Genomic DNA, 72,089 nt, shown 5'->3' on the forward strand with positions numbered 1-72,089 from the left:
GGACACTGGATTATGTCATAATCAGTGGTGTCATCACTGGGGAAATTCTCAAGTTGCCCTCTGATTTAAGCCTTTCTGGCCCTGAGGCCAGTGGGATTGAGGAAATTTCTGAGAGCAAAACGGCTCTTGAGAGCATGTGGGCTCCACAGGCGGCAATCATAGGGGATTGGCCTTCCGAGAGAATGGGTGAGCAGGACTCCCTGCAGACACAGGTCCTCCAGACTGCCTCATTAAAGGACGGCCCAGCGAAGCGGGCAGTGTGGGTTCGCCGTAACCGTTCAGAGCCAGAAGAACCTACGAAATCACCTGTGGTCAATAAGAAGCCCAAGCTAGAGTTGACCAAAGCATTGGTCGTGGACCTTGGCACGGGCTACTGTAAATGTGGCTTTGCCGGGCTGCCAAAGCCCACCCACATGAGCTCTTCCACAGTGGGCAAACCCTACATGGAGACAGCCAAAACCGGGGACAATCACAAGGAGACATTCGTGTGGCACGAGCTTATCAACCCAGAGGTTTGTCTCAAGCTAATTAATCCTCTGCGACATGGCATCATCATGGACTGGGATACAGTGCAGGATATCTGGGAATATCTTTTCCATCAAGAGATGAAGATTGCCCCAGAGGAGCACGCCGCCTTGGTTTCAGACCCACCCCTGAGCCCACACACAAATAGAGAGAAGTAGGCTGAAATATTGTTTGAGACCTTCAAGACTCCCGCAATGCATATCGCCTACCAGTCCCGCCTGTCCATGTACTCCTACGGAAGGACCTCCGGCCTGGTTGTGGAGGTCGGCCACGGTGTGTCCTATGTAGTTCCCATCTACGAGGGCTATCCTTTGCCCAGCATCACCGGACGTCTGGACTACGCGTGTTCTGACCCGACAACCTACTTGATAGGCCTGATGAACAATTTGGGGAAACACTTCACTGAGGACCAGCTGGGCATTGTGGAGGACATCAAGAAGAAATGCTGCTTTGTGGCCCTGGACCCCACTGAAGAGAAGAAAGTCCCAGCTACTGAGCATACAATCCAGTACACCCTGCTGGATGAGCAGGAGATATACCTGTGTCAGGAAAGGTTCCTCTGCTCAGAGGTGTTCTTCAAGCCTTCTCTGATCAAGTCCATGCAGCTGGGCCTCCACACGCAGACAGTGTCCTGCCTTGACAAGTGTGACATCGCCCTCAAACGAGACCTCATGGGGTATATCCTACTCTGTGGGGGGGGCACTATGCTCAGTGGTTTCCCTAACCATCTGCAGACGGAGCTGAGAAGCATGTGTCCTAATGACACCCCCCCCACCCAGGTAAACGTGTTGCCCGAAAGAGACACTGCAGTGTGGATGGGTGGCTCCCTCCTAGCATCGCTTCAGGGCTTCCAACCACCGACTATGGGTCCACCGCTTTGAGTACGAGGAACACGGGCCTTTCTTCCTCTACAGAAGGTGCTTCTGAACTCCAACGAAGCATGGTTGCTGTGGTGGCCATGTGTCAGCTTTGCTGGGTGAGCACCCATCCCATACATAGGGAGCTGAGCCAGCCAGTTCACTCCTGTAGTATTAAACAATCCTTGCATTTCCCTCCACAGTGTATTTCTCTATTTCATAACGCAATGAGAACTTCATACACGCAGCATCTGCCTTAAAATGTCCATTTGCCAAAACAACAGCGGGGGCTGGGTGAAGGAGAGGGGCAGTGCGGGGGGTGGGGGGGGGAAGAAGGGGGGAGTGATTATGGACCAAAACGACGTGCTTTATAGTTTGATTGCTTAAGTATTTGGGGGAGAAACTACCTCTAAAATTATTCTGTCCCTTATTTTGTATATTCCCCACTTTAGGTACTACAGTATTGTTAAACTCTGCTTGGAAGGGGGAGTGTGATAAAGATAGATTAGATAGATAGAGCAAATGCTGTTGTGGCCTCTAAGAAGATCCCTTTCAATAAACACCAACAGGAAGTATGCTGTAATGGTTCAGTCGCCCACAAAGCAGCAGAGTGCATTTCACACTTGATCAGCGACTCTGAAGGCTTGGAAAGAGCTGACGAAGATGTCTGATGCCTGCTTTAACTGTACTTCCTTTTAGTTCCAGTAGTCATTTATGTCTCGATACCAGTTCTTACCAAGCCATCATGGTGACTGGCTGCTGAAGCCTGGTGTATTATGAGCAAGATATGTGTATCTTAAGGGAAAAACTCTTCAGGGAATAGGTGCTATATAGATTTCCCCCTTTAAAAAATTGGGGGCAGATTTGTTTTGGGTTATCAGCACTAAGGTCATGAGGATGGAACCCACAGCCATTCTCCAGACACTTCAAGCAGCAGATGCTCCTCTCCAACCAGACTGGATTCTCCATCAACCTGCAGGGTATACAACTGGAGTCTGGAATGGGTGCAGGATAAAGGCTGCCAGTTCTGCAGTGTGGGTTTGTGGGAGGCTGGTCCATGCTGGTCATTCTAACCCAACTAAGGAACTGAAGGAACATAAAGATCCTCATGGTCCGGTAAGCCCTTCCAGAGCCCAGCATGTTCTGTGGTATTTCCTGTGGGGCAGTTTATAATTGGACCTTCAGTTTTTTAGAGCAGTCCCCAGTACATTCTCGGTCCTGCCTCCAACACTGGCAGGCAGCATAAAGTAGTGGAAAGAACATGGGCTTTAGACTCTGTGATTTGAAACTTTTGCTACCAACTAGCTGTGTGACCTGAGTCTGCTCATCTGTAAAATTGAATTCAAATGCCTACCTCACACAGCTGATGTAAATATCAGAGGTAAACATCTGAATACCAGTGTGTGGCCTCCAGGAGGTGATCCCAAGGGTTGTTAGCTAGTATTATCCTGTAGAATTCTACCTCTTATAAAGGAGCCCAAATGCCTTACTATGATCCTGAGCCACACGTACACCCAAAGACACACACATTCAATCACTCATAGGAGAGCGATGGCATCTCTACCATTCCCAGGGAGAAGCCCTACAGAACCACCCCCATAGCCTCCAGGTTTGCCTAGACAGCCTTGAAAGACCTAAATGCTCCACCCTGGAGGCCTGGTAAGTAAGCACAGCTGGCTGGCACCAGCAAGCTAGAGTAGAGAAGCAAAAATAGCCACAGAAGAGCTTAGTCAGCAAGGACTAAGCCTTACCCTGGAGGATCAGGGAATCAGCTAGGAGTTGGGTACATTGACTTGAGAGAGGTATGCCTTGTTCACCTCAGTTTCTGCCCAAACCACTACCGTCAACACTCTATGAACATTCACTGATGGGTAGGTTGAAGTTTAGTTAATTCTTAACCTTTGGACCTCTTTGGCAGGGTGGTAAATCCTATGGACCCCTCAGAATAATAGAACAATATTTTTAACTGCATCAAATAAAATACATAGGATTATAGAAATATTCTATTTTAGATCCCTTAAGGGTCTATGAACCCCCAATCGATTACCCCCCAAAAGGTGAGGGTCTTGATGAAGGGGAGGCACGAGAGGTGGTTTTGGAGAATGGGAACTCCCAGGCCATCCTAGGACCAAATGTTATACAGCATTTTAAAATGAAAAATACCAATATAAGGGTAAAAAACTGTGTAATCTCTTTCAAAGCACATTTATGAATTCTCTCACTTGACCCATATAAATCACCCTTGCAGACAAAAAGAATCCTCCTCACACATAAAAAGAAAAAGATGAATAGTTTTTAGTAAGTATTTGGAAGTCACCTTAGCCCAATGGTTCTCAACTGAGGACAATTTTGAACCCCAAGGGACATTTGGCAATGTCTAAAGATATTGGTGGTTATCATAACAGGAGTAGAGGGTACGTAGTACTGGCATCAAATGTGTAGAGGCCAGGGATATTGCTAAACATCCTATCGGCACAGGACAGCAAAGAATGACGTAACCAAAAATATCAACAGTGCCAAGACTGAGAAACCCAGGTTATCCCAGTGGGCACACGAGGTTGTAGAAAAGCAAGATTCAGTGAGATTAAATGACTTTGTTCAAGGACACTAAGATGAGTGGACCCATGACTTTGTTCTTTCCATATACCAAGAGGACATCTGTTGGTCTTGAAGTTCCTGGGACTTCAAAGCTAGTAAGAATAATGGTGGAACAGCCTACTGTAGGCATGAAGCATAGGCAAGGGCTTAGGGAGCACAGAGAAAATAGGAATCAAGAGCAGGCCTTCACGGTTGCCAAACATCACCATATTAACTTTGGCTTGTCTACAGATCTCGGACATTTATGGTTACCTAGCTTCTAAGATGTTCACCCTCAACTCAGTTACTACTAAATATGACAGACAAGGAAGGACAGCCAAAGACTCCCAAGGACTTGTCCAGGTGGTGCTTCTAGTGAAGCAAAGAAGGTTATGGGCCGGCACAGGAGGAGGAAAAAAAAGCTAATTTTGCTTCCCAAACTTGTAGTCACCTTAAATTACTAAGAATCGTCAGTTTTGTTTATTTTTAAAAACATCCTCTTCAATTATGGCTATGAAAAATCCCTCAGATGTGTGCACTTGTATGTATATACACACATAAATATATGTGTGTATATATGTAGATGTATGCGAAAAATAAATTTATTTTAAAATATGTAACAGTGCTAAGAAATAACACCAAGCTATACTCATAAAGGCATAATAAAAACATTAGCTTCTGCCTCAGTTTTTAAAAAAGTCTAAATATAAAATACACTCTGATTACAGGAGACAATCCTCTGCAAGTTTCCTCTTGATGTCTGGAGCATCTGAACAAAGCTGATTCCATGGAACAAACTAAATAACTGAGGCTTTTAGCTTCCTGCAACATGAATTTGGGAAGAGCCCAAATTTGGGGGAAGAATTATATACTCTTCTCTAGAACTTGATAGAATCTTTCCCCCCAATTAAGCATTCATCACTCCCAGGAGTTTCTCCTTTGCCTATACACAGCATTTCCCCCCATAAATTCGCCCTTGACTTTGCCTTCTGCCTTCAATTTGGAACGTCTGCTCCCACCTGCTGCTTCTCCAAATGGATAAAATTCCATCTTGCTCAGAGGAGAGAGAGAGTAATTGATAGTAATTTGTATTCACACAAATTCTTTCTTGCTGTTTCCATACAGTATTTCAAGGAAAGTGAACATCCATGCAAAGTCACACCATTATAAACAGGCACATTTACTTCTATTTCCAACCCATCAGCATGGGTCCCTTTACTATTATCCATAGCAAGAGCACTATAATATATTAAAATGTCATATAAGTTACCATGTTCATTAATCCACACCAAAGAGTAGTCACAAAGCACTTGCAACCTTTCAATGTTGGGCACTTAATTATAGATCTTCTTTTTCTATTATTTTGTGAAAATTTTCAGACACACGGAAAAGTTGAATTATACAGTGAACACACCTAGATTCTATAGTTTACATTTTGCTATATTAGGGAAAGCCTTCTTTAGTTACACAATTCTGGGTATACCTATACTCTGACTTCCTGTTAGTCTACGTAGAGTAATAAAGGTCTGGTTCTGGTATTAAAAGCATGAAAGAGATTGTTAACCTTACCCAAGAGTCAGCCACAAAACTGTTGTCAAAACAAACTGAGCTTTTTTCTAGACTCACCAAAAAGAGATAAATTATCATTTGCTTCAAAGAAAATAACTAAAAGACATAGGTCGGTTAAGCACCATAGAGAAAAATAAATGAAATGGCCTAGATACTGACAAAAACACTATGTTAAAAGAAGCAACATTTGGAGAAAAAGGAGTAACTTACTACTACTGTTCATGCCTATGATGCACACTGCTCACCATCCCAAATGTACGCAATACTGTTTCAGAAATTCTAATTTGTTCCAGCTCTAACACTGCTAACTCTAGCAGAACATTCACAGGCAATAAAAATAGTCCGTATGGACCCTGTAGTGATAGGAGGCTCAAACCAGTTATAACTGGAAGCACATGACCTGGCAAGATATTACAAAATAACCGCTGTCAGCATAGGAAGGCTTAGAATATCAAAGGATAGATTTCGCTTTTCATTCTGCTTTAGTTCAAGGTGAAATCATTTAAATGATTAAATTTGACCAAATGTTGGGAGCACTAATAGCCATGTTGTTTATATATAATGCTTTCCTCAAGGAACATAAAACAGTTTAAAAACATTATTTTACTTTTCTTCACACTTTTGAGGTAGCAGCCACGAAACATTCCCAATTAACTGAGGCACAAATCAATTCTGTGATTTGTCTACGGTCCCAGTATGATTCCGACCTGTAGCTGGGAATGAAACCCAATGTCCTGATTACCATAAATACCAGAAATATGCTCTCAATCAGCACTAAGTAAAAGAACAGTAATTTTTACAAAATGATGCTATAGGGGTTAAAGCCTAAAGTCTTGCTTAATGATTAAAATTATATGCAAAATAAAATAGAATTGGTGTCTCATGAGGTCTGCTGTACAGAGCAGGTCTCCGTAATGCTAAGGTAGATGGTCTTACTCGTCCCACTTCCCAACAGCCAGGCCTCGAGGAGTGAGGAATGGAAGGAAAACAGCCTTCTCTGCCAGAGCCCTCCTAACTGGGGTCAGAGTCACTCTAGAAGGCTGAGTTTCCACTGGGTTCTTTTGTTGATCTTTGGTGGCATAAAAAGCTCAGCATCTGAAAGGAAAGAGAAAATGTGACAGACACACACCTTCATGTTGGTGGGAGCTGAGGCAATAAGTCTAAGCTAAAGCCAGGCGACTGGGCTTTGCACCTACAAGAGGACCATCAGAACCAGAGTTAATGTTTCTGTCACCCTAACAACCTCCTGGTCACAGCAAACACAGCCTGGAGGCCCTGCCCCAAGAAGAGGAATTCCACTTCAACTTTAGGCATGTGGGAGGGTTGAAGGAAAAAATGCCCACTGAGTGATTCAAAGTGGAAGAATGTTCTGTATTTCAAATGGGAGGGGGTTGTGGTTGTGGTGCTTACGAGGCCATATACATGTATTAAATTTCACCAAACTATACACCAAAGAGCTGTACATTTCACTGTATGTAAAATTTACCTCAATTATAAGAGTGGTGTGTATTCAGTAAGTAAAGTTAATGGACAGAAAATACTTATAATAAAAATTTCTACAAACACACTGATCAATAAAAATGTCCTTACTTAAAAAAACAAATAAATAACTGGAACAGGTGGGTGATGGTTGGGGAAAATTTGTCACTGTTAGATAACACTCCCAGGCCCTCTTTCAGTTAGATGTATGGAGTCTCTTACTTAAGTAGAAATCATACACAGGAAGTAGAGACATGAGAAAATATGTATATAGAGAGACATTCTTTCTCAGTATTATTAATGGCGCACCTATATATATGACCCATAAAGACGTGAAAAATTCTTTTATGAGAATATTTTAAAATGTGAGGAAAATGCTCCAGATAAAATGTTTTAAAAACATGATTTTCATTATACATATACACATGCATGTACACACGTATGACTGCAAATTATCAGATCTTAATTTTCTTTGCCATACTTTTCTGTACAATCCAGATTTTCTCTATTAATCATAACAGTATTATGATTTCACATACAATTACTACTCCCTACACTCCCAAACAAAAATCTATTGTATATAGTGAAAAAGACCACAAGAGGTTTTGCTTATTTAACAATATTGGAAAAGGCTACTTAAATTCATGGTCAACAAGCCCCATAATTTCATGTTAAATAGTAACTAAACTTTCAATGACACCTTATCTGTTTTTAAAGAAGAAACAAGTTCTGAAAATAGTGTATCTTATTTTTAAAAATTAGGCATAAGTACAATTATATTTGATTCTTAGACTTAACTATGTATAAATACCAAGTATTGACTTATTGGCAGGAAAGAAATTATTCTGACAAACTGTATGACAGCAGGACATGACATCTTTCCCATTTCCATATTTGAATTTCACAGCACAGAGGGAGTCATTTCACAAAAATATTTTGAGGGTTTTATCAGTTTTTCCAAAGACTTCTCTTAATCCTTTGATAGTCAAATCATACTCATTTGAAGTAATTTTGTTATCAGTTATAACAAGTCCAATTTAAGCACTACTCTGGTAAAACGTTAATCCATTTTATGAAATGGATTACATTTTTGCAAGACTTGCAATCGACCTGCATGGTACTACGTTGCATCTTAACGTGCAGCAATCAGAAAACGGCCCATCAAGTCACTGATCCCCTACTACCGTTAGCTGGGAAGGGGCAGGTGAGGAATATTTGAGAGGAACTAATTTTGTGAGTAGCTCATCTGCCTCTTTTTGGATTATGAGAACTCCTCCTTTCCTACACAATCTACACTGGAGTTCCTACACAGGGACACTGATAATACATACTCTGATAACGAGAAGCCTCAAAATTTTAAAGTCTTTAAGGCTCAGCTGGGAAACGGAAGTGCTCTTTGATAAAGCCAACTAGACCACCCTAGAGAAAGCTGTGACTGAACTTGACCTGAAGGTCAGCATCAAGCCAGCAGTAAGGAAAACAGGGGACAGAAATCATAACTGGATTAGACACATTACAAACTAAACAATTACCAAACTGCCTCTGGTCTGAGATGAATTGTTAGCATCTCAGAAATAAGTGTACGTTTTGGGACTGATACCAAAGGCAGCTTGCCAGCCTCCAGGTAGAAGGGGATCTAGGGATACGGCAGTTAACTGTCTGGCTATATGAGCTTAGCTGGAACGGAAGGTGGTTCATTTGTTCCTGGTAGCAACATAGCCATGAAAGTTAAACTTGACATGGCTCCCACAAAGTCTACTTCAAATGCCATCAAAATGCTACCAGAGTATAGCATTTAAATGAAAAGATTTCAGAACGTTGCCTCTCACATGCCAGGAATGCAAATAGCAGCCGTAAAAATTGCCACCTTTTCAAAGCTAAAAATAAGTTGCTATGCTTGATTGATCCACATGAAGGGCGAATACGGTGGCACCAAACTGATCTGTCAAAAGTTCTTTAGGGAATTTCCTGGCAGTCCAGTGGCTAGGACTCAGCGCTTTCACTGCCAGGGCCCAGGTTCTTGGTCAGGGAACTAAGATCCCCTGCGGCCAAAAAAAAAAAAAAAAAAAAAGGACTTTTCAACCAACTTTCAAAAGAAAGCCTTTAGAGCTTTTAACTTTGTTGAGGAATATGTAACCTAATTGATGAGAATCCTCTCCCCCCAACAAATAAACAAAACATTGAAATAAACAAAACATTTTCAGTATAATTCAATAGGAAATGCAGATGAAATGCTAATCTTCTTTGGATTTGTTTTCAAATTATACTGTCAATCCTAAGGATGACTAAAAAGTTCCAGCTCTTAAGCAAGGAATATGAAAATGTCCCCGAGACACAATGCAAAACTGCCAATAGCCAAAGATGACTCAGATGAATCCTTAAAATGTACATTCAGGGCTTCCCTGGTGGCGCAGTGGTTGAGAGTCCGCCTGCCGATGCAGGGGACACGGGTTCGTGCCCCGGTCTGGGAGGATCCCACATGCCGCGGAGCGGCAGGGCCCGTGAGCCATGGCTGCTGAGCCTGCGCGTCCGGAGCCTGTGCTCTGCAATGGGAGAGGCCACAACAGTGAGAGGCCCGCGTACCGAAAAAAAAAAAAATGTACATTCAAATTAGACTGTTTAGACTCAAACTTCAACTGTAATGTGCCTGTGTGGATGAGTGTATGCCACTGCACTGACAAGTGTGTATGTCAGAACAATTTTTTAAAAGTATACAGTTAATGTCATGTTGGATTTCCCAGCCCCCCACCCAGGATCCCAACACTAAAGGCATTAAATTGATTTTAATAAAGATATAGTCTTAGAACTGAGGGAAAATTGTAGTGACTCTCCATTCTCTCCTAATACTACTAACCTTCTCAACACTTACAGAAAGATATTCCTTCTACTTACTAATGTAATAATTTAGAGTGAAAAAAAATACTAACCAAGAACAGGAACTGAAGTCTTCTCTTGTTGATAAGAGACCATGATACCATTTGCAGTAGAATTGGGACCTAGAACCCAAGTATTGGGTTGGCCAAAAAGTGCCTTCGGTTCTTAAGTAAAAATAAAAGACACATTTTTCATTTTCACCAAGAACTTTATTGAGCAATGTATTCACTCTTTTGTTCCACTACCTTCTGTCATTTTTCAGGCAACTTCACAATTCCATCTTCCCCCAAGTTTTTATCTTTTCGAGCAAAGAACTGTTCCAGGTGCCTTCTGCAGTCTTCCAGGAAATTGAAATTTTTTCTATTAAGAGAATTTTGTAAAGGCCTAAATAAATGGAGGTCTGAGGTGCAGTGTCTGGTGAATACAGCGGATGAATCAGATCTTCCCAGTCAAGAATTTTGCCTGGTTATCAAAGAAACGTGCAGTCTTGCATTATTCTGGATGCTTTTCGTCGAGTGCTGCTTTCAGTTGGTCTAACTGGGGGCAGTACTTGTTGGAATTAATCGTCTGTTTTCTGGAAGGAGCTCATAATAGAGCACTCCCTTCCAATCCCACCATATACACAACATCACCTTCTTTGGATGAAGACCGGCCTTTGGTGTGGTTGGTGGTGGTTCATTTCGCTTGCTCCATGATCTCTTCTGTTCCACATTATTGTACAGTACCCACTTTTCATCACCCATCACAATTTGTTTTAAAAACGGAGCATTTTCACTACGTTTCAGTAGAGAATCGCATGCAGAAATACGGTCAAGAAGGGTTTTTTTTTGCTTAACTTATGTGGAACCCAAACATCAAAGCGATTAACATAACCGAGCTGGTGCAAATGATTTTCAACGCTTGATTTGGATATTTTGAGTGTGTCAGCTATCTCCCGCGTGGTATAATGTTGATTGTTCTCAATTAATGTCTCGATTTGATTGCTATCATCTTCAACTGGTCTACCTGACTGTGGAGCATCGTCCAGCGAGAAATCTCCAGCACGAAACTTCGCAAACCATTTTTGACATGTTTGATCCGTCACAGCACCTTCTCCATACACTGCACAAATCTTTTTTTTTTTTTTTGCATTTCAGTTGCGTTTTTACCTTTCTTGAAATAATAAAGTATAATATGCCAAAAATATTGCTTTTTCTTAAATGCCATCTTCAATGTTAAAATGGCTACACAAAAATTCAGCAATTTAACATCTTTTTTTAAATGCACGCTGATACGACCACTGTCATATACTATCTAACAAAGTTGTTTTGAGTGAAGTTAAAGATAACTAGGTGCTACTAGAGCCATCTTATGAAAAAAAAAAAACCCCAAACGAACCTTCTGACCAACACAGTAGAATGTAGACTGAGTCAGCAAAGATTATTTTATACTTCTGATGACTGCAAATACCCAAATCTCTACCAGCAATAAATAGCCTTTCATTTTCATTGTGGTGTCAAACACTTATGTGATTTTAATTTGCCAGTTTCTCCAGTCTCAATTCAGACCACTACATCTCCTGTCCACCAGAAGAACAAGGTAATGATGGGGGAAAAACAGAAAAAGAAAATCTCAGTGATATATGCCTGGTCCTTTCCAAATGAGCGAGCCATACCCTGGGGGGAGGGGGTATAATAAGAGGTTATAGAATACACAGAGCACCAGACTGTACTCAAAGATTTGTGAGAATTTTTACATTAAAACAATTCTGTGCATATCATGGAGGAGAAAGCAAACTCCGCACACATGTTTAAGGTAAAACAAGAGACTTTGCAAGGGGCTTCCCTCGTGGCGCAGTGGTTAAGAATCCGCCTGCCAATGCAGGGGACACAGGTTTGGGCCCTGGTCCGGGAAGATCCCACATGCCGTGGAGCAACTAATCCCATGCGCCACAACTACTGAGCCTGTGCTCTAGAGCCCACAGGCCACAGCTACTGAGCCTGTGTGCCACAACTGCTGAGGCCCGTGTACCTGGAGCCCATGCTCTGCAACGGGAGAAGCCACAGCAATGAGAAGCCCACGCACTACAATGAGGAGTGGCCCCCACTCACCGCAACTAAAGAAAAGCCCACACTCACCAACAAAGACCCAATGCAACCATTAATAAAAATAAATGAATGAATGAATAAATAAATAAGAGACTTTGCAGGAATTCCACACCTGCACGAGCCTCAGCAGGCACACTGTAGGCCCTCCGCCTCGCCTTCACTCAGGTCTGCGTGTTCCCTCCGGGTGCACTCTCAGCAGTGATGTCGTGCTCAAAACACTGCCATGTGACTCATGGTATCCTGCACAGATAACATTACCATGCTTTACCAACCAAAGCAAAACCACAATTTTCCTGGTCATTTCCCCTAGGAGACTCATAAGTTAGTATCTTAGATGTTAACATGATCTGAATAGATGAGGATAAGGGAGGGCATGGGGAAGCACTATAAATTGTTAGCTTCAAAACCACTAGTTCTGAAGGTGATCACATTTCTTCTAAGAAATACCTATTACAGTAAATTCAAGTATTTATGGGAGGCTAATTCTCAGTTGCTTTTATTTCTATGGCTTGTAAAATGCTTTTATATCTACCCTCTCATCTAACCTTCAAAACATTCCAGTGAAGTATACAGGGGAGTATTATCCCCATTTATAACTGAGGAAATCAAGACCCAGTAAGCTGATGAGCTGATTTCTAGCCTCTCTCTCAGCTCCAAACCCACCCTTCCTATACACTGCTCATGATGCTGGGACTGGGGGCCTGAGAAAACATCCTTCCTTTGACAGCTGTTATGCTCCAACAGTAGCAGACACCAGAGGGACGGGGCAAGACTGGATAGAGGAAGGAGAAGGAATTTGTTCCCTTGTTCGCTTGCTTTCACTCAACAGTAGCTCTGTACCCCGCAGCAGCTGTTCGTTCCAGTTTCTGTTTATTTCTATACACTTAGAACCACTCTCATCCTGCCTCCTCGGAAATACCAGCTCCAGCTGGCTGCCACCCCCTTCTCAGAGGTTCAAGAACCAGCTCTGCAGGGGCCTCACCGCCAAGTGTCTAAATTCTAAGAATCCCAAACTCTTCCTTTTGTTCCTTCAGCCTTAGGGGTACAAGCGGCTGCCCACTGTTTCAATCTCAGTGTTGCTTCTCTGTGTTCCCTTTCTGCCTTCTCAGTCCTCTAGTACTTGGTTAACCAGTTCCATATGTTAAACTCTCTCTGATAAAATAATAGCTGTGGTTTTTGTTTTCCTTAATGAACTCTGACTGATAAACCAGGCTTTCTGAATCAAAATCAGAACTCTGAAAAATACACCTGAGGTGAGCAGATATACACAAAAATAGATGACAGTATATTAGAATTCTTGATGGGAATGGATAATGGAATAATGGTAATAGATAACACCTTGTGCCAATTTGGTAAGTCTTGGTAATATGATTGTGGTAAAATCTCAAGCTGGCTTTGCTTTCTACCCACCCTGTCAGTATACCTGTTTTTTTCCCAAACAATTTTTCTGTTTTCCCTTAAGACGATGGTTTACCAGCCTCATCTAATTGCTTCTTTCTGAGATTCATCTGTTAGTTTTCACTGTGTCCAGTTTTGTAGTTTTCCTGGGCAATTTTGTAGCTTTTCTTCAGGCTATGGTTTAAGGTTGTCTTAACAATTTATATAATTTCTTTATCATTTATATGCAGTTACTCATATTTCTTTATAATTTATATATTTTAGATTTTCTAGTGCATTATAGTTTTAAAATATTTCACACTCACCAGTGCCTTATAGTTTTTAAAGTGGTTTCTGCTTCATAATTTCATTTGAAGTTTATGTGAGAATAAGAATATTTTGTTCACGTCTCATAGGTATTAAGGGGCAGAACTTAATTCTTCTTAGTAGTTGTCCATGTGATATTCCCTAATCTTCTGATGAGAGTGGTAGCACAAATATTATTATGATTATTTTATAGACTCAGAATTGAAACTTAACTGACACACCTCATCAAAAACAACTGAATTCCTGCCAGAGTTGAAATTAGAATAAAAAGTGAGAATTTCCTGATTTTTGGCCAGACCTTTTTTCCATTGAAGAACAAAGCCCTTTCAGTTAAGACATATTACACCTTTAACTTATGAAGCAAAAGAAAAATGTTTAAAAAGGAAAAATAAAACTTAAATATAACTTGTCAGTTTTAAGTTTCTTACATTATAAAATGAACATATATAATGCTTACCTGAAATTTTTTGAAGTGCCTTAAGAAGTAATAGTTAAATATTAAAGTTGCTTCATCATCAAGAAATCTAGAAACAATAAATGCTGGAGAGCGTGTGGAGGAAAGGGAACACTTTTGCACTGCTGGTGGGAATGTAAATTGATACAGCCACTATGGAGAACAGTATGGAGGTTCCTTAAAAAACTACAAATAGAACTACCGTATGACCCAGCAATCCCACTACTGGGCATACACCCTGAGAAAACAATAATTCAAAAAGAGTCATGTACCAAAATGTGCATTGCAGCTCTATTTACAATAGCCAGGACATGGAAGAAACCTACGTGTCCATCAACGGATGAATGGATAAAGAAGATGTGGCACATATATACAATAGAATATTACTCAGCCATAAAAAGAAACGAAATTGAGTTATTTGTAGTGAGGTGGATGGACCTAGAGTCTGTCATACAGAGTGAAGTAAGTCAGAAAGAGAAAGACAAATAACGTATGCTAACACACATATATATATATGGAATCTAAGAAAAAAAATGTCATGAAGAACCTAGGGGTAAGACGGGAGTAAAGACACAGACCTACTGGAGAATGGATTTGAGGTTATGGGGAGGGGGTAGTGTAAGCTGTGACAAAGTGAGAGAGTGGCATGGACTTATATATACTACCAAACGTAAAATAGATAGCTAGTGGGAAGCAGTCGCATAGCACAGGGAGATCAGCTCTGGGCTTTGTGACCACTTAGAGGGGTGGGATATGGAGGGTGGGAGGGAGGGAGACACAAGAGGGAAGAGATATGGGGACATATGTATATGTATAACTGATTCACTTTGTTATAAAGCAGAAACTAACACACCATTGTAAAGCAATTATACTCCAGTAAAGATGTTTAAAAAAAAATAATACTCAAAATATTTTTAGTCTAGTCAATATTATTCTTCAAAACTTGGGCTATGTTAATGCATGAAATGCTCTAAAACTTTAATGTAAAATCAATTTCCAGGCAATAATTTTTTCTTACCTCGTTAATAATTCATTTTATTTCAGGGGAGAGAGGCCACTAAAAACTTCGCAGGATTAATTCATCAACTAGAGATAGATTTAATTTCTATTTCATGCTAATACTGTAGCATAAAAGTTGGGCTAAAAGTTGGTAATAGCTAGCTTTCTAAGTGATTTAATGTAATTGTATGTTTACCTGTGCACACAACACATGTATACTATAGATGGTGGTAGAAAAGTAGAGAACTTGCAGTAGCACTTTTTGGAGATTTTTGGTTATCTTATTTGAAAAAATACTTAAATATTATAGGGATAAAGTAGAATGGGCTTCGATAGTCACTAGATGCAATATTAAGTTTCAGGTTTTCCCAAGTAGGTGAAAATATCCTATCAGCAAATGAGCATCTCTTATACTGCCCTGAATGCGAGGAAATATTTTTGGCTTCTTCATTATTGAATTGGATGAATGATATTGATGAAATGAGATAACACATAAGAAGGCATCTGTCATAGGGTTGAGACCATTACAGGTTCTCAGTACAGATTAGTTTCCTTTTCTTATTCCATGTTCCTGATGATTTAGGGCATTCAGGGAGAGACACATGTACTGACACTCACCCTTCTGCCCTACGTGTCTCATGATACTCCACATAGGCCTTGCTCTCATTCTCCTCACTTACCAGGAGGCTTAGATTGATAAGTGGATTACAGGAATCCTTTCTTACTTCCCCTGACTCTCATGTTAGTCTGTTTGCCTCTCTAGAGCCAAGGGCATTCCTGCATTTTAAATTTGAAATTTCTATCACTTTATCAACTTTATGTATTTTCCTTTGGCATTCCCATGTGCTTTCACCTGAGCCTCTTCAGGAAAGGGATTTCAGCTTGAGAGGATGATTGTCAACAGAGTCAGAAGAACTATAGAAAATACTTCTTGTGGAATTTTCTGTAAAGTTGACTATAAGTGAGTTTTTCCCTTTTTAAGAAGTTGGAATAGGGGCTTCCCTGGTGGCGCAGTGGTTAAGAATCCGCCTGCCAATGCAGGGGACATGGGTTCGAGCCCTGGTCCGGGAAGGTCCCACATGTCGCGGAGAAACTAAGCCCGTGCACCACAACTACTGAGCCTGTGCTCTAGAGCCCGCGAGCCACAACTACTGAGCCCATGTGCCACAACTACTGAAGCCCGTGCACCTAGAGCCCGTGCTCCGCAACAAGAGAAGCCACCGCAATGAGAAGCCCACATTGTTTGCCCTTTTAAAGGATAGGGAAGGATGCGAAAGGACTATTTGACCTTGAGATCAGGTTATCCAATTATAACAAGGCTGTTGGAAAGGGAATTAAAGTTAACCTTGAAATTATTGCCTCCTTCTTCTTCATATGTTTTATCTAATTTATTACCAACATCTATTATTTTTCTTCACAAAATCACTCTCAGATTTGCCCTGTTCTTTTCATTCTTCCTGCTGCCACCTAAAGCTCAGTCTTCACTTCCCTGGTATCTCTCACCCTAAAACATTCTGTGTGCCATTTAAAAATAATCATCCCGAATATTCTAAAGTATTTTTCAGTATTCTTTCCCATCATCCTCTTCTCCTCACTAAATTGTACAATGAATGGTGAATAGTGAAAAAATAATCCCCTCAAATGGCTGGTTGAAGAATGTGTATAGGTGACAAATTCTATCTTGCTGAGCTGGAAGCAGGAATGTTCAAACGCTTTTGACCTCATCTAACCCTTTTGACCCCATGTTCCAAGATTCAGCACCCTCTTATAATTGGGGATATTATGAGATGCGCTTCAGATCCATCCAAAAGCCCAGGCAATATTTTTGTGGCTAAGCGTCAAATGTCTTGCGATCCTGCGTGGTAATTGGAGGTGTCCCGGTGTAGGGGAGCCACTGCAGGGACTGATTCTGCACCAGGTCTGGGAAAACTGCTTCTGAATACAGTTAAACTCTTGTGTTCTCAGGGATACAACAAAAAACACAGAAGTTCCGTGACAGACCTTTTATGTTTAGGTTTTATTTTTTACATTCTGTATGAAAATTATCCATGAGTGTATTTCTTACCAACTATCTAGATGACATACACCTAACATAGTGATGTTTTTCCTTTCTACCCGGTTTTTGCTGAAGAGGGTTTGAAGCTTGCTTCAGGTGTGCAAGTTTTCTCAAAACAGGTAATGCACGTATCCCTGCCTGGTGCTGGTGGTGATGTCGTAAATACCCACTTTGAGGGTATATTATTGAGGTATAAAGGTACTTAAGGTTTAAAAGATGGAACTTCATTGGAGTTGTTATAACTTCCTTATTTACATTTCAGCTGAAAGATGATGATAAGCTTATGCTTCTCCTGGAAATAAACAAGCTTGTTCTTCTATGCCACCAGCTCCAGAGAGTAACTAAGACACCTTTGCAGAATCAAGTGTTTCTAAAGGTAAAAGGGAGGGTGGGGCATTCAGGAAAGCACTTGAGAAACTCTCACACTTCTTTTTTTATTAGGTTAGCTTCCAGCCCCTTTTTCTTCAAATAAAGTGTTAATACCCACAGAAGAACAATTTATTTCCATCTTTTCCTGCCTTGACTGCAAGAACCACTTATCATCTGTAATTAAAACTCACCCCCAGGAAGCAGTAGGTTCACCAAATAAATTAACTTTTTGGACATGATTAATACCATAGCACGGAGCAGCTACCCTTAAATCCCAACATCATCACCCGACTAACTAGGGCACAGACCCCTCAGAGTGAAGGGCTTCTATTGTTTGTTTTAGGGAGTCTGAGTGCAAAAAAGTAGAGTGCAAGGAATTGCAAAGAAGGGGGTTCACTGCCACTATTTGGTGCACTTTGAGAAGCCCCTAAACCGTCTGAAATAGAACAGGTTGATTTTCCATCCATTCTTCCTGGGGTTCCATGAAATTGGCATGAGACTTAGGCAACAGTCCCTGCTTCTGAGTTCTGGGACCTCAGGTCATCAAGTCAGCTCAGATGCCTCAATCTACATACCCTTTGAGATCCCTTAGAAGAAATTTTTACCATTTTCAAACTAAATAAATGATAAAGTCTTTTGAGGGCCTCCTTATAAGAATTTGATTTGCTTGCTTTCTGTCACTACAGGTTGATAAGAGTATTACAAAGACAAGAGGCATAATGGCTATTTTGATCCAACCTCTCTCATTTTGCTATAAACTGCTAAAGAAGGTAAGATATTTTCTCTATATTAAACTCACATTTAAAAAATTAGTCTAGGGCTTCCCTGGTGGCACAGTGGTTGAGAGTCCGCCTGCCGATGCAGGAGACACTGGTTCGTGCCCCGGTCCGGGAGGATCACACATGCCGCGGAGCGGCTGGGCCCATGAGCCGTGGCCGCTGAGCCTGCGCGTCCGGAGCCTGTGCTCCGCAGTGGGGGAGGCCACGACAGTGAGAGGCCCGCGTAACGCAAAAAAAAAAAAAAAAAAAAAAAAATTAGTCTAAACGAAATTGCAGAAGAAAATAGATACTATTTAATTTTGCAATTTTTATTTTAAGAGTAAAGCAGAAACCAGTTGTCTTAATTCTTTCCAGCTTCAAATGGAAAACAACCGATGGATCTCAGTTACAAATAAAGATTCTGTGGACGGTAAAACTTGAGAAGCTCTTGCGGCCAGATCTCTGGAACACCATGTGGCAAAGCTGACATTTTTAGAACGCAAACGATCCTGTATATTTCAGAAATACAACAATTTTGTAAAGAAAACAAACAGAAATCTTGCTTTATTTTCTGATCATGAAACCGATTGTGAAGCTTTCTGACAACTATAAATGCCATGGTGCTTGCTATATTTCTAATTGCAGTGTGATGTTAAATGGGACATTGCCATGAATAGTGTTCTCTAAAAGGCAAACCAAATATCCTTACTGCCTTAATGACAATTTAATCCAAAGAAGCTATTTTGAAAATATGCTCACCTTTGGCACATTTGACCCTAACTTCCTATTTTTTTAAATTTAAGCTTATCATCTGGGACACTAATTTGCAGCAGAAGAGACACAGTACTCTGGGTGATGCAGGGTTTTCCTTAAACCTGTGGACTCTTCTTCAATCCCTCTGTCCACTGAGTATGACTGGGCCTCTGCTGTACCCTCTGTCATAGATCATCCATGCCAGGAGCACACGTTTGTTCTCTAGTAAGTGTTTCACCGAGCACAGGAAATCTGTTGTGATGCATGTCCCTCCCCCACCCAAAAACAGGGTCATGGAGCTCACTCCACGGAATCCTGGAGGAACTCACGAGGGGATGGTTTTAGTTCTTGTTCTAGCATAGCTGGCCTGTCTGCCCTGGATATTAGCTGGAATCCTAAGCCTATCTTCCTGGCTTGAAAAGTAGTTTTTGTACTTCTCGGTAGTAATGGATGGAACAGATGATAGAAGACAGAGAACAATTGAACTAAGCTGTTCAAAATAATTTCTGAGTAAGTATACATATGTGCCTTTGGAATATTCATTAAATAAACGACTTTAGTCTTTTTAATTTTAGGGTTTAAAGCTTTTGTTTTTGTGGGGTGGGTTTTGACTGAAGGATCTGGTTATAAGTTCTGTCCTTATGATGTAGTATAGTTAACTTTGTTTTCGGGGGCTTGTATCCCGATGCTTTGAAATGTATTTTGAAATCTAACGGGACATGTCAGTTGCCAAACGGCAGTAGTTCTATAGGCTCGTCTGATGATCATTCTTTTAGGTCTCCATCATCTTTTGCTGTTCAAGTCAATGATGATTATCATTATCAGCCATCACAGTCAATATTCACAAGATCCTGAAGAACCACAGTGCCACCAATTAGCTAGTCAATATTTTATTGAAGGAAACTTTAATTTACTGTAGGCCTTGGAGAGAAAATGGGATGCACTCAGCTTGGTTATGACCTTTATAAAATATTTCTTTATAAAAATCATCAGGGCCTTTCCGGGCGGCGCAGTGGTTGAGAGTTCGCCTGCCGATGCAGGGGACATCAAAGGGAAAAAAAAAAAAAAGAAGCCAGTGTTACAGTGCTACATTGTTCAGAGTTGAAGGCCAAGCCATGGACTTAGAGAAAGTACACTGTACACCCTGCCTCTTCCCGGCAACCTGGGGGGCAGTTGGGGCAAAAGGGGTGGGACCAGACGTTTCGGTCGTGTCACACTGAAGCAGCCTGGGTAAGAAAGGCCAGTTGTTGTTTTTCAACTTCAAAGTGATGGAAAATTGAGGCAAAAACAATAACCATGACATAATATTCAAACAGAATTACATCAAAACCTAGTATTTACTAATGGGTTACAGGATGAAGGGTAAATTATTTTTGCTTTTCTGTCTTTTCAAATTTTCCTCAAAGTGCTTTGTTTGTTGGTTTTTAATCAGAAAAACGCCTCTCACTTGCCAGTTGTTAGAAAGAGAAAAGCAAAAGAAGAACAGAGTGAGTACATGGGCAGGCAGATCTGGGAGGTTGAAGACAAAATGGAATCAAGGCTTGTTACGCAAGACAAAGAAGGAAAACTAGGTCAGGTGTTAAGATGAGGCCTCCCTGCAGATAGCCCGGTGTGAAGGATGCTTCAGCACCTCTGGTTCTTCCTTAGTGCACTAACTCATAGGCCAGGTAAGGATAAGGATGCCCTGTTGTTTTTACTCAATCTTAATCCTCATGGGGTAGCTGTTGTGGCATTGATGCATTTCACCACTTCTTCATACTGTTTTTGTGTCAGTAACCCTTCTGTTATGCTTTTACTTTCTTCAAACTTGGGCAACACAATTGCCGTGTAGCCTCCGGTGGATGGCTAGAAGGGAAATAGAATACTTAATACTGTCAAACGGTAAAAAAAAAAAACAGATAAAAAGTACGTGGATGGGATCTTACTTCCCCAGACCCTTTCACCTTCTCTTGAAGAATAGATGGCTTATGAAGAATGCTTTCATTCACTTCCATCAACCGTCCTCTAACACAGCTATTTAAAGAAAAAATTGCTTTGAAGAAAATTATTACCTTCTTTGTTTCTTCAAAATTGTGGTTAAAAAGTAACTCACCTAGACATGGTGTATTCTTCTCCATCAGAGCAGTAAATCTTACACAGAGGTGCAGGATCTGTTAGAAACTGTGCCCCCTGATAATAAAAGGGAAGAAAAAATTAATTGATGTACATTTTCACTTTTCTTTGTGAGGCAGCCCTCAGAGTTACAATAGGATATATTCCTGGAATTAGCGTTTTAAATAAAAATGACTTAAGTACAGAAAAACCATTCATTTATTCAAATACTTACATACTAAAAGCCTCTATGGGCTAGGCACCACCCTAGGCTCTAGAGGAAAAAGCAGACTAAGACAAATGTGATAACAGGTAGTTTAGTTACATATTAAGAATATATTTTATCTTAACTTATTATACTTTATATTTAACTGTACATGAGAAAGCTGCACATAGCCAAGTGTAAAGATTTCAAAAGGGTAGGAAAATCTTACCAATAAGCAGTAATATAAAATTCAACATTATAGAGAATGACAGCAATATTGTACAAAGTTAGTTTCATTAAAATTCCTACATTATTGCCAGAAACTATCAAACTCTTAGAGGAAAACATAGGCAGAACACCCTATGACATAAATCACAGCAAGATCCTTTTGGACCCACCTCCTAGAGAAATGGAAATAAAAACAAAGATAAACAAATGGGACCTAATGAAACTTCAAAGCTTTTGCACAGCAAAAGAAACCATAAACAAGACCAAAAGACAGCCCTCAGAATGGGAGAAAATATTTGCAAATGAAGCAACTGACAAAGGATTAATCTCCAAAATTTACAGGCAGTTCATGCAGCTCAATAGCAAAAAAACAAAAAACCCAATCAAAAATGGGCAGAAGACTTAAACAGACATCTCTCGAAAGAAGATATACAGACTCCCAACAAACACATGAAAGAATGCTCAACATCATTAATTATTACAGAAATGCAAATCAAAACTACAATGAGATATCATCTCACACCAGTCAGAATGGCCATCATCAAAAAATCTAGAAACAATAAATGCTGGAGAGGGTGTGGAGAAAAGGGAACACTCTTGCACTGCTGGTGGGAATGGGAATTGGTACAGCCACTATGGAGAACAGTATGGAGGTTCCTTAAAACACTACAAATACAACTATCATATGACCCAGCAATCCCACTATGGACATATACCCTGAGAAAACCATAATTCAAAAAGAGTCATGTACCAAAATGTTCATTGCAGCTCTTTTTACAATAGCCAGGAGATGGAAACAACCTAAGTGTCCATCATCCGATGAATGGATAAAGAAGATGTGGCACATATATACAATGGAATATTACTCGGCCATAAAAGGAAACGAAATTGAGCTATTTGTAATGAGGTGGATAGACCTAGAGTCTGTCATACAGAGTGAGGTAAGTCAGAAAGAGAAAGACAAATACCGTATGCTAACACATGTATATGGAATTTAAGAAAAAAATGTCATGAAGAACCTAGGGGTAAAACAGGAATAAAGACACAGACCTACTTGAGAATGTACTTGAGGATATGGGGAGGGGGAAGGGTAAGCTGTGACAAAGCGAGAGAGAGGCATGGACATATATACACTACTAAACGTAAGGTAGATAGCTAGTGGGAAGCAGCCGCGTAGCACAGGGAGATCAGCTCAGTGCTTTCTGACCGCCTGGAGGCGTGGGATAGGGAGGGTGGGAGGGAGGGAGACACAAGAGGGAAGGGATATGGGAACAGATGTATATGTATAACTGATTCACTTTGTTATGAAGCAGAAACTAATACACCATTTGAAGAAATTATACTCCAATAAAGTTGTGAAAAAAAAGATTCCTACCTTATTTTTATATTAGAACTTAACAGAGAAAAGAACTTCTTCATTAGGTCAATCATTAAGACTTTCTGAAGAAGGGCTATTTTTCTAATTAAAAAAATGCAATTTGAAGAATATTTGGAAAACAGAAAAGTTTTAAGTAGCAGATAAGTGTAACTTACCCATTATCCTATAACCCACTAGCAAATACTACATTTTGACACATGTCTGTTTGTTGTGGTATGGTTATACTTCCACGTACTCCACTGTATGGATATATCTGGGGAGATTCTGACAAATATCTACTGAGTCGGCCAAAAAGTTCATTCAGATTTTTCCCTAACATGAAAAACCCGAACGGACTTTTTGGCCAACCCAATACCAGGAGGCTCATGGGAAATGGATGCAAGCATGTCTCGTGTGTTGCCCTTTTTCCCAGGAATTTTTACTGCAGTGAACATCTGAGGTCAAGATGCTGTTCTTTATGGCCTCTTTCCCACTCACAACATTATTAGACGGCATTCAGGTGTTACTGCATGTGCTTCACTCCTCTGCCTGTGGGTACTTCGTTTCAAAATACTAGTCAGTGTGACTCCCCACTTTTGGGAGGAGGAGCTGGGGACTTGTCCCAGATGGTTTGTCTACCACTGGCTCTGTGTCAGAAAGAAGTGTTTTAAACCCCTTTTGTCCCCTCCCATGGGAGAATAAATGATGGGCAGTGCTGAGATGTGATCAAAGCTTATCTACAGTGGGTTCCATATGCAGGTCCCTCTTTGTTCCTCAGAAGTAACAAGAGTGTTACTATTTTGGACAAAGATTTATCACAGGAACATCACAAGCACTAACTGTTTTACTTGCAATTTGTAGACTTTTAAGAATGGTCTATGCTTTTTAAAGTCCACTTGCTTCTTGAATGAGGAAAAATCAATAATTATAAGGCAGGTTATTAGGGGCCTTCAGGACTACAAAGGGGAGTATAAACAAGGGTCTTCCAGAACACTGAGGGTAATTAGCAGGAACTGTTAGTATGATCTCAGTAAATGAAGGACCTAAATCACCAACTGAAACTTTCCTATCCAGGGGGGTTTGTCAGGATAGTTTAGTATGGTATTGAGTTGTCCTTGGTGTGATACCCTCCTTTAACAATAAAATGTCCATCCTGCCTAGGATTATAGAGGGCAGAGGTAACATTTTCTATAACTAAACACTACATGGAGGTAGAGGGTGTAGCTAGATGTGTATTAAATTGGCAGTGATTTAGGAATGGGAAATGATACGAAGCAAATACTGTATATTTTCTCAGATTGATTTTTTTTTCACTACCTCAGGACTTTTTTTACTTTTAAGTTCACATGTGAAAATATACGATAAAGAAGTATTGATCACCTAAATTTTATAGAATTCGAAATACTGGCTTATCAAAACTAGAAAGGACAAAATATCTTGTTATATTGGTATTAGAGTTGTTCTTTCAAAGGCCCAGCTTCTCCATCCTTCATCCTGGAGGTGATAGGGATGGTGGCCCAGAAGCTAATATGACAGATAATATACCTTCTGAAATACCTCATTTTGGGGGGCTGAGAATTTCTTTAGAGTTTACGTAGTCTTAAAATCATCTCTAACTGCCAAGGAAGTATGCTGAGCATACTTTACTGGGTTCTAAGACTGGCTGGCTCTATCATTATTATGATAATAGAGGATTTAAGTAGAGAAATACAGGAACATACCCGCTTAAATTTCCCAGAGACTTTGTTCTGAAGTCTGCTACAATTGGTACTGATTAGATAGGAAATGCTTTTAATTGCTTTTCCATTTTGAAGAACTAGATGGGATCCTGCCAGTGTGATGACACATTCTACGAGGAGCAAAAACTGATCCTGTATTATTGCTTGGTATGATTCTTCCTCCTATAACACCATATTCCTACTGGCACAAGAAGAGCTGAGCTGACATTTGTTTACTCAGCCTATCATTTCCCCCATTTTCCTCGGGCTACTATTGTAGCTTAACTGAAGAAAAGAATGCAGTAATAAAAATGGAGAAAATGGGACTGAATTTCCTTCCCCAAAAGGGAAGAGTACCAGAGGTGTTTAGACAGCACTGAGGAGAAAGAGAGAAAAGTAAGGCATGCTGGTATGTACAGGATACCATATGTGCTTCTACCCTAGCCCTCTCCATGGGCTTGGGCAATTCAGTGGTTAGGCACAGGCTGGTTACTTGAGGTAGTAGCCAACTGAGGGTGTGGTCCTCCATTTGGATGCTTGGGTAATCAAGTTTATTTGTTTAGCGAAGGCACTGAAAGAATCATTCTTTTTTTTTTACATCTTTATTGGAGTATAATTGCTTTACAATGGTGTGTTGGTTTCTGCTTTATAACAAAGTGAATCAGTTATACATATACATATGTTCCCATATCTCCTCCCTCTTGCGTCTCCCTCCCTCCCACCCTCCGTATCCCACCCCTCTAGGTGGTCACAAAGCACCGAGCTGATCTCCCTGTGCTATGCGGCTGCTTCCCACTAGCTACCTATTTTACGTTTGGTAGTGTGTATACGTCCATGCCTCTCTCTCGCTTTGTCACAGCTTACCCTTCCTGCTCCCCATATCCTCAAGTCCATTCTCTGGTAGGTTTGTGTCTTTACTACTATCTGACCCCTAGGCTCTTCATGGTATTTTTTTTCTTATATTCCATATATATGTGTTAGCATACGGTATTTGGCTTTCTCTTTCTGACTTACTTCACTCTGTATGACAGACTCTAGGTCCATCCACCTCATTACAAATAGCTCAGTTTCGTTTCTTTTTATGGCTGAGTAATATTCCATTGTATATATGTGCCACATCTTCTTTATCCATGCATCTGTCGATGGACACTTAGGTTGTTTCCATCTCCTGGCTATTGTAAATAGAGCTGCAATGAACATTTTGGTACATGACTCTTTTTGAATTATGGTTTTCTCAGGGTATATGCCCAGTAGTGGGATTGCTGGGTCATATGGTACTTGTATTTGTAGTGTTTTAAGGAACCTCCATACTGTTCTCCATAGTGGCTGTACCAATTCCCATTCCCACCAGCAGTGCAAGAGTGTTCCCTTTTCTCCACACCCTCTCCAGCATTTATTGTTTCTAGATTTCTTGATGATGGCCATTCTGACTGGTGTGAGATGATATCTCATTGGAGTTTTGATTTGCATTTCCTTAATGATTAAAGATGTTGAGCATTCTTTCATGTGTTTGTTGGGAGTCTGTATACCTTCTTTGGAGAAATGTCTATTTAGGTCTTCTGCCCATTTTTGGATTGAGTTGTTTGTTTTTTTGTTATTGAGCTGCATGAGCTGCCTGTAAATTTTGGAGATTAATCCTTTGTCAGTTGCTTCATTTGCAAATATTTTCTCCCATTCTGAGGGTTGTCCTTTGGTCTTGTTTATGGTTTCCTTTGCTGTGCAAAAGCTTTGAAGTTTCATTAGGTCCCATTTGTTTATCTTTGTTTTTATTTCCATTTCTCTAGGAGGTGGGTCCAAAAGGATCTTGCTGTGATTTATGTCATAGAGTGCTCTGCCTATGTTTTCCTCTAAGAGTTTGATAGTTTCTGGCCTTACATTTAGGTCTTTAATCCATTTTGAGCTTATTTTTGTGTACGGTGTTAGGGAGTGATGTAATCTCATACTTTTACATGTACCTGTCCAGTTTTCCCAGCACCACTTATTGAAGAGGCTGTTCTTTCTCCACTAGTACATTCCTGCCTCCTTTATCCAAGATAAGGTGACCGTATGTGCGTGGGCTTATCTCTGGGCTTTCTCTCCTGTTCCATTGATCTATATTTCTGTTTTTGTGCCAGTACCATACTGCCTTGATTACTGTAGCTTTGTAGTATAGTCTGAAGTCAGGGAGCCTGATTCCTCCAGCTCCATTTTTCGTTCTCAAGATTGCTTTTGCAGAAGAAGTAAAGCTGTCACTGTTTGCAGATGACATGATACTATACATAGAGAATCCTAAAGATGCTACCGAAAAACTACTAGAACTAATCAATGAATTTGGTAAAGTAGCAGGATACAAAATTAATGTACAGAAATCTCTGGCATTCCTGTACACTAATGATGAAAAATCTGAAAATGAAATCAAGAAAACACTCCCATTTACCATTGCAACAAAAAGAATAAAATATCTAGGAATAAACCTACCTAAGAAGACAAAAGACCTGTATGCAGAAAATTATAAGACACTGATGAAAGAAATTAAAGATGATACAAATAGATGGAGAGATATACCATGTTCCTGGATTGGAAGAATCAATATTGTGAAAATGACTCTACTACCCAAAGCAATCTACAGATTCAATGCAATCCCTATCAAACTACCACTGGCATTTTTCACAGAACTAGAACAAAAAATTTCAAAATTTGTTTGGAAAAACAAAAGACCCCGAATAGCCAAAGCAATCTTGAGAACGAAAAATGGAGCTGGAGGAATCAGGCTCCCTGACTTCAGACTATACTACAAAGCTACAGTAATCAAGACAGTGTGGTACTGGCATAAAAACAGAAAGATAGATCAGTGGATCAGGATAGAAAGCCCAGAGATAAACCCACGCACATATGGCCAACTTATCTTTGATAAAGGAGGCAGGAATGTACAGTGGAGATAGGACAGCCTCTTCAATAAGTGGTGCTGGGAAAACTGGACAGGGACATGTAAAAGTTTGAGATTAGATCATTCCCTAACACCATACACAAAAATAAGCTCAAAATGGATTAAAGACTTAAATGTAAGGCCAGAAACTATCAAACTCTTAGAGGAAAACATAGGTAGAACACTCTATGACATAAATCACAGCAAGATCCTTTTGGACCCACCTCCTAGAGAAATGGAAATAAAAACAAAGATAAACAAATGGGACCTAATGAAACTTCAAAGCTTTTGCACAGCAAAGGAAACCATAAACAAGACCAAAAGACAACCCTCAGAATGGGAGAAAATATTTGCAAATGAAGCAACTGACAAAGGATTAATCTCCAAAATTTATAAACAGCTCATGCAGCTCAATAGCAAAAAAACAAACAACCCAATCCAAAAATGGGCAGAAGACTTAAATAGGCATTTCTCCAAAGAAGATATACAGACTGCCAACAAACACATGAAAGAATGCTCAACATCATTAATCATTAGAGAAATGCAAATCAAAACTACAATGAGATATCATCTCACACCAGTCAGAATGGCCATCATCAAGAAATCTAGAAACAATAAATGCTGGAGAGGGTGTGGAAAAAAGGGAACACTCTTGCACTGCTGGTGGGAATGTGAATTGGTACAGCCACTATGGAGAACAGTGTGGAGGTTCCTTAAAAAACTACAAATAGAACTACCATATGACCCAGCAATCCCACTACTAGGCATATACCCTGAGAAAACCATAATTCCAAAAGAGACATGTACCAAAATGTTCATTGCAGCTCTATTCACAATAGCCCGGAGCTGGAAACAACCCAAGTGTCCATCATCGGATGAATGGATAAAGAAGATGTGGCACATATATACAATGGAATATTACTCAGCCATAAAAAGAAACGAAACTGAGCTATTTGTAATGAGGTGGATAGACCTAGAGTCTGTCATACAGAGTGAAGTAAGTCAGAAAGAGAAAGACAAATACCGTATGCTAACACATATATACGGAATTTAAAAAACAAAAAAGTCATGAAGGACCTAGGGGCAAAACGGGAATAAAGACACAGACCTACTTGAGAATGGACTTGAGGATATGGGGAGGGGGAAGGGTAAGCTGTGACAAAGCGAAAGAGAGGCATGGACATCTATACACTACCAAACGTAAGGTAGATAGATAGTGGGAAGCAGCCACAGAGCACAGGGAGATCAGCTCGGTGCTCTGTGACCGCCTGGAGGGGTGGGATGGGGAGGGTGGGAGGGAGGGAGATGCATGAGGGAAGGGATGTGGGAACAGATGTATATGTAAAAATAAAATTAAAAAAAAAAAGATTGCTTTTGCTATTCGCGGTCTTTTGTGTTTCCATACAAATTGTGAAATTTTTTGTTCTCGTTCTGTGAAAAATGCCAGTGGTAGTTTGATAGGGATTGAAGTGAATCTGTAGATTGCTTTGGATAGTAGAGTCATTTTCACTATGTTGATTCTTCCAATCCAGGAACATGGTATATCTCTCCATCTATTTGTGTCATCTTTAATTTCTTTCATCAGTGTCTTATAATTTTCTGCATACAGGTCTTTTGTTTACTTAGGTAGGTTTATTCCTGGATATTTTATTCTTTTTGTTGCAATGGTAAATGGGAGTGTTTCCTTGATTTCACTTTCAGATTTTTCATCATTAGTGTATAGGAATGCCAGAGATTTCTGTGCATTAATTTTGTATCCTGCTACTTTACCAAATTCATTGATTAGCTCTAGTAGTTTTCTGGTAGCATCTTTAGGATTCTCTAGGTATAGCATCATGTCATCTGCAAACAGTGACAGCTTTACTTCTTCTTTTCCGATTTGGATTCCTTTTATTTCCTTTTCTTCTCTGATTGCTGTGGCTGAAACTTCCAAAACTATGTTGAATAAGAGTGGTGAGAGTGGGCAACCTTGTCTTGTTCCTGACCTTAGTGGAAATGCTTTCAGTTTTTCACCATTGAGGTCAATGTTGGCTGTGGGTTTGTCATATATGGCCTTTATTATGTTGAGGAAAGTTCCCTCTATGCCTACTTTCTGCAGGGTTTTTATCATAATTGGGTGTTGAATTTTGTCGAAAGCTGAAAGACTCATTCTTGTCAACCAAACTCTTACTATAAATAATACCATCTCAGTACAGTGGAAGATAATCACTTAATGAATATTTATTCAATACAAGACCGTACCAGGCTACAATGCCAGAAAAAAATTTTTTTTGATAATTTAAAATTCCCAATTTGCTTACCGGTTAGAGTGTTGTAGTATACAGTGGTCCTCACAGGGTTTTCCTTTGACATCCAGAAGAAATGAATGAGTCTGATGGCTGTTGAGTCAATATTTAGTACCACTGTCTGTCTAGTACTTTCTTTGGTTCATAGAGGTAGTTAATTATGAAGGCTGGACACATACATCACTGGTATCCCTTCATTACTCAAAAAGATATACGTAAAGGCTTACCATAAAGTATTTAAAGATATCTGGTCCAGATGGAATCTTTCATTCAATGTTAAAATGATGATTAACTCTTTGCTCCACCTTTTTTTATCCTCACTTTAAAATGAGTACAATCATTATTTCTATTAGAAAAAAAAAGTGATTAGTAATGTATTCTTTATTTAATTTAGTAGCATGTTTTGTTGGTCGATTTTAGAGAGACGAACTCATCCTGGTTCGCCCAGGACTGTCCTGATCTTAGCACTGAAAGTAATGGATTCCAGAAAACACCTCAATCCAGGGTAAACCGGACGGTTGGTTACACTAAGTCTGGCTAATAAAACGTATGCTATTGCGAAATATTTCAATATTGTAAAAGGTGAGTACACCTATTGTCCCTAAATGAATGGGAGGAAGTTGGGTTAGAGGAGGGTCCCCAACGATGCTCTCATCACTGATATTTGCTGCGTGCACAGAGCTGTACAACAGGATACCTACTTCTAAGTGGCAAATGTGTAATACCAGCGACTTCCTTTAAGTAAAACTGTTAGATTCTGCTTTCTAAATGCCTCTACTCTAACCCACCCTCTTCTCTCCACCCCTATGCCTCTACCTTAGTTTAGACCGCTACCATTTAAATCAGTTTATGTATCGCCTCTTCTTGGAGGACTGAGACCCTCAAATCCCTTTAGGCACTCATGGAGATTGCAACCCAGCTCCTGCCTCCCTCGGGGATCTCACCTTAGTCTACCATCTTCCCGCAAGCAACCCACCCTCGTGAACTCGCACTGCGCTCGCCCTACCCGGCATGCACCCTTCTGTTTTCCACGTCTTTGCAAATGCCATTCCCTTGGCCTACAGGGGAACAGAGAGATCCAGTTCCTTCTGACGTGGGGAGGAAGCGCTGGGGAGGGCGCGTGTGCCTTATGATCTGTCATCATAGTCCCTATACTGTCAGGCAAATTGGGCCCAGAGGAGACTGACATTATTCTCCACTTACCCGCTTTGTACCAGCGAGTGAAGTAACGATCCACAAGCGACGGCACCGCGGGCTCCGCAGCCAAGGCGGCCTCAGGGGTCTCGGGCTCGGTAGCCATGGCGACCTCAGGTGCTGCAAACCCCGCCCCCTGGGAACCTGTACTCTTCCTCCCGCTTGCCACGGAGGAAGGTGTCTTTCCGGCGTGTAGCCCGGGACACGCGCTGTGCGCACGCGCACTGCTCCCCAGGCTCCGCAGGCTCCACCCACCGGTGCCCCTTACTGAGCTTTGTGGTCTGACGTCAAAGCGGGGTTCAAACACGATAGGCTAGTCAGCAGGATGTAGGGATAGGGGGCAGCGGCCAGCGCCGCTCCTCACAAATCTTTGCGGGGCGACGAAGAAGGCAGGCTACGGCCCCTCCGCCTCGCGGCGTCACTCCCGCGCCGCTCGGCGCGTGTCAGGGTATCTTGGCTTGCGAGTACGTGTTTCGCCGGTCGCCCCTCCGCCCGGCTTCAGCCACTACCGGAGGGGGTCGAGCGGCCCGGCGGCTCGGAGACCCAGTGCGCGTCACGAGAGCTCAGAAGCAGCGGACAGGGAGAGGCCCGTGCGCAGCCCTGGGCGGACGCGCCGCTGTTTGGGGGTCCTCAGAGCGCGGCGTAGGTGAGCGTTCGAGCGACCTAGCTGGGGTGGGGGCATGGAAACGGGCCCTGTCCGCCAGAGGGTGTCCTGATGAAGGGGACCCTCTAGCGCCCAACCGCTGCCTGCTGCTGGTCTGGGAGTGAAGTGCGGCTTGACCACCTCTGCCCTCCTTGAGTCCTCTTTCTGCAGACTTGCCGCCTGCTGCACTCGCGGCCATCAGTGGGCTCTGCGCGGCGCGGCAGGAGGAGGAATGACATGCTGCTCCCCCAGCTGCACACTTACCCAGTCTCCGGATTCCTTGCAGTTGCGGACAATACCGCCGAACCAAGTAATGCGCCAATTAAAGCACAACAATGCATGATAGAAGGTGACGGTAGTAGAGAGAAGTTCAGGTACTGTGCTGCGAGTCCCTTCTCGCATCTGCAACTTTTCCTTGGAGATGTTGTCCCTGTGCATTTCCATGTAACGTGGTATCTTATGTGGCCCTCTCCCCCGTTAAGCTGTGACCTCTGAGGAGGCAGTGACTGTCAGTCATCTCTTGTCCAGACTAGCACTTAGCAAGTGCTCAGTCGGTATTTGATGTAGGCCACAAACCGGATCGTAGGTTTACGTACTATGTAAAGGATTCAAACCGTACACTGACAGGCAGGGCAATAACCAGTGAATAGTTTACCGTGAAAGTGTGGGCAAAAGGGAAGCAGACACACAGTTTCAACTTGGAGGACAGAGAAAGTAGGAGTGCCATGTCCCCAGAGGGGAAACTAGTTTGGTGGAGAATAGCAGGTACTTCATTTAACAGGTTGCATTTGATGTGCTTTTGAGAAATCCTTGTGGTAGCAGCAGGAGGTTGAGAATGTGAGCTTAGTGTTCAGTTTAGGGAGGGTCAGGGCTAGAAGTTTAGATCTACTAAGCATATTAGTGACCTGTTTGGTACTTGTGGTCATGGACATGATAATTAGCCAAGAGGTGGTTGGATGAAGGAGCAAGGGAAGAAAATAGAGGAGTTGTCAGAAATTTCAGAGAGGATCCAGAATTGATCTATGGAGTGGAGAGATCTTTAGCGCATTTAAGGGCTGAGAAAGGATGAGTCATTTGAGGGCAGGGGAGTTTGGAGATTGCGGATGTAAAAGAAAGGGTACTGATAAGCCAAGGTCCTGGGGGAGTTTTTAGGGTTCTCCTTTGCTGGTCTTGAAAAAGAGTAGGACACTTCTGAGAAGGTAAGGGAATAAGGATGATAGGTGTGAAATTTTAGAGAAGTTCATTCTGAGGCTGGAAGGGTTGGGGAGGAGGGCGATGAATGATGAGCTGCCCTTGTGCCACCAAGCCTAAGCTTGTACTGCTCACCACACGACAGGCCAAGAATCGAGACACGAGTTGCTGGGGCAAGGAATAACGACTTTATTCGGAAAGCCAGCAAACCAAGATGGTGGGCTCGTGCCCCCAAAGAACCATCTTGCCTGAGTTAGAATTCAGGCTTCTTTTATACTAAAAGGGGAGGGAGTAAAGTCAAACATTTCCTGGTTCCCATCAGCCTCCAGAGATACCCCTCTGGTGTTAATTTCTTTCTCCCTGCAGTCATTCACAGGTGGGCCTGGTCAGGATGTTTCTTGTGAGCTAAACAAAAGTATTTTAGCTTAATGCTCATTACCTGGGAGTCAGGGTTCTGAGAGTTGGGTGATTATGTATAATTTAAGCTTATAGGCTGCATCCCTTTAGTGATTAACTTGCAATAGAATACAAAAGGTTCTTCCCTATTACACTTGGCCGGTGATTTTGAAAGCTCAGTGATTTGAGAACTCAGGTTGTTTGATATGTTTGTCAGTCAGGGTCCAGTCAGGAAAGTAGAAACCACACAATATTTCAACAGACTTTAAAACGAAGAATTGGTTAAATAGCTGCTGGAGGAACAAAAAGCAAAAGGGAGCAGTGAAGTAACTAAAAAAGTAAACTGATGGAAGAAGTTACAACACTTAGCTAGGTCTGAGGATCAAAACAAGGGAAGCCATTGGGGTTATCATGACCTAACCTTGGAGGAGAGGCATTATAAAGCTGGTGTTGATAACTCTGGAATTCAGAGGAGGAGCTCCCTGTTACTAGATTTCAGGCACCTGGAGGGGGGCACCTGCCTGGTTAGTGCTGGTACCTCTGGGGTGCTTGTTATCATGCTGGTCATGGGAGTGCTAGAGGCTGGGACCAAGGGCCCCTGGAAGGATGAAGGCCCACTGCTGGGGCGATATCGACTGAAACAGCAAGGTAACCGGAAAAAGGGAGTCCTCCTCAGCTCCTTCTGCCTTTGCCTTCCAAATTCTTATGCTGGGGTTCACGGACCCCAGAGCTCCACAGATTGTTGGTGAATAGAATCCAAGTTCACAGGGAGACATTTTGATGCTCTGATCATAACAATAACAGCATAATTATTATTAGTTAAACCAGGATGAAATACACCTGGTCTTCTGTTGCCTGTTTTCATCTCTTGCTACTCTGTCCCGTGTTTACTCCCCTCTAGTCAGACATCCTCTCATCTCAAATCTACCCATCCTTCCAGATCTACGTCAGTGGTCATCCTTATGTTATCTCAAGATGAAAGATAATGTAATTTTTGTATGCTTTCAAAAACGCAAGCTTTCTATATAGAATTAGATCTAAATAAAAAGTCTTCATGGTGTAATACAGGTTCAAATAATTTCTAGAAGTTCTTGAATATAAATGTCATGAAAGCTTACAAAACCATTGTTTGCCTTGATTCTCTTCCTCGCTTCCACCATGTGTGGGCTTGCCTTCCTCTTAACCCACATTTTATGTTGTCTCACTCATACTACACTTAATATTTTATCTGCTATGTAGTATAAGGATTAACTCATGTTTATTCTTTCATTGTCATAAGTATGAAATGCAAGATGAGAGAATTCACCTTGGATTAAGGTGACAAGAAGGCCAGTGTGGACTGTGTAATTGTCACCCCTAACATAAGTTAGGGACTTCCAATTACAGTATAAACCTTAAAGGGGTCTGGATATAAATATACAGCACGTTAACTTTTTTTTTTCCTCTTAGATAATGTTATACGTTAAAACAAGTCTGATTTTGCCAGACCAAAGTAGATTTCCTATTGATCGTTCTTTTCTCAGCTTTTCTATTGCCCTGGTGAAAATCAGGCCAGGAAAGTGGAGTAATGCGAAGTAGTTATATCTGGTTATCAAGCTCCTCGACTTGTTGGTCATCATTTTGAAGTATACTGTTGTAATTTCATAGTGTCTTCTTTTCTCCCTGAGAGCAATAAATGCTTTTCTTTTCTCTCTCTTTTTTTAAAATATTTATTTATTTACTTATTTGGTTGTGCTGGGTCTTAGTTGTGGCACTCGGGCTCCTTAGTTGCAGCAGGCGGGCTCCTTAGTTGCGGCATGCATGTGGGATCTAGTTCCCTGACCAGGGATCGAACCCGGGCTCCCTGCATTGGGAGTGCAGAGTCTTAACCACTGCGCCACCAGGGAAGTCCCATAAATGCTTTTCTTTATTTCTATGTTTGATTTCAATTTTAATTTTTTAATGAAGATATAGAGCCAGTTTATAAATAAATGTAGTTGGTGGTATTAAAGTAATTTTATTTTCTTCAACTGCCAGGATATATATGTGGATTTTTATATTATTTTGTAAATCTGTCAAGTTATGAGAACATCCTCATGTGCAAAAATAAAGTGTTTTCTCATTCATTGTGTTCTTCTCAACTTTCCTGCAGAATAACTGATGTTAAATCTTTTTTGAAGAAAAAACTGTGAAGTTGAGAATCTTGCCTCTTTCAAAGAGTGAGACCGTAAAATAGATTTCAGAGCCTCAATTTGTAGACCATAGATTTACACAATTGATTATGGTGCTACCACTCATCTCTGTGTGGGTTCAGATTAGATCATTTTTTTTTCCTTTTTTTTCTTGGTTATTCTAACTTGTCTGCTCCCTGAATCATTTTGCTTATATTGGAGTGTCATTTATCGCTACTAAGCTGTTTCTATTTCTCAGAGAAATTAAAGCTTCATCAAGAGATATTTGTATATATGTGCCACATATATACAAATAGTGAGGGTGGGAGGGAGGGAGATGCAAGAGGGAAGAGATATGGGAACTTACGTTTATGTATAACTGATTCACTTGGTTATAAAGCAGACACTAACACACCATTGTAAAGCAATTATACTCCAATAAAGATGTCTAAAAAAAGAGATATTTGTACGTTTCTTTCAGGAGTCGCTTCATCATGAGAAATCTAAAGTTATTTCGGAGCTTGGAGTTCAGGGATATTCAGGCTCCAGGGGAACCTCAGTGCTTCTCTCTCCGAACTGAACAAGACACAGTGCTCCTTGGCTCAGAACATGGACTGATAGAAGTAGACCCCGTCACAAGAGAGGTAAGTTACTGATGGAGGATGCTAGCACTTGGCATGACTCTTGACTTGTCTTTTTCCAAACTTGCTTCCCCAAATAGTATGTCCTTTAAATCTTTCTGAATTTATGCCCCGCCAAATGAATACTCCCATCACTTTATTTATTTATTTATTTATTTATATATTTTTTTATTAGTTTCTGCTTTATAACAAAGTGAATCAGTCACACATATACATCTTTTCCCACATCCCTTCCCTCATGCATCTCCCTCCCTCCCACCCTCCCCATCCCACCCCTCCAGGCGGTCACAAAGCACCGAGCTGATCTCCCTGTGCTCTGCGGCTGCTTCCCACTATCTATCTACCTTACGTTTGGTAGTGTATATATGTCCATGCCTCTCCCTCGCTTTGTCACAGCTTAGCCTTCCCCCTCCCCATATTCTCAAGTCCATTCTCAAGTAGGTCTGTGTCTTTATTCCCGTTTTACCCCTAGGTTCTTCATGACTTTTTTTTTTAATTCCATATATATGTGTTAGCATACGGTATTTGTCTTTCTCTTTCTGACTTACTTCACTCTGTATGACAGACTGTAGGTCTATCCACCTCATTACAAAGAGCTCAGTTTCATTTCTTTTTATGGCTGAGTAATATTCCATTGTATATATGTGCCACATCTTCTTTATCCATTCATCCGATGATGGACACTTGGGTTGTTTCCAGCTCCGGGCTATTGTGAATAGAGCTGCAATGAACATTTTGGTACATGTCTCTTTTGGAATTATGGTTTTCTCAGGGTATATGCCTAGTAGTGGGATTGCTGGGTCATATGGTAGTTCTATTTGTAGTTTTTTAAGGAACCTCCATACTGTTCTCCATAGTGGCTGTACCAATTCACATTCCCACCAGCAGTGCAAGAGTGTTCCCTTTTCTCCACACCCTCTCCAGCATTTATTGTTTCTAGATTTCTTGATGATGGCCATTCTGACTGGTGTGAGATGATATCTCATTGGAGTTTTGATTTGCATTTCTCTAATGATTAATGATGTTTCCCTTCACTTTATACTGATGTCATATTAGGCATAACTTAACTAGTACCCTATCTTTTAGTCTGCTTCTGTTTTAATCTAAGTTGGCAAAACTCTGACATTGTATTTTGTGGGGTTGCCCTACTTTTTACCCTTTCTACCATGTAAATACTATCTATTAACAGTTCTCAAGTGGGAATGCAGATGAAAATTTCCTGTAGGGCTTTTTAAACTGTTTCAGTCACCATCTCATACCAACTAAATCAGAATCTTCACTTCTGGAGCGTGAGCGTATGTATATTTAAAAGCTCTTTAGGTTGATTCTGATATCTTCCCTTAACTATATTTTGCTACTAATGTATTTTAGGTGATTACATTCTTAGTCCCCTTTCCCCATACTGTGTCCATTTTAGGAAATCATAGTTAGTAGCTTCATGTTTTATTGGATATTTTCAAAGATACCAGGCTTTTATGTTTGCGTGGCACAAAGGTCATATTAACTGTGTTTTGTGTTAAAGATGGTAGTGTTGTGATATTTCTCAAACGAAGGTTTGGGTTTTAATCTAGGAAAAAACATTTTAGAAAGCTTTTATATTATAAAAGAAACATTAAAAAGTATTTCTGGAAGTCTTATGAATTGTTCTTGAAAGTAGATTGACTTAATTTGCTTATTTGTTTGTTTTGGTGAAAGGTGAAAAATGACACTCCTTTGGTGGCAGAAGGCTTTCTCCCAGAGGGTGGAAGTGGCTGCGTTGTTGGTATTCAGGAGTTGCTGGATCACGAGTCTGTGTGTGTGGCCACAGCCTCTGGAGGCGTCCTACTTTGCAATCTCAACACACACCAGGTAAGTGGAAGAGACCAGCGAGGAGGAAATCTTAGGCATCCTCAAATGCCTTTTTTTGTTTCATGTCACTAGTTTTTCGTAGAAGTTTAAAATGTCAGGAGCCATAATATTTAAGCATTTTGCAAATTTAAGTCTTTGCATTATATAATTCTTTACAGAAAATTGTTGGCATGGCTTTAGCTATATTTCAGGATTCTTCTAAAAGTCAGTTTTGTCTACTGCATTTATTAATTAGAACAATCAGAACATTCCAAATAAGAACTTAACAAAAACTCAAACCTGGCCATTCTTGTATGGTATAGCTCACCTCTTACTAGAATCTGATCCTGAGTTGTAACCTTTATTTCTCGATTTATGAAGTCTTTGAAGTGTTTATATGGCTTATGTTTTCTTTTATGAATGCTGAGTAAGCCTCTCCTTGATGGCTAACTTTAAGAGTCCCTGAACTACAGGTGCTAAGGTGATAATGCTATCATTATGTGCACATCTTATGACTACCAGAGAAGATAGACTTCAACCATTTGCCTCCTTCTCTACTTAGCATAAGGCTGAGTTTCTGGATTTCTATTCTCACCTTCTTGACAGCTTTTTAAACTTTGTTGATTACTCCCTTAGTTGTGATCTCTTTAACATGGATGTATCACAAGTCATATTACTAATCATAGGATAATAATAGCAGCTGACATTTATTAAATGTTTACAATGCACCAGGCACTTTTTCAAGTGTTTTTCATGCAAAATTGTATTTAATCTTCACTACAACCTTATGAGGTAGATTGTTGTTTTTCCATTCTTCAGAAGAGGAAATTGAGGCACAGAGGGCTTAAATGACTAGGCCAAGGTCAAACAGTTATCAGGTGGGATTTAAACCCTGGCAGTCTAACTCTGGCACCTTTGCTTTTAACGGTTCCATTTAATCAAACAATAAATCTCGTTCTCAGTTCATGGTGAGAAATATCAAAGCCATAACTTAATTAGTATTTCTCACATTTAAAAGGTATGCTTTTACTTTCAAAACATTTTGTAGAAGTTTTTCCTAATTACTGAGCTCCTCCAATCCATTGGTCTCCACCAGATGGTGCTGATCCTCCATATTTGTGGCATCACAGTGTCTGCAAGACAGAATCCATGTTCCTTACTGTGCCTTATAAGACCTTTCACTATCTGTTCCCCAAATTCCTTTTTAGCCTCACCTCCCACCCCCATCATTCCTGTGTGTATATATACCTTATGCTCTAGTTGCAGCTGATTTTTAACTGCTCTTTTTAACTGCACATTTTCCCCCCAGTGTCTGCCTCCTAGCCCTATTCCTACCCTTCAAAGCACCTCCTCAGAGAAGCTTTCCTGAACTCTCTGGGGCCATTTGTCAGTCTCTGCTCTGAGCCCACACTTAATTCCCAGAGACCACGGTTACATCCCTAACCCTGCTGTAGAGGCATCTTTTATCTCTCTTTTATCTCCTTAACGGGAGGAATGGAGTGGCCGTAGTCACCTCCGGTCCCTATGGTCTGTATCATGCCTGGTCTTCTAATACGTGTTACTGAATAAATGTTTACTGAATAATTTCACCTTTGTGTGTTTTGTTAATTGTTTTGATTAAGGTCATAGTAAATATTTACTGAGACGCTTATATTTTCATATCTCCCTTAACATTTTGAAATGTCTCTCTCAGCTGGAATGTGTCGGGAGTGTAGCCAGTGGTATCTCTGTCATGAGTTGGAGTCCTGACCAAGAACTGGTGCTTCTTGCCACAGGTAAGCATGTCACTGGTCCCTAATTCTTGACTTTTATAAAACATGACTCCTAATATCTCACAGGCTTAAGTTTTAGGGTGCTTAAGTTTCAAAAAAAAACATTTCTTGGAACAAGGATACCAGCATGATAATCTGTAGGGAATGTGGTGTTTTTGAGTTAAGTGTTACTTCTTAATATATTGTTTTAGAAAGTTGCTGCTCGGCTTCCCTGGTGGTGCAGTGGTTGAGAGTCCGCCTGCCGATGCAGGGGACACGGGTTCGTGCCCCGGTCCGGGAGGATCCCACATGCTGCAGAGCGGCTGGGCCCGTGAGCCATGGCCGCTGAGCCTGCGCGTCCGGGGCCTGTGCTCCGCAGCGGGAGAGGCCACAACAGTGAGAGGCCCACGTACGCAAAAAAAAAAAAAAAAAAAAAGTTGCTGCTAAGGTCCATAGTTATGGTTTAAAATGTCAGCAATATTTAACCTACTCTAAGAGGAAGAGTTGCTACATAAAATAAACTGATTCTAAGAACTGCTCTCCCAGTCCTATTTTTTTCCCTTAAGTCTTTTCATTCCAGATGAGTTTCTGCAAACTAGCAGCCTGATGAGGTATACATTTGAAGAGATATCTTGCTGACTAAATCGTTGAAGTTAGTGGAGGAGGGCTATGTGGACTTTAATGTTAGCTTGACATACATAAATAGCTGAGAATAAGCACTAGGTGACGTACCCAGTCAAAAGTTCTTTATAAAAATGAGAGTCAGAACATTTTGAATAAGTTCTGTCTTCCCTGTTTTGACTATAAGCTCCTCCACTCCAGCTCAGTAGCTTCCAGTGCTATAGATACTTACGGAATGGCAGATTTGCTAAATGAGAACAAAATCATTCTTGTTTTTGCTCCCCCAAGGTCAACAGACCCTAATTATGATGACAAAGGAGTTTGAACCAATCATGGAACAGCAAATCCACCAGGATGATTTTGGTGAAAGTAAGTATAGCTTTGTTTGAAACATTTTGTGACTTGTCTTGCACACTAGTAGGCACGTCATAAGCCCAAGGAACTTAAACCCCTACTTAATTCACTGTCTGATAGCCCAATTCCTTTAGTTCATTCCAGATTTTAAAAGGCATACCTCTGGCACCTCTCCAAGTCTCAGAGTTGGCTTGGTCAATAACTTGGGGAATAGGGATCTGTGCTTAGAATCACCTGGGTAGTTGTTGCCCAAACCCCAGGACAGGCTTAGCCGGGGTGTTTAATGAAAAGGACTGTACTAGCTAGAATAAGGAGAGCATTTCTGAGGTACAATTTTGGGGAGAAGATAAGAGAGGCAGGATAGAGAGCTGATTTTTGTTCCTACTGATTAGACCTGAATTTTCATGGGAAGCATCATATTGTTTTCTTGCTAAGATCTAGCTGAGGTGATATGGGCATTAGGCTGTGGAACTATTGAAGGGGAGATGCTTATTGAGTATAAGAAGCTCTGGCCAACTTGAGGGCACCAGGTGGCTGGCCTGATTGAGGTTCTCAAGGATGGGCGAGATGGTATTTTAACTTTTGCTGAGGTCTAACCTCATGACTTCTCGTTCTACTAAGTAAGAAATCATTTAGAAAGGCGCTACTCATTTATTCATTCAAAAATAATTTGTTTGTTCAGAAATAATGTTTGAGTAGGCAGTATGAACCCAGCAGTGTGTTTGGTGCTGTGGCTAATTCATCTTTTCCCTTAAGGAGTCAATAATAACAGGATGTGCAGGTATTAGGGTAGCATAAGGAGAGAAAGGGAGTAATGGGGATGGAAGACTTCCCAGAGGAGGCCGACTTGAGCTGAGTTTTGGCTGATTTGGTGTTGGGTAAATGAGGGTTGAGGGTGGGGGAGTGGTCCAAGCAAGTGAATTAGTTCATTCCAAGGCAGGGATGTTTCATAGAAGCCTTTGACACAGCATGGCTTATTCAGGCAACTATGAGTACTTCAGCATTGCCTAGTGACAGGACATGGATGTGGAATGAAATAAAGGGGAGGGATTTTGATTAAGTTTGATAGGGAATTTGGACATTAAGTTATAGGAGATCAGTCATTAAACGTTCTGATGATGCAAGATTGATTGATTGGTGGAGAGGGAAGAGACGAGACAGGGTTACCTGGTAGGAGGTTGCTGCAGGAATCCAGGTGAGAGATAAAGAAGGTGGGTGTGGGACTAGAAAAGGGAAAAATGCAGGAAAATTTTGATTCTCAATGAGGATAGGAGTACATTTTTTGGAATTACGGGAAACTTTTTTTGAATATATGTGCATGGTCCCCCTCCTGCCCTAGCTAGTTTGAGAAATACCAGTTTAGAAAGTGAAATAAATAGGCTTTGGGTATGTAAGGTGAAGAAGAAAGTTTAGTAGGACTCTAGCCAGAAGCTCAGGTGGTGGAAATAAAGATGTCAGTATCTGAGAGGGAAGGTGGGGGAAGTGCTGGTCTGTAAAGGGTGGGTGATGAGTTCCTTTTTGGATTTGTTTAAGGGCGCTATGGGATCACCAAGTAAAGCAGGTGAGTAGAAGGGGCTGAAGCTCAGGAGAGGCCAGAGCTGTGGACTGGGAGTCACTGGCATGTGGGGAATCTTTACAATCTTGGGATTAGATGTGCTTGCTCAAGGAGCAGGTATGGTGCTGGATCTAGGGCCCAGGGTGGGACTCTGGGGCATCCAGCTTTGAGGATAGTCATAGAGGTAGTAACCAACACATCTTTGCATGGGAAGGTGCTCTGGGCCTGGCTCATCCCACCGACTTTTCCATAAGAAGTCTAATAGAGTAAATCAAAGGAGAGGGAGTCCAAGTCAGGGTCTTAGGTCTCAGAAATGTATTTGTCAGTACAAAAAGTCACTCTGTGGAGTGGTGAATAGATATTTTTCTTCTAACCGGGGTGTCGACAAACTTGTTCTGTAAAGAACTGGACAGTAACTGTTTTCCGCTTTCAGGCCATATGGTCTGTGTTGCAGCTACTCAACTCTGCTGATGTAGTATGAAAACACTCAAAAGACAGTACATAAAGAAATGGGTATGGCTGTGTTCCAATACAAGTTTATTTGTAAAAGCAGATGCAGGCTGTAGTTTACTGATTGCTGCTGTAACTCCACCACCTATTATCTGATCCCACTGGAAAAGTTGTCTTGCTTTGCTCCTTGACCCTTTATCTCTCTGTGGAAACTTTCGGATAGAAGCCCAGGGGTCTGCACCAGGATAGGCACTACTGTTTGTATACAGCAGCAAGGTATGCTTTGGGGTACTACAATACTTGGATGTGCCCAAGCAGAGCAGACAGGAAACGGTCATGCTGACCCATAATTTATAGGAATTATAAACAGCCCTGCTTCGTCAGAATCAGCATCAGTTATAGGAGGGAAATATTGGGTCCTGGATCTGGCTGATGCTTTCAGGGGCATCTCTGTAGTACCTCTTATAGGTGGATGCCAAGTCCTACCTTCAACAACAGAAGGCTGCATTATTTCAGCAACTCTGACTTTATATTTTAGGTAAGATCAGCATTATAATTTAGAAAGAAGCCCAGCCTGGAAGGCAGAAGCCCTGTGTTCTAATTTTGGCCTCTGTCACTAGGGGGTCTCAGTCTCTGTCTCTGTGAGGGGTTGAGTTCCATAATCATGGTCTCCTCCAACGCTAGCAGGGAGGTTGGATACATTTAGTGGATTGAACACTTACAATCGGAATTTTATTCCCAGCTCTTGTCTTCTTGAGTTTTATGTTTTGTTATCTGTGGACGTATTGCATAGATTCTTCATGTTTCATTCTCCTTGTAAACTGGGGATGGATTGCTGACTGTCATCAAGGGAATTTATATACGATGGCAGTAGAGCTCTTTCCAAAATAAGAGCATTTCAAAGTCTTCAAAATCACTTCAGCATATAATATGGAACATAAGTTTTTAAAATATTGACTGCTGGTCAATATATTGAGAGGTCTCAGAGGACCCAACTTCATGAAGAATAGCTATGAAACTGCATTTATTTTATTTAGCTTATTGGTTGTCGTGCATATTCTCACTCAGTTGTTCTCTAGGCAAGTTCATCACTGTTGGCTGGGGCAGGAAGGAGACGCGGTTCCATGGATCAGAAGGCAGGCAAGCTGCCTTTCAGCTGCAAATGGTAAGGTTGGTCTGATGGATAAAGAACCTTCTTTGGAACAAATAGAAGTTCTGCTACACACCAGGAGCTCTTAGGTGTCCAGGTGTTACCAAAAGTGGGGTCCGGCTGCTCGCCGCTCTAAAGCCAATAAAGAGGCAAGGTTGGTGGAAAGGAAAGTTTGCTTTATTCCGCTGGATGCCAGCAACCGGGGGGTGGGAGGGTTGGGGGCGGATTTTTGTGCAAAGGCCGACTCCCCTCCCTGACAACCAGTGGGCAAGAGCTCTTATAGGCCGAGAGAGGGGGCTATATGCAGAAACAGTACAGGCAGCTCTGACAGTCATCTTGAAATTGGTCATGTGGTGGTCTGACCAGCATCATCTTGATTATTAAGTACAGTTAGTCTTTACTTCCAGGGTCGGTTTGTTCCCATTTCTTTGAGGCCAATTCTCGGATTTGTGGCAGCTTATGTCATGGCCACAGTCTGGTCATCATGTAGTTAACTTCTTCCACCCAGTGGGGGTTTCAGTATCTATAAGACAGTTCAAAGGATATGGCTCAGAATATTATCTATAGCCCTTGAGGAGGAACTAAAAAGGTCCTTGACTGTGCTTAATGACTAAACTATTATTATGTAGTCATGTTGGACTGTTTTCCTTTGTTTCTGCATTTTCTCACTTCTCTGATTAAACTTATTGTTTGGCTAAAGGTTTTCTGCAGACAAAAGGCAGGCTGAGGACATGGGGTGGGGTGGGGGACCATAGGGTCCTGCTCTGTTCCACAGGTAGAGGGTGTTAATGGACAGATCTCTTCTGCTCTAGTAAAACTGAAGCTGTTTAGAGACCTTAGGGAATGAGTCATCCTAGAAAGATCCTTTTTTCCTATTGCCAAGTTGTTTTGTTATTCTTTTTTTCACATAGAGAATAATGATCACCAATATTCATTTAAAAAAATAAGTCATCACAGACAGAAATGAAACATTCTGTATCCCTTCCTGATACCCTTCCCCTTCCTCCCGAGAAGGAGCTGCTGCCCTGCATTCACTGTTGATCATTCACATGCATGTTTTTATCCTTTTCCTACATATGTATATATTAGTCTTTTTTTTTTTTCTGATTTCCCTTCCTGGATGAAACTATGTTTTCCTTCTTTCTGGATACATTTTGAAGATAGAGCTACAGGATTTATTGATAATAGATAGATGTAGGGTAAGAGAGAGAGAGAGAGAGGAATTGAGGATAATCCCCAGATGTGGGCCGGAGCAAATGGAAGCGTTTTGTCTGTATTATATGTGGAAATTTCCCTGAGCTGACCTTCTAGGATAGATGGAATCATATACTGCCTGCCGTTACATTTTCCATCCTTACTTTATTTCTGGCTACATTCCGTGTAACTCATATTGTCTCCTAACCCTTCACTAGAGGAAGTTTGTGTATACCACAGGGCGATTTCATTGAGAATAAATCTTGTTAGGCTGCTGTGTATTCCCTACTGTGCAGCTTGTGGCACTAGCACCATTCCGACTTAGCCTATCACTGGAATGTGATGATGGATGCTCAGGTGGTCATTTGTCCCCAGCCCCACAGAATTGGCTTCTGTCTTCAAGGCTTTCGGGACGGAGGTGCAAGTGGCACTGGAAACCTTTCTTCTTTCTGTGCTGCAGAATGCGGAGCTTGTCCATGTTTTCATCACTGCTGCTGGCTTTATCTCCTCTGGCTCTTCCCTGCCCACCTTCCTCTCATCTTCTTATCTCTTCTGTGCAGAGTTGCGAAGTTTACCCAGTGAATGAAACTCTACCGGCTTAAATTTAGACAAACATAAATTTCCTTGTATAGTTACCTGATAGATTCCTCAGCTCGTTATTTTTAATATCTAGATCTGTAGCTCTTTTTCCCTGTTGCTGTGCTTGGAGGCCACTTTTTAATGCCCAGAGAAAGATTTTGTTTTGCTTTGTTAAGTTCTTTTCTCTCGATTTCTGGGTCTAAGGGCCCTTCTGGAAGGGTTCCTGAGGATTCTGTGAAACTCGATTTCTAGATAGCTTAAACCTTAAATAAAAGGTTTAACTTTAGTAGCCTGGGGCTTGTTTGGTTCTGGGCCATTTAAGGCCCCCAGTAACATTTGTGGTTTTTCCTCTCTTTAGCACAAGTCTGCTTTTCCCTGGGATGACCATAGACCACAAGTTACCTGGCGTGGCGATGGACAGTTTTTTGCTATGAGTGTTGTTTGCCCAGAGACAGGTATGGAAATAAATTTTTCTTCCTTTTGCTTTGAGGGTTTTCTTTCATTACACCCATGAGGTAACGATGTGCTGCTTTAGGTGTTAAATGAATATAGAGCTAAGAATCAGAAGAGTTCTTTGAGGCTATTTGGCCCAGCCTCCTACCTGTTGGATACGAATTTTTAACAAGATTCATCTAATTGGCTTTGTGAAACCACGACAGTTTTTATTAATAAGGAAGGTGTTTGGAAGTTCGGACTTGACAACATTTATCACAATGCTTTAAGTTTTGCTGTTGTTGTTTTTCTCCCTCTATCTACTACACAGGGGCTCGAAAGGTCAGAGTGTGGAGCTGGGAGTTTGCTTCACAGTCAGCCAGTGAGCCTGTGGCAGGACTGGGACCTGCTCTGGCTTGGAAGTGAGTGGGAGAAGAAACCTTGTAACTTCTTCCCAGAGAATTTCTTGGTACTAGGGTGGGAGTGGTGGTACCTATTGAATGTGGGTGTTTATAAAACACAAAGAGATAATCACTTTTTCTCATTTGGCTGTAAGCCCGTATCTTTCTTTTTTTGTTCCGTGAAGTCTGAATGTGGTTTGAATAGTAGATTCTGAGCTTCACAGACCTCATCATTCCAAGGCCCACACGTTTTGTAGGTTATAGGCAGGGCCTACATGAAGCCACTGTGTAAAACAGAAAGTGGTGCTTAGAAGGAAAGTTGCAGTCTGTGAATTTCTGTGGGGCAGCAGAGCTTTGGTGAAAACCAGGAAAGGGCTTCCTTTCTCTGCACAAACTCCCACACTAAGGGGACCTGTTTGCTGAGGAACACGTGGGCTGGATTTGGGCCCTATTCACCTGTTGGCCTAGTACCCTTGTGCAGGTCACAACCTGCTTGTGATATATGGCTGTCCTGATTATAGATAGAAGAAATATTTCCTGCCTCAGTAGCATCTGTTACAGGCAAAACCTAGGTCTCTAGGTTTTAGACATCTGTTTCCCACCAGTATTTGAGTGGCAATTGGATGACAGAGGAAAGAGAGAAATGTATTTGAATTAAAACTAGAGACAAATATAAACAATATGGGGCGATCAAGGTGTCTTCAGTAGATTGAGAAGTCTTTAAAAATACCTACCTGAGTTGCTGAAGTCATATAATTGAAGGAGAAATAGTTCATGGTTTTATAGGACATTATACTGGGAATGGTTTAAATAATTTATTGGTTCTTTTAAAAAGTCACCCAAGTGCAGTCTAAATCTGTGAGTCTTTGTGGGCAAATAGAGCCCTTGTGCAAATCAGAAAAAGGCACTATGTCCTCTGGGCAGATACAGTCCCACACTAGGGTGACTGCTTGCCAGGAAACATGGGATTTAAAACTTCCTTGGATGGAGGCTTTTTGTTTTTGCTGAAAGAATTTTCTCTGAATTTCATCTTGTTCTTAGCCATCTGGATGAGCTTTTGGATGCTCCTAACACTCTGGGTTTGCTTTAAGGCCCTCAGGCAGTTTGATTGCATCTACGCAAGATAAACCCAATCGGCAGGATGTTGTGTTGTTTGCGAAAAATGGACTTCTCCATGGACATTTTACACTTCCTTTCCTCAAAGATGAGGTTAAGGTAGGTGCCTGAGTTGTTCTAGCATCACATTTAGAGGACTTTCCACAGCCATAGAGAAGATTTGTATTTGATATGGGTATGTAAATAGAAGCCCCAGAGTAGACAGTAATAAAAATAGTGGCTTCCTATGACTGAATTTTTTTTACAAACCAAATTGTTTTTCTTAAGGAGATTTTGCAGAGAAGAAATAGCATTCCTTCCTCACCCTAGATAAAACACAGAAAGGAAATAAAAATGTCAGTTTTCATTGTTCATTTTGACAAAAGCATAATTCTTCCAGTGATAAAGATACTTGTCAGCTTTTTTTTTTTTTTTTTTTTGCGGTACGCGGGCCTCTCACTGTTGTGGCCTCTCCCTTTGCGGAGCACAGGCTCCGGACGCACAGGCTCCGGACGCACAGGCTCAGCAGCCATGGCTCACGGGCCCAGCTGCTCCGTGGCATGTGGGATCTTCCCAGACCGGGACGCGAACCCGTGTCCCCTGCATCGGCAGGCGGACTCTCAACCACTGCGCCACCAGGGAAGCCCTACTTGTCAGTTTTAACATTTAAACCTTAAGGAGGTTGTGTACCATTTGGATCTTTGCTGGAGCGGAAACAAATCATGGTAATTTTTAATTGTGTAAAAATTTAAATATATTAAAAGTTGAGAGAAGAGTTTAATGAACTCCCATGTACCTATTACTTACTTTCAACAGATATATACCAGCATTTTGCAAAATTATTTTCATCTATTCTTCACTCTCTGGCCCCCCCGCCACACACACACACTTTGTAAAACTTTCCTAGGGTTTTAATTTTAAAAATCATATTTTCAGTATTCATTTCTCTAACAGTTGAGAACATTTTTCTTTATATAAGCACAATTCCATTATCACACCTTATAAAATTAGTAATAATTCCTTAATATTACCTAATACCTCGTCTGTATTCAAATTTCCCTGATTGTCTAAAAATGTCGCCTTCATTTGGTTAAATATTTAAACATAATGCATTTTTTGAAGTCCTCTACATATGATGACAGAGATTTGTTTAATAACTCCATAGGTTAGTAATTTACAGCTAGGGATCAACTCAGGTGTGGGATTATTTGACTTGTGAGAGCAGGGAATTTAGCTCTCCTAAAGATTTTGAGGTAAATACGTAAAGGCCAGTGACAGGTCTTTTTTCCCTACTAGGTTAATGACCTTCTTTGCAATGCAGATTCCACTGTGCTTGCAGTATGGCTGGAAGACCTTCAGAGGGAAGAAAATTCCACTCTAAACACCTATGGTAAGACAGCTGTAGTATCTCAGCCTTCTGCCCCATAAAATGTAATTGAAAGTAGTAGGCCGTGGAGTTTCCTTTATCCCTTTCACTTAGTCCTGTAATGGAATCAAAGATAACTGAGGCGGGTAGGTAGAGATGAGGGAGTGGTTAGCTTTTGATGGGAGGGATTTCAGTTATGTATCAGGCAGGGTCTCTAGAGAAACAGAATCAGGGTAGTCTGGCTGGTTGGAAATTCAGTGAAGAGTTGATGTTGCAATCTTGAATCCAAAATCTGTGGGACAGGCCCACAGTCTGGAAACTTGGACAAGATTCTATGTTACAGTCTTGAGACAAAATTCCTTTTTCTCTGGGAAGCTGTGGTTTTTGCTCTTAAGGCTCTATAAACTCTTTGGATGAGATCTGTCCACATTATGGAGGATAGTCTGCTGTACTTAAAGTCAGCTGATTAGAAAGGTTAATCACATCTGCAGAATACCTTCCCAGCAACATCTAGACTGGTGTTTGACCAAACAACTAGACACCATAGCCTAGCCAAGTTGACATGTAAATTAACCATCACAGGTCATCAGTGCTTTCTCTTCATGGATGGTACCAGTGTAGCAAATCAAAATGCTAGCCAAAGGAACACTGTGGAAGTGAAAGAGAATTGAGATTAGATATAAGTAAGAATCTTCTGTAGCTTTTAAATGGTAAATCAAATTGTAAATATGTATTTTTCAGTGTATATGTAATATGTGAAAGCATTAGAAAATAAAGATGGGAAGAAAAAAAGTTCTTCCGTAATTCTGTCACTCAGTAATAATCGCTATTTAAATTTTCTTGTCTTCCCGGTTTTATGTATACATCTCAGTATAGCTGTGATCTCATTTTTGTTAAATATGTAGGTATGGTACCTGCAGTTTTTTTTTTCCATTGCAATTTTTATTAGTTTCTTCTTTATTACAAAGTGAATCAGTCATACATATACATCTGTTCCCACATCCCTTCCCTCTTGCGTCTCCCTCCCTCCCACCCTCCCTATCCCACCCTTCCAGGTGGTCACAAAGCACCGAGCTGATCTCCCTGTGCTATGCGGCTGCTTCCCACTATCTATCTACCTTACGTTTGGTACTGTATATATGTCCATGCCTCTCTTTCGCTTTGTCACAGCTTACCCTTCCCCCTCCCCATATCCTCAAGTCCATTCTCAGTAGGTCTGTGTCTTTATTCCTGTTTTACCCCTAGGTTATTCATGACACTTTTTTTTCTTAAACTCCATATATATGTGTTAGCATACGTTATTTGGCTTTCTCTTTCTGACTTACTTCACTCTGTATGACAGACTCTAGGTCTATCCACCTCATTACAAATAACTCAGTTTCGTTTCTTTTTATGGCTGAGTAATATTCCATTGTATATATGTGCCACATCTTCTTTATCTGTTCATCCGATGGTGGACACTTAGGTTGTTTCCATCTCCGGGCTATTGTGAATAGAGCTGCAATGAACATTTTGGTACATGTCTCTTTTGGAATTATGGTTTTCTCAGGGTATATGCCTAGTACTGGGATTGCTGGGTCATATGGTAGTTGTATTTGTAGTTTTTTAAGGAACCTCCATAGTGTTCTCCATAGCGGCTGTACCAATTCACATTCCCACCAGCAGTGCAAGAGTGTTCCCTTTTCTCCACACCTTCTCCAGCATTTATTGTTTCTAGATTTCTTGATGATGGCCATTCTGACTGGTGTGAGATGATATCTCATTGGAGTTTTGATTTGCATTTCTCTAATGATTAATGATGTTGAGCATTCTTTCATGTGTTTGTTGGCAGTCTGTATATCTTCTTTGGAGAAATGCCTATTTAAGTCTTCTGCCCATTTTTGGATTGGGTTGTTTCTTTTTTCGCTATTGAGCTGCATGAGCTGCTTATAAATTTTGGAGATTAATCCTGTGTCAGTTGCTTCATTGGCAAATATTTTCTCCCATTCTGAGGGTTGTCTTTTGGTCTTGTTTATGGTTTCCTTTGCTGTGCAAAAGCTTTTCAGTTTCATTAGGTCCCATTTGTTTATCTTTGTTTTTATTTCCATTTCTCTAGGAGGTGGGTCCAAAAGGATCTTGCTGTGATTTATGTCATAGAGGGTTCTGCCTATGTTTTCCTCTAAGAGTTTGATAGTTTCTGGCCTTACATTTAGGTCTTTAATCCATTTTGAGCTTATTTTTGTGCATGGTGTTAGGGAATGATCTAATCTCATACTTTTTACATGTCCCTGTCCAGTTTTCCCAGCACCACTTATTGAAGAGGCTGTCCTTTCTCCACTGTACATTCCTGCCTCCTTTATCAAAGATAAGTTGACCATATATGTGTGGGTTTATATCTGGGCTTTCTATCCTGTTCCATGGATCTATCTTTCTGTTTTTGTGCCAGTACCACACTGTCTTGATTACTGTAGCTTTGTAGTATAGTCTGAAGTCAGGGAGCCTGATTCCTCCAACTCCGTGTTTCGTTCTCAAGATTGCTTTGGCTATTCGGGGTCTTTTGTTTTTCCAAATTTTGAAATTTTTTGTTCTAGTTCTGTGAAAAATGCCAGTGGTAGTTTGATAGGGATTGCATTGAATCTGTAGATTGCTTTGGGTAGTAGGGTCATTTTCACAATATTGATTCTTCCAATCCAGGAGCATGGTATATCTCTCCATCTGTTTGTATCATCTTTAATTTCTTTCATCAGTGTCTTATAATTTTCTGCATACAGGTCTTTTGTCTCCTTAGGTAGGTTTATTCCTAGATATTTTATTCTTTTTGTTGCAGTGGTAAATGGGAGTGTTTTCTTCATTTCACTTTCAGATTTTTCATCATTAGTGTACAGGAATGCCAGAAATTTCTGTGCATTAATTTTGTATCCTGCTACTTTACCAAATTCATTGATTAGCTCTAGTAATTCTCTGGTAGCATCTTTAGGATTCTCTATGAATAGTATCATGTCATCTGCAAACAGTGACAGCTTTACTTCTTCTTTTCCAATTTGGATTCCTTTTATTTCCTTTTCTTCTCTGATTGCTGTGGCTAAAACTTCCAAAACTATGTTGAATAAGAGTGGTGAGAGTGGGCAGCCTTGTCTTGTTCCTGATCTTAGTGGAAATGGTTTCAGTTTTTCACCATTGAGGACAATGTTGGCTGTAGGTTTGTCATATATGGCCTTTATTATGTTGAGGAAAGATCCCTCTATACGTACTTTCTGCAGGGTTTTTATCATAAATGGGTGTTGAATTTTGTCGAAAGCTTTCTCTGCATCTATTGAGATGATCATATGGTTTTTCTCCTTCAACTTGTTAATATGGTGTATTACATTGATTGATTTACGTATATTGAAGAATCCTTGCATTCCTGGGATAAACCCCACTTGATCATGGTGTATGATCCTTTTAATGTGCTGTTGGATTCTGTTTGCTAGTATTTTGTTGAGGATTTTTGCATCTATGTTCATCAGTGATATTGGCCTGTAGTTTTCTTTCTTTGTGACATCCTTGCCTGGTTTTGGTATCAAGGTGATGTCGGCCTCGTAGAATGAGTTTGGGAGTGTTCCTCCCTCTGCTATATTTTGGAAGAGTTTCAGAAGGATAGGTGTTAGCTCTTCTCTAAATGTTTGATAGAATTCACCTGTGAAGCCATCTGGTCCTGGGCTTTTGTTTGATGGAAGATTTTTAATCACAGTTTCAATTTCAGTGCTTGTGATTGGTCTATTCATATTTTCTATTTCTTCCTGAGTCAGTCTTGGCAGGTTGTGCATTTCTAAGAATGTGTCCATTTCTTCCAGGTTGTCCATTTTATTGGAATAGAGTTGCTTATCATTATTTGTTTTTATACTAGTGTCTTTGTAGTACATCTGCATTGTCACTTTCCTGTATCTTGTGTGTGTGGAAAGGCATCTGATTTTATCTCTCTTTTAAATTTAAATGAATTCATATTAAGTAAGTACAGGCATTTGTCTACTTCATTATGGTTTCTTGTGTGCCTGCCTGGGCATTTACATATTGAAATACATATTATTTTATTTTAAATGACCATTCTAATTTCTCCTTATATTATAGCTAGGATACTACATTTACTTAATTTTTAATAATGTATATAACTAGATTATATTATTTATGACTTTCATTTTAGAATACTAAAGGAAGCCTTACAAAATATTTGTTTTAAAGGATCTTGGTTTTGATAGGGTTGACAACCACAGGTGAAGACAAAGTCTGGCATATGGTAGATGTTTAATAAATATTTGCTTGATGTATTGATAGATGAATAAGACAAAAATGAAGACCGAAGTCCTAATTGATAGCTAACAAAGACCACCAGTGTTCCTAAATCAAAGAGAGAAAGCCGTTCATATATACATAGCTTAGAACAGGATACAATAGAGACAATGAGTGGGAATTGGAGACATTAAATTCCATACTTCTTTTTATGATCTGGTCAACAAAAGCATCTCAATATAATAGGTTTTATTGATGAATTCAGGTGTTACCCATCAATACTACCTGTCATCAGCACTGTTGTTACTTGATTATTATTAATTTTGTATTGTTATTATATTATTATTTTTCAGCTTTATTGAGATATAATTGACATATAACATTATGTAAATTTAAGGTGTACAAGGGGATGATTTGATATATGTATATATTATGAGATGGTTACCGCAATAAGGCTAGTTAACAAATCCATTACCTCATGTAGTTACGTTTTTTTTAATGGTGAGAACTTTTAAGATCTACTCTCTTAGCAACTTTCAAGTATACAAAAGAGTATTGTTAACTATAGTCACCATGCCGTATATTAGATATCCAGAACTTATTCATCTTGTTACTGGAAGCTTGTACCCATTTACCACCTTCACCCATTTCCCCCAACCCCCCCACACCTGGCAACTACCAATCTACTCTGTGTTTCTATTAATTTGGCTTTTTGAGATTCCACATATAGTCTTTTTCTGTGTGCTTGTCTCACTTAGTATAATGCCCTCAAAATTTACCTGTTGTTGAAAATGGTAGGATTAACTTCTTTCTCATGGCTGAATAATATTCCTTTTTACACACACACACACACACACACATATATATATAAAACATCTCCATATATATATATTACATCTTCTTTATCCATTCATTAGTTTGATGGACACTAAGATTATTTCCATGTTTTGGCTATTGTAAATAATGCTGCATTAAACATGGGGGTGCAGGTCTCTCTTTGAGATCCTAATTTCATTTCCTTTGGATATATTCCCAGAAGTGGAATTGCTGGATCATATAGTAGTTCTATTTTCAATTTTGGGGGGAACCTCCACACTGTTTTTGTATATGACCATACCAATTTACATTACCACCAACAATGTGCAAGGGTTCCCTTTTCTCCACATCCTTGTCAATACTTATTACCTCTTGTCTTTTTGGTAAAACCCATTCTAACAGGGGTGAGGTGATATTTCATTGTGGTTTTGATGTTGATATTGAGCACATTTTCATGTACCTGTTGTCCATTTGTATATCTTCTTTGGAAAAATGTCTATTCATATCTTTGCCAATTTTTAATCACATTGTTTTTTGCTATTGAGTTGCTATATATTTTGAGTTACTACATGCATATTGAGGTCCTTATGTATTTTAGATATTAACCTCTTATCAGATATACGGTTTGCAAATATTTTCTCCAGTTCCATAGGTTGCCTTTTCATCTCCTTCTTTGTTTCTTTTGCTGTGAAGAAGCTTTTTAGTTTGTTGTAGTCCCACTTGTTTATTTTTGCTTTTTTTTTTTTGCTTGTGCTTTTGGTGTTATATTAAAAAAATCATTGCCAAGATCAATGTCAAGTTTTTTTCCTATTTTTTGCTAGTAATTTTATGATTTCAGGTCTTACAACTTAAGTCTTTAATCCATTTTGAGTTAATTTTTGTGGATGGTGTAATATAAGGCTGCAATTTATGCTTTTGTATGTGAATACCCAGTTTTCCTAGCACCATTTATTGAAAAGGCTATCTTTTCCCCATTGAATATTCTTGGCTCCCTTGTCAAATATTAGTTGACCATATATGTATGTGTTTATTTCTAGACTCTTAATTTTGTTCCATTGGTCTACATGTCTGTTTTTACACCAGCACCATACTGGTTTGTTTGTTTGTTTGTTTGTTTTTGTGGTACGCGGGCCTCTCACTATCACGGCCTCTCCCGTTGCGGAGCACAGGATCCGGACGTGCAGGCCCAGCAGCCACGGCTCACGGGACCAGCCACTCCGTGGCATGCGGGATCCTCCTGGACCGGGGCACGAACCCGCATCGCCTGCATTGGCAGGCAGACTCTCAACCACTGCACCACCAGGGAAGCCCTACCATAGTGTTTTGGTTAGTTTTGTAATACAGTTTGAAATCAGGATGTATGATGCCTCCAACTTTGTTCTTCTCTCTCAGGATTGCTTTGGCAATCTGGGGTCTTTTGTTGTTCCATACAAATTTTAGGATTGTTTTTCTTTTCTTGTGAAAAATGCCATTGGAGTTTTGATAGGGATTGCACTGAATCTATGGATGACTTTGGGTAGTATGAACATCTTAATATTAATTCTGATCCACGAACATGGGATATCTTCCCATTTATTTGTATTTAATTTCTTTCATCAGTGCCTTGTAATTTTCAGTATACAGATCTCTCACCTCCTATGTTAATTTATTCCTAAGTATTTTATTATTTTTGGTGCTAATGTAAATGTGATTGTTTTATTTATTTCTTTTCCTGATAGTTTGTTATTAGTGTATAGAAACACAACTGATTTTTTTTGTATGTTGCTTTTTTATCCTGAAACTTTACTGTATTCATTTATTAGTTCTAACAGGTTTTTTTTTTTGATGGAGTGTTTAGGGTTTTCTATATATAAGATTGGGTCATCATTTTACTTTTTCCTGTCTAGTTTGGATATCTTTTATTTATTATTCTTGCCTAATTCCTCTGGCTAGGACTTCCAGTACTATGCTGAATAGAAATAGTGAGAGTGGGCACTCTTATGGCACTCTTGTCTTGTTACTGATCTTAGAGGAAAAGCTTTCAACCTTTCACTGTTGAGTGTGGTGTTACCTGTGGGCTTGTCATATATGTCCTTTTTTATGTTGGGCTACATTCCTTATATACTCACTTTGTTGAGAGTTTTTATCATAAAAAGATGTTGAATTTTGTCAAATGCTTTTTATGCAACTATTGAAATGATTTTGTAATAGTTGTAATGACTTTGTAATAGTTGTTTCTACCTCTTTGGAGCAAAACATTTACCCCCTTTAGAAAATACAGAGATTCCCCAAAAGCATGCTTTTTGAACTGTTAATATGGTGGTAGTACACAGCCCTCTACAACATGGTCATGTCCACCAAATGGAGCTGGAACAAATAAAGAGGTGCTAATACTACCATGATGTCTGTGGTGGACTTTTGTTGCAGTATTATCCAGGGGTGGCTCTAGCTGTGGGTGTGGACACTCATATGGGAAGAATTTCAGGGGAATCACTCAGCCGTTGAGTGTGTGCTGAAAAATACCCATACACGCCTGCCCGGTGACAGAGCTGCATTTGTTTATACGTGTAGTTGTGTATATGTGAGGGCCTCTCCATTCCCAGAGTCTCAATTAGCTGCTTTAAATATTTGTGGTGTACTCTGAGACAACCCACACATTTCCTTCACACGTGACAAGGACACTAGTTATGATGTTTGACCACTCTTTCATACACTAATATCACAAGGGATAGGGCAGTTCATGGGAAAAATGGGTATTTTAAGAGCCATGGATGTCAATGTCTTTTGTAAGTTACTCTGCCAGATTGTAGCCAAAACTATTTTCAAACAATAGAAGGAAACTTCATTTCTTAGTAAGAACAGGAATAACACAAATTCTAAATGTCTTTTGATAGATTATAAAATATAGTTATTAAATAACTTACAAATATATAACTAATAGATAACTCACATTTAGAATTCTAGCCCCTTTTACAATTTTGATATAATGAGATAATATGTGCAAATTGGTTTACATTTAGTATATTAAGTGTTCAAAGTGTTAGCCTCTGTTTAGTGTTGTGATAGCATTATATTGTCAGTAATAATTTATTAGTAGTAATAAAAATTGTGGTGGTATGGTAGTATATCAGTCCCATTTACAATCTAATTGCATCAGATATTTCTTGATTTCTAGATGATTTATTTTAATTGCAATTTAATGACGTTGGAAGGATTTGGTTATGAATGCTTAATGTCTCCTTTTAAAAAAATTCATTAATCATTACTAATTTTTAGGTTAAAAAATCTCTATAGTGGGCTTCCGTGGTGGCACAGTGGTTGAGAGTCCGCCTGCCAATGCAGGTGACACGGGTTCGTGCCCCGGTCCGGGAAGATCCCACGTGCCATGGAGTGGCTGGGCCCGTGAGCCATGGCCGCTGAGCCTGCGCGTCCGGAGCCTGTGCTCCGCAACGGGAGAGGCCACAACAGTGAGAGGCCCGCATACCGAAAAAAAAAAAAATCTCTGTAATGATCTCTCTATGGTTTTCTATGATTCCAAGTGTTACTTTTGAAAGGTGTTGGGATTTCCATGGACTGTGGCATTTGGAAGTCAAATAACTGTGGAGGCTGAATTGGTAGTCATTGCTGTTGATATTTTTGATAGTCCTGTTGTCCCATCAGCATAAGTCTGCCTGAGATGCCTTCTATTACTCTTAACTTTTCTTTGGATTAAAGCAGTCCTTCTCATTTTTTTCCCCCTGAAGCATCCCTAGTACCAGAGGAGAGAAACTAAAAATTCCCATGAGATTGCTAGTATATTGAAATGTTGGCAACAGCTTGACATTTCTTTCAAGTTGAGTATTCAGTGGTCAACTTGTCCATTAATTTTACATTCCAGGCCATAACAATCCCAGATTTATTTTCCCAGGAGATGTTACAATTTATATACCACCAAGTAAAATGAATTCTCTTGGGCTCCTCTCCTTTCTCCCTCTCTCCCAAGACCTCTGTTTGAGGAGAATTTCTGAGCCTATTCTTTAGAAATGCCCTGTTATATTACTCCTTAAATGCATACTACACACCAAAACCTTTAAGTGGCTTAGCTGATCTGAGTACCTAATGTGTCTTGTGGGAAGTGATATATAGGACAGAGGCGTTTTGAGGGAGGGGATGTGGTATAAGCTGGTTAGTTAGGAGGAGTTTGAGAGGGAGTGTAACAGAGTAGAGAGAGGGATGCTAGTTGGTCAGCAGAAATCACTGCAAGCATGGTGGGAAAAAGTCAGCCCGGAAAAGGAATGCCAAGATGGGTTTGTTAACAATAAACTTCACCCTCTCTACAATTTTGCCTAGAATGAGTCTTTTCTGCTTCTGCTAACTTAATCGAGAACACTCAAGGAGTTTAACCACAGAACAGAAAGATGACCTCTATGCCTCCTTCTTAAAAAAAATATTGAAAACAACAGTTTTACATCAGTGTTTCAATGGAAACTCTTCATAATTTAGTCTTTCATTTTTTCTTCTTCTGTTAGTTAATAGCTTAACTTCTTTTCCAATTTTTTTCTGCCTGTATCGTGCAGCCAGGGCGTGTTGTCTCCTGGTTGTCAGGAGATGATGTCCTTTGTTTTTGTGCATTGGCACAAACTGTCTTCTCCAATTGGCCTTTGTTTTCTAGAGAGACTGACTTCTATTTACCAGAACTGACACAGTCTGACATTTAGGCCTGGATGCCACCTCTCAGAACCGATGAGCTGACATTCTGGCTGATTAATTAGATATGTTTTATAACCTGCTGCAGGAAAAGTGACGTGAGAACATTATTCATTAGTAGTATCAAGCCTGATATTTTTGCATGTTTTACTCCTCTCTTGCAGTTAGGGAAGATGCCAATTTTGCTTTTTTTATGCTTTAAAAATGCCTGATGAAAATTTTAACACTAAAAGAAAAGGGAGCACTTAAAAGTAATACTCTGAAAATGAGTGTGGGTATAATCTGTTTATTAATAAAGTATTTTAAAAGGAATCTTTGCGTTTGTAAAAGCAGTAGCAATATACATATCTCTGTAAAAACAGACTCTTGTAGATGCATTTTAAACAAGTTAGTAAAATTTATATTAAAATATGCACACTATCAAGATATTTATTTTAGTAATAGAGTATGTTAATTGCTTTTCATATCACCGTATAGCATAGTTTACTTGTGATTATTTAAATCACAAATAGCTTTTCTTTCTTTTTATTTTTTTAAACATCTTTATTGGAGTATAATTGCTTTACAATGGTGTGTTAGTTTCTGCTTTATAACAAAGTGAATCAGTTATACATATACATAGGTCCCCATACCTCTTCCCTCCTGCGTCTCCCTCCCTCCCACACTCCCTATCCCACCCCTCTAGGTGGTCACAAAGCACTGAGCTGATCTCCCTGTGCTATGCGGCTGCTTCCCACTAGCTCTCTATTTTACATTTGGTAGTGTATAAAGTCCATACCACTCTCTCACTTTGTCCCAGCTTACCCTTCCCCCTCCCTGTATCCTCAAGTCCATTCTCTAGTAGGTCTGTGTCTTTATTCCCATCTTGCCCCTAGGTTCTTCATGACCATTTAAAAAATTTTTTTTAGATTCCATATATATGTGTTAGCATATGGTATTTGTTTTTCTCTTTCTGACTTACTTCACTGTGTATGACACACTCTAGGTCCATCCACCTCACTACAAATAACTCAATTTCATTTTTTATGGCTGAGTAATATTCCATTGTATATATGTGCCACATCTTCTTTATCCATTCATCTGTCAATGGACACTGAGGTTGCTTCCATGTCCTGGCTATTGTAAATAGAGTTGCAATGAACATTTTGGTACATGACTCTTTTTGAGTTATGGTTTTCTCAGGGTATATGCCCAGTAGTGGGGTTGCTGGGTCGTATGATAGTTCTATTTTTAGTTTTTAAACGAACCTCCATACTATTCTCCATAGTGGCTGTATCAATTTACATTCCCACCAACAGGACAAGAGGGTTCCCTTTTCTCCACACCCCCTCCAGCATTTACTGTTTGTAGATTTTTTGACGATGGCCATTCTGACCGGTGTGAGATGATATCGCATTGTAGTTTTGATTTGCATTTCTCTAATGATTAATGATGTTGAGCATTCTTTCATGTGTTTGTTGGCAATCTGTATATCTTCTTTGCAGAAATGTCTATTTAGGTCTTCTGCCCATTTTTGGATTGGGTTGTTTGTTTTTTGGATATTGAGCTGCATGAGCTGCTTGTAAATTTTGGAGATTAATCCTTTGTCAGTTGCTTCATTTGCAAATATTTTCTCCCATTCTGAGGGTTGTCTTTTCATCTTGTTTATGGTTTCCTTTGCTGTGCAAAAGCTTTTAAGTTTCATTAGGTCCCATTTGTTTATTTTTGTTTTTATTTCCAACAAATAGCTTTTCAACATTTTTTGTAATCTTTAAAACTGTGAGAAAGACAGAAGAATATTTTCATCATTTTTACAGGAGATAAAATAGCCCAGGGGGAAATTGTTGGAGCTAAAAGCAAAACTAAGATACTCTGACTTTTGTCCCTGCCAACGAATCTTGGTGCATCTTATCTTCCTGACTCTGTAGATCCCATCTCTAAGTTCTGTCCGACTGTGCCACCTGGTTAATGATTGCATTTTTATCCGTGTTGTTTCCATGGGTGACAATGACTGGGAGGCTTTACTGTGCTTTGTAGAGAGTGCACAGTTTGCCTTGAAGGGATGCCATATCATGTAGTGGTTACGACTACAGATTCTGGAGCCAACTGCTGGACTTTATTTTAACCCCAGCTCCACCACTTAGCAGCTGTGTGAGTATGGGAAGGAGGATCACTCTAGGCCTCTGTTTTCATTGTAAACTTAAAGTAAGAAAAGAGCCTATTTTGTCAGGATGTTGTGACAAATAATGAACATTTGTAAAGTATGAAGAAGAATGCCTGCAGAGAGTGATCACTTTCTATGCTGTATTATTATCATTATCACTTCAGAATTGCATTTTTCAAAGTGGATGTGACTTTTTTTTTTTTTGTGGTACGTGGGCCTCTCACTGTTGTGGCCTCTCCCTTTGTGGAGCACAGGCTCCGGACGCTCAGGCTCAGCGGCCATGGCTCACAGACCCAGCCGCTCCGTGGCATGTGGGATCTTCCCGGACCGGGTCACAAACCCACGTCCCCTGCATCAGCAGGTGGACTCTCAACCACTGCGCCACCTGGGAAGCCTGGATGTGACTTTTTTTAACGTCCAGAAGGGACTCATTATGCCTATACTCCCCAAGTTCTGCTTGTGTCGTGCATATTTTTCCCTTAGAAAGTCTATCTCTATCTGAAAGAGTGTTCATTCTCTAGTCTTTAGTTTTAGTCTAAATTATAAACGTGGTGTGTGGAACAGGGCACTGAACCGAGAGGCAGAAGACCTGGGCTTAAGCCCCAGCTCAGTCATTAACCAGCTGTGACCTTGGGTCAGTCATGTCACCTCATCAGGCTCAGCTTCTTTTCTCCTCATGAGAAGGCTAAACTATACAACTTCCAAGTCTACTTCTAAAATCCCAATCCATGATTGAGGTACTTGGGGGTAAGTTCACCTTAACAAAAGTACTAGGCAAAGTTGTACTTATTCATCCCATATATTTAAAGGCTGTTGTTTGAAGGATTTTATGGCATAAGATAGAATTGGCAAGTGCTTGTACAGATTTTGAAGAAAGAAATATTCCAAGGCATTTTTAATGCAATGCATTTTTAATTTTAGTGTTCTCATACACCCTAAGGTAAAAGCTTTCATCAAATTAAAGAGATCAAACAGTGTATGATGAAGTACCTTGCATAAAATAAGTGACTTACCTTTTCTCAAAGTCTCTGCTTTGTAGAGGAACTCTCCAGCAGCTCGTGTAACCTCCAGTTTCAAGGTCACACTCTCAGGCATTGTCGTGAGAATGGAGGGGAGAGACGGAGCTCCTTCCTCTTTGTCTGTACACAACGGAAGCATGTTCTGGCTTCCCCACACTTACTCCTTCAGCCCCTTGGGCTAATGTCAGCATATACACTTGATCATTATAACAATGACCTAATACAAGAAAAAAAATAATTGGAAAAGATCTTTCTCAGACTCTGATATAACTGACAACTGATGATTTCCTGCGATCCTCGTTTGCTTTTTTGTTTTGATTGACATAATAAGCCTCTGGAGCCTCTCTCCATCAGCCAGATGGGAACATTGTCCCCAGGATAATAGAAAAGAACATGGTTAAATAGGAACTTATCAAAAGGCAGGCTGCAGCGATGACCCAATATACTACAAACCAGCTTACCAAGCATAAGGGTGTGTGATTTACTTTACAGAGATTTGCTTTGTAAGCTCTTTTACACTGAGAAGCTGATTTAATTTTCAGTTCTTTGAGGAAGAGCTTCTTCCCTTGTTATCTCCCAAGCCTAGGAATGCTGGGCTGGGTGGGTTAGGAGTTACAGCAGTGTGTAGTCTCGAACCCTGGTGACGGAAGGGGATTGTCCTTGGTACGTTCAGAGAAGAGTCCCCAGACGGTGTTCCCTCCTACAGGAAATCTCGAGAGGCTGCCAGCAACTACAGGGACAATGAGGAAGGCTCAGGTTGAGGTCCTTGACTTAAAGAGCAAAGACCCCCAATAATGCAAGAAAAGGATGTTGGAAAAGTGGGCTCTCCGGTCTGAGTCTGTTTCCTCCCTGGGCAACAGCATGAAGGATATAGAGTGAAGTCACTTAGGATCTGCCTGGCCCATAACATTCTTCTTTGGTGTCTATTTCTGCCTGTTTGTAGGGCCAAGGAGATCTGTTGAAGAATGCCAAGAATGAAGCTATAGAGAACATGAAGCAGATCCAGCTGGCGTGCTTGTCTTGTGGCCTTAGTAAAGCCCCCAGCAGTGGTGCCGAGGCCAAGAGCAAGCGCAGCCTGGAGGCCATAGAGGAGAAGGAGAGCAGCGAGGAAAATGGGAAGCTGTGACCCTGAGTGGCAGCCACGCCTTCACCCAGCCTTCCTGCCAAGGACTCTGGTTTTTCCTTCTGGTTTTCTTTCTTTAACCTTTTTAGAAGTTCACAAAAAGATGCCCTCTCTGGGGTATTGGACATAAACAGATATTTTCACAATGTCAGTATTTTAACGTAGTTAATTTATCTAAGTTAAAACCTTTAGTAACCATGTTTTAAAATTCTGAGATGTGTGTACACACTCACGTATGGATGTGGGCGGAAGTGTGTGTATGTGTGTGTGTGTGAGAGAGAGTGAGCAAGAGACAGAGACAGAGAGAGATAGAGAGAGAGAGAGACAGAGAGGGAGAGAGAGAGGGAGCAAAAGAGAAAGACTGAGAGGTGAGGACGGGAGAGAGAGATTGAGATGCTGTTAAAATCTATTCTGTGTTGTGTTATTCATTTAGTAAGTTATTACTTTATCATTTTGGGACAAATTTGTTAATCTGAAATTCTAAAGAGCACTTAACTATAACCTGTTGCTGTGTTTAATTTTACTTCTCTACCTTTATCATTTAATTTGGAGATCATAACACAGCTTATAATTGAAGGAAGCCAAACTTATCATGCATAGATGTTTTAATAGATTATAGATTAGACAAATTCCTAAGAATCACAGTAGAAATAAAAGTGAATGAAGGATAAACAACTGATCAGAATTTCTGGGAAGATCAGCAAAGTCTTCAGTTAGTGAACTCTTTAAAATATTTATTAAATAAAATCAATTTTTAGAAAGTTTTCTGTAGTTGTTTACTTTTCAGTGGAAAAGCTGACCATAAGTGAATTTATACCCACTTATGTGGTACTCTGAAACACCATGAAAACTCTGTTGAAATTAGGATTTTGATGTGACAACGATATTCAGTTATGAAATTTCAAGGTTGTGATTTATAGGAAGGTCTCATTCTTCCTAACTGGGAATCTTAGCATTCATTTACTCTAACATACATGGGCAGCTAGGAGGTCTTGACTTTCATTGCATTTAATTGAGCACTAAATTTAAATTTAAAGACATTGTTCAAACAATATCATATCATCACCTTGAGCTGATATAAATTCTGTGGGTCAGATAACGTTGTGATGATTTAAGGACTAACCAATTACAAAGTATCTATGATATAATTTTAACACATGCAGAAAAACATACACACAAAAGAAGCAAATGACTAATTAGGGTACATTTATAATTGCATCCAGATCATTTTTACCCTAATATCTTCAGAAAGTACTTGAGTGTAATATGTTTGTTACCTCCAACAGAACTAAATGTTCTATGGTTATGAAATATATCTATTTAAAACATTGCTTTTATTTTGAAAAGCTTCTTAATTAATTTGGTTAACAAATATGCTAATTTGGGGGAACCTAGGGAAGATCATTGTTGAAATTTTGCAAATATAAACATCTTCTATAGCAACTGTGTTAAGTTATTTCTGACTTCTTAACACTATTATGTTCATGTTGCACATTACTGAGAGAGTAAAGATATGAAACAACACTTTTATTGTTCTCTTTTATTGTGAATTAATTGAAAAAGGAATGAAAATGAGTTACTATATAAAAAATATCTTACAGGGTATGATATTTCCATGGACCAGATATGATGATATTTCTCCCTAGGTTTAAAACTGGGCGCTTGGGAAGACACATGAGCTCATTTGAAGGTAGGTTTCCAGTGGTACTACAATAGCCTGAAAAAATGTCTTTACCCTCCATTATACTTACCCTTCACAGTGGAAGGAATAGTGGAATGCAGATATCTAAGCCCCTTATGATGAAAAAGAGGTGATATAGACAGAAACAAAACCCTCCTTGCATTAGCCAGTTGGTTGGTTTCACCTGTGGACCTCTTCACTTCCCTGAGTACCACGTGGAGAAATTCATGTCTTTACAGAGAGGTGGGAAGAGAAGCTAAAGGGTGGCAAACTTTCAAAGAATATTTATTCATGTCTTTACTTGAGGGTCAAATCCAATCCTTGAGAGTGGCTTCTCTAGTTTATTCCATTTGTCCTGTGGCTCCACGCACACTTAGGCTCTAGTACCCAAATATTCTTGAGAACATGATATGATTCCACCTCATCTAATGCTCCTTCTGGTGTCAGCCACTCTCTGCTCCACTGCTCTGGGTATCCTTCGTAGGTAGGGATTGAGGTGTGGGGCAGAGAGGAGCTTTAGATTCTGAGAGTAGAGAAGTTGCCAGGGAAGAGGTCTTACCTCCTGATGGAATAGCAAAAACAAACATACAACCTTTTTTCATTATTATATTCTACAAGTGTCTGGTTTTTTTCCAAACTTGAAGTTTTGTAGAAAAAAACCCCTTGTCTCCATTTAGCTTTTGACGATGCTAGGAAGGCAGGGTGGTAGATATTCATTCTATTTTTGTTTATTAATTTTTACATTACCCAGGGAATTCGAGGTGGTGATTGTAGGTATTATCACTGATATTTTGTAGGTGAGAAAGCCAAAGGCCACTGATGTAGTAAGTGGAAGAACTGATTTTGAATCCTGGTCTGTCCAAATTTTGTGCAAGAGTATTTATTCAATGATTTTGATGTTTAATTTAATTCTCAAAACTTTAAACTAAATTGTTAACTCTTTCTTTTACAACCACAAATAAAAAAACTTCATCCTATTTTCTTATAATAAAATATTAATGATCAATATAAAAATGTGAAAATAGAAAAATATATAAAAAGTAAAAATCTCCCACTATTACATTTAGATTTATACCTCTTAGACCCTGTTTAGCATTTCTTAATACATATAAATGTGCTTTCATTTTTAACAAAAAATGAGATCATATTATATAAACTGCTTTGTAACAGGGTTTTTACAACAATAAAAACAATACATCATGGAGATCTTTTTATGTCAATAATATATATACGTACACTGGAGCTCTCAGCCTTTGAATTGAATCTGTCCATAAATGACATATTTTATTTGGTCACTGAATTTTTTCAAAAAATTCTAAACAATAGACAACTTTTAAACATGAGGAGATTTCACATAAAAACTTCAATTTTCTACTTCTTTTAAAATATTAGGTATACTGACAACACTAGACCCTCCAGCCCAGTTCTTACTTGGCATCAATTGATTTGAGTTGCCCTCTTCAAAAGGTGCATGTGCTATCCAGTTTGCCAAAGAGCCTCTTTACTGATTTATGTTACATCTTGCCCCTGAGGACATCTTAGGTGGTTATCCTTGATCCAAATCATTATTTATAATTATGACATAGTGTCTTTCTATATGGATTATCATGACATATTTAACCCATCTCCTATTGCTAGACTTTTCTTTCCTAACTTCTTGTTATATAAGCATTGCAGTAATGAAAATCCACTTTTGCAAAATTTCCACATCCCAAAGTCTTTAGGATGAATTTCTAGAAGTGGAATAATTGGTCAAAGAATAGATATATTTTTTAGGGATTTTGTGATACATTGCCATATAGTCTCTGGAAAACTTGTCCAATTTAATTTCCTACCATAAGTTTATGAAAGTGCGGAAATCTTGGTTAATACTAAATTTATTTTTTTTAAATTTTCATCTTTGCCAATCTACTAGGTTAAAAATCTTATTTCTCTTTATCTTTATTCTCTAGTGAGATTGAACACATGTTAGTATGTTCATTGACTATAAATAATCTCATAGAGATTGTCTTTGTTTTCTGATCATTTTTGGGTGGGGTGGTAAATTTGTATCTTTCATTATTTATTTTTAAGAGGCATTTACTTAAGAATCTTAACCCTGTGTTTGTCATGTGTGTTGCTAATGTCTTTTGATGTATAGATTCCTAATTTAGTCCAAGTTCGTTTTTTTCCCTTTATGGTTAGTGTTAAGACATCTTTGCCCTGGATGTTCATGAAGATATTCTCTTATATTACCTGCTAGTAGCTTTCTTTTTTACTTTTCACATTTAAATTTACAAGTCCCCTAAAATTGATTTTTGTGTATAGCATAAGGTATAGGCCCAATTCCATCTTTTCCCAGCATGGATAATCAGTTGACCCAGTCCATTTATTTTAAAGACTGTCCTTTGTCCATGACTCCACAGTGCCACCCTTGTGAACAATGAAGCACCCATGTATGTGTGTGTGTCTCTTTATGGAATCTCTATTCAGTTCCATTAGTCTATGTCTGTCCTGGCAATATTATTGTACTGTCTTCATTGCTATAGTTTTATAATGTTTTGATATCAGAGAATGTGGGCTCCCACTTCTCTTCTTCTTCAGAATTTTCTTGGTTATCTTTGGCTCTTTTATTTTTCATATGGATTGTAGAATCAGCTTGTCAATTTCCCTCAGGCACCTCCTGGAATTTTGGTTGGTATTACATTGAAAGTATGTATCATTTTGGGGAGTTCTGATAAATTACATTATTAATTGTTCCAATCCATTCATGTGGTATATTTCTCCATTTTTAAGACCTTGTTTAATTTCTCTTAATACAATTTTATAGATTTCTGTGTAAAGGTTTTGCACATCTTTCATTAGATTTATTCCTAGGTATTTGATGTTTCTCTTGCTGTTAGAAATAGTAACATTTTAAAATTTAAATTTCCAAATTGCTTATTTGTGGTATATAGAAAATGCAATAGATTGTTTTGTGATGATCATGTATAAAGTAAACTTGCTAAACTCACTTGTTAATTCTAATTACCTCTGTATCATTTTGGATTTTATAGGTACATAATCATGTCATTTGAAAATAATGAGGATTTTTTTGTTTTTTTCTAATCCTTATACATTTTATTTATGTATTTTATTTGCTTTTCTGGCTTTGTTGAACTGGCTAAAGCCTTCAGTACAATATTCAATAGAAGTGTTGTTAGTGAACGTTCTTTCTCATTCCCAATCCATTCCCAATCTCAGGGGAAAGTTTCCAATATTTCATCATTAGTTATGATGCGTACTCTAGATTTTGGTAGATTTTATTGGGGAATTAAAAAAATTTTACATGTAACTTTTGCCATTTGTATAGAGATAAAACTATAAAACCCTGGGCCTCCCTGGTGGCGCAGTGGTTGAGAGTCCGCCTGCCGATGCAGGGGATACGGGTTCGTGCCCCAGTCCGGGAGGATCCCATATGCCGCAGAGCGGCTGGGCCCGTGAGCCATGGCCGCTGAGCCTGCACATCCGGAGCCTGTGCTCCGCAACGGGAGAGGCCACAACAGTGAGAGGCCCGCATACCGCAAAAAAAAAAAACAACAACTATAAAACCCTTAGGAAAAATACAGGAGTAAATTTTGTGATCTTGGGTTAAGGTCATGAATTTTAGGTGTGACACTAAAAAAAAAAAAAGAAAAGGACAAAAGAAGAAATAAGATTAGACTTCATCAAAATGAAAACTTCTGTACTTAAAAGGACACCTCAATAAAGTGAAAAGACAATCCACAGAATATTTGCAAATTACATATCTAATAAAGGCTGGGATCAGACTATAAAAAGAACTACTACAACGTAATAAAAAGACAACCCAATTTTTAAAATGGACAAAGGATCTGAATAGACATTTTTTCAAAGAAGATAGACAAAGATGCTTAGCATCATTAACCATCAGGAAAATTTAAATAAAAAACCACAGAGGGATACCATTTTACATCCACTAGGATAGCTATAATAGAAGAGGCAGATGATAACAAGTTTTAGTGAGGATGAAGAGAAGTTAGAACCATCATACACTGCTGGTGGAAATGTAAAATGGTGCAGCTGCTTTGGAAAACAGCCTGGCATTTAATCAGAAGTTTAAACATAGTTACCACAGACCAGCAATTCTATTCCTAGGTATACACCCAAGAGAAATAAAAACATATGTTCACACAAAAACTTGTACACAAATGTTCATAGCAGAATTATTCATAATGGCCAAAAATTGGAAACAATCCAAATGTCCATCAACTGATGAAAGAATAAACAAAAATATTACCTCCATACAATGGATTATTCAACAATAAAAAGAAATGAAATACTGATAAATGCTACAACATAAATGATTCTTGAAAACGTTAATGCTAAGTGAAGGAAGCCGGATATAAAGGCCAAATACTGTATGATTCCATTTATGTGAAATGTCCATAATTGGCAAATCCATGGAGACAGAAATTACACTAATGGTTGGCAGGGTCTGGGGCTGGGTGGAATGGGGAATGACTGCTAGTGGACATGAAGTTTCTTTTTGGGGTGATGAAAATATTCTGGAATTAGATAGTGGTGATGGTTGCACAACTTTGTGAATGTACTAAAAACTACTGTGCAGTTTAAAAGGATGAATTTTATGGTATGTAAATTACTAGTAAAATGGTTATTAAAAAATGAAACATAAAAAAGAATTTATATACTGAACAAAGCACCAGTAAATAGTGGAATAACTCTAAGAAGTCTAATATACCTGGAATTGGAGAAAAGGTGGGGGCAAAGAAAAGTGTTTGAGAAAATAATGATGGAAAAAACTCTCATTTTTATTGAAAACTATAATGCCGCAGATCCAAGAATCTTAAAAATGTTCCAAGGACTAGAGACAGGAAAAGAATGAAGGCACATCATAATCATTAAATTGTTCAAAAGTAGTGATAAGGAGAAAATTTTTAAAGTAGACAGTGAAATAAGATATGTATGTATGTTTTTTCTTCTTATCTGTGGTCAATAGTGGTCCCAAAATGTTAAATAGAAAATTCCAGAAATAAAAATTCATAAGTTTTAGATTGCATGCTTTTCTGAGTAGTGTGATGAAATCTCACATTGTCCTGCTTCATCCTGCCTGGATCCCCAACCATTGACATTGTATCGTCAGAAGATCAGTGGTAGCCAAATGCTATGTCACGGTGCCTATGGCATTCAACTCACTTCATCTTATCGCGTAGGCAATCTATCATCGCATGTCATCACAAGAAGTAGGGTGAGTACAGTACAATGAGATATTTTGAGAGAGAGAGAAAGAGAGAGAAAGAGCTCATATTCACATAACTTTTATTACAGTATATTGTTATAATTGTTCTATTTTATTATTAGTTGTTAATCTCTTATTGTGCCTAATTTATAAATTTAAATTTATCATAGGTATATATAGGAAAAAACCTGGAATATATAGAGTTTGGTACTATCCATGATTTTAGGCATCCGCTGGGTGTCTTAAAACATGTTTCCTTTCGATAAGGGGAGACTACTATACAGAGAAAATAAGGAAGACAGGAGATTTCTCAGTGTAATCCATTCAATTGAGGGGACAATGGAGCAACATTCTTTAAAATAATGGAAGAGAAGGAAAAACTTAATCCTAGAATCCTATAACCAGTGAAAGTGCCATTCAAAAATAAAGATGATGTAAAGAATTTCAAACGCTGAAAAACGTAATCACAAGCATACCTGCACTACAAGAAATGTTTAAAGGAAGTGGTTGTGACTTTGTTAAATTATCATTTAAGTAGAGTCCCAGCGTGTTGGATGGTGAGGTTCAACAAAAGACCACAAGGGAATTGAAATAGGAAAGTGTATTACTCACAGGTCCTGGAGGAGGTACACAGCACACCTTGAGGGGCCACAAGGGGAGGCCAAGGCAGGGTGCAGACAGAGGAAGAGTGGTGGGATTGGAGACTCTTGCCTTTATGAGTGTCTGCAGGTGGACTGCTTTGAGGTTTCCTGGCTAATGCTGAATTGGTGAATTCAAACCCAAAGGAGCAGGGGTTTGGTAAGTCTTGTAGGGTTCTTATCTTTTCTTTTTTTTTAACACCTTTATTGGAGTATAATTGCTTTACAATGGTGTGTTAGTTTCTGCTTTATAGCAAAGTGAATCAGCTATACATATACATATATCCCCATATCTCTTCCCTCTTGCGTCTCCCTCCCATCGTCCCTATCCCACCCATCTAGGTGGTCACAAAGCACTGAGCTGATCTCCCTGTGCTATGCGGCTGCTTCCCACTAGCTATCTATTTTATGTTTGGTTGTATATATAAGTCCATGCAACTCTCACTTTGTCCCAGCTTACCCTTCCCACTCCCTGTGTCCTCAAGCCCATTCTCTACACATCTGTGTCTTTATTCCTGTCCTGCCCCTAGATTCTTCAGAACTTTTTTTTTAGATTCCATATATATGTGTTAGCATATGGTATTTATTTTTCTCTTTCTGATTTCACTCGGTAGGACACTCTCTAAGTCCATCCACCTCACTATAAATAACTCAATTTCATTTCTTTTTATGGTTGAGTAACATTCCATTGTATATATGTGCCACATCTTCTTTATCCATTCATCTGTCAATGGACACCTAGGTTGCTTCCATGTACTGGCTATTGTAAATAGTGCTGCAATGAACATTGTGGTACATGACTCTTTTTGAATTATGGTTTTCTCAGGGTATATGCCCAGTAGTGGGATTGCTGGGTCATATGGTAGTTCTATTTTTAGTTTTTAACAAACCTCCATACTGTTCTCCATAGTGGCTGTATCAATTTACATTCCCATCAACAGTGCAAGAGGGTTCCCTTTTCTCCACACCCTCTCCAGCATCTATTGTTTATAGATTTTTTGATGATGGCCATTCTGACTGGTATGAGGTGACACCTCATTGTAGTTTTGATTTGAATTTCTCTAATGATTCGTGTTGTTGAGCATCCTTTCATGTGTTTGTTGGCAATCTGTATATCTTCTTTGGAGAAATGTCTATTTAGGTCTTCCGCCCATTTTTGGATTGGGTTTTTTGTTTTTCTGATATTGAGCTGCATGAGCTGTTTGTATATTTTGGAGATTAAACCTTTGTCAGCTGCTTCATTGGCAAATATTTTCTCCCATTCTGAGGGTTGTCTTTTCATCTTGTTTATGGTTTCCTTTGCTGTGCAAAAGCTTTTAAGTTTCATTAGGTCCCATTTGTTTATTTTTGTTTTTATTTCCATTTCTCTAGGAGGTGGGTCAAAAAGGATCTTGCTGTGATGTATGTCATAGAGTGTTCTGCCTGTGTTTTCCTCTAAGAGTTTTCTAGTCTCTGGCCTTACATTTAAGTCCTTAATCCATTTTGAGTTTATTTTTGTGTATGGTGTTAGGGAGTGTTCTAACACGATACACAGTTTCATTCTTTTACACGTAGCTGTCCAGTTTTCCCAGCACCACTTATTGAAAAGGCTGTCTTTTCTCCATTGTATATTCTTGCCTCCTTTATCAAAAATAAAGTGACCATATGTGCGTGCGTTTATCTCTGGGCTTTCTATCCTGTTCC

At 39.8% G+C, this 72,089-nt stretch overlaps 2 protein-coding genes and 1 pseudogene across 3 annotated transcripts; 2 read left to right on the top strand and 1 right to left on the bottom strand.

The window, feature by feature from the left end:
• Positions 1-27: 27 nt before the first annotated feature.
• On the top strand, positions 28-1,452 carry LOC308609055 (actin-like protein 7A; the record flags this gene model as incomplete). Its single annotated transcript, XM_081222534.1, is given in 3 exon segments — positions 28-680; positions 684-1,382; positions 1,384-1,452. Coding segments are annotated over 3 exon segments (1,314 nt in total). The 5' UTR covers positions 28-134.
• An 18,536-nt stretch (positions 1,453-19,988) lies between these two features.
• Positions 19,989-31,150, bottom strand: LOC308609410 (protein Abitram-like; annotated as a pseudogene). Its single transcript, XR_014017885.1, has 6 exons — positions 30,795-31,150; positions 29,866-29,943; positions 24,664-24,791; positions 21,154-21,230; positions 21,005-21,074; positions 19,989-20,906 (listed from the first exon to the last, which is right to left on the bottom strand). The product of XR_014017885.1 is annotated as a protein Abitram-like (transcript).
• Positions 31,149-49,564, top strand: LOC308609411 (elongator complex protein 1-like; the record flags this gene model as incomplete). The annotated part of the gene is made up of 11 exons (XM_081223086.1): positions 31,149-31,221; positions 31,369-31,690; positions 35,906-36,068; positions 37,761-37,913; positions 39,586-39,667; positions 40,553-40,633; positions 43,703-43,788; positions 45,905-46,001; positions 46,310-46,400; positions 47,471-47,594; positions 48,771-49,564. 11 exons carry the CDS (start codon positions 31,149-31,151, stop codon positions 48,900-48,902), a joined length of 1,404 nt encoding a protein of 467 aa, XP_081079212.1. The 3' UTR covers positions 48,903-49,564.
• Positions 49,565-72,089: the final 22,525 nt, after the last annotated feature.

The sequence above is a fragment of the Mesoplodon bidens genome (genome assembly GCF_964165515.1).
Source record: "Mesoplodon bidens genome assembly, chromosome: X".
NCBI classification, from domain to species: Eukaryota; Metazoa; Chordata; class Mammalia; order Artiodactyla; family Ziphiidae; genus Mesoplodon; species Mesoplodon bidens.